General features: G+C 58.0%; 2 long non-coding RNA genes across 3 annotated transcripts; one reads left to right on the forward strand and one right to left on the reverse strand.

Moving 5' to 3' along the window:
• The first annotated feature begins 5,940 nt into the window (after window positions 1-5,940).
• Window positions 5,941-17,389, forward strand: LOC123383312. 2 transcript variants are annotated; one of them, XR_006592892.1, is made up of 3 exons: window positions 5,941-6,347; window positions 8,537-8,650; window positions 17,147-17,389. It is a non-coding gene; the product is annotated as an uncharacterized LOC123383312 (long non-coding RNA). The 2 variants fall into 2 exon arrangements; XR_006592891.1 differs by lacking the exon at window positions 5,941-6,347 and adding an exon at window positions 7,770-8,429.
• LOC123383311 lies at window positions 12,050-39,961 on the reverse strand. Its single transcript, XR_006592890.1, has 2 exons — window positions 38,716-39,961; window positions 12,050-13,431 (listed from the first exon to the last, which is right to left on the reverse strand). It is a non-coding gene; the product is annotated as an uncharacterized LOC123383311 (long non-coding RNA).
• Window positions 39,962-71,027: the final 31,066 nt, after the last annotated feature.

Raw genomic sequence — 71,027 nt, forward strand, 5'->3', positions numbered from 1 at the left:
GTCCAGAAGGGACGTGCCCACCATGGGGTGAGTGAAAGTGAAAGTGAAAGTGGAAGTGGAAGGGGGAGGCGGTGGCAGCGGTCTTAGCCGCCGCCGAAGCAGCCGCGGCAACCGCCGCCACCAACACCAGCGCCTCCTTCTCCTTCTCCGCCAACCCCCTCCCCCGCCCCTCAAGAGCAGATCTGGGCGCGAGAAGCGGTTGTCTGGCACAGACCCGGCAGCCGCGGTGCCATCCCCCCCGGGGCTTCACCCTCTCTGGCGGAGGCCTGGCCCCACCACCGATCACGCACTCAGGTCTCGGTCCCGCGCCCAACTCTGGATCGCGCACTCGATCCTCGGCAGAGCCGTCCGCCGAGGACCCTGCGTTGGCGCACTTCAGCTTTCCGGGCCACCCTGTCCCACGTCCCACGGGAGCGTTCGGGGCAACGGGGAGGAATGGCCGTTGACATCTGCGGCCGGATGTCACTCTTGCTTCACAGCTGGTCATCGAGGGACCGGTGTGGACAGCCAGCCCGCCTGCCCGTTCACAGGGCCAGGCACCGTGGGATAGCGGGCCCGGTCCCGCTTTGGCCACCGGCGCCAGCACTCAGGCACTCGTCTGCCCGTGCCACCGAGGAGCCTGACGCTCTGGATCCCGGGGGGCAGACCTTAGGTGGAGACCACTGCTGTCCCCACAAGCCTTGACCGGGGCGGGTCGTGCCTTCCCCTCCACACTCGTCCACAGGCATCCACGCGCGTCTGCACCATGCCCCCCCCCCCCGGCGCCCCCCCCCCCCCCCGCTGTCCATCCTCCCGCCGGGCACTGCCCCCTGCGAATGCTGAAGGCAGCCTGTTGCCCCTTGTCCTCACACATGTCGCCTTCCAGAATGCGTTGGGGGGGGGGGGGGGCTGGCGTGAGGCCCGGGAGGGGCGGGACGTGGTGTCTGCTCACCCGCTTACGTACACCGGGAGGGTGTGCCGGCTCACGCGTTCCTGGAACCCCAACCCCAGGGGCACGGTGTGGAGCTCCCGGACCTCCCAGCCCTCCGTGTCCCCCGCACCTTGCCCGAGAGCGCCGGAGGTGTCCGCGTGCCCTCCGGGCCCCGGCGCCACCTGGTGCGCCTGCAGAGGTTTGGGTCTCCGGAACCGCGGAGGGAGCGCCCTGCTTGCCGTCTGGGGTACCCACCCCGAGGACAGGAAGTGGGTCACGCTGGCCCCGAGGACGACGAGCAGGGTTTCGCTGGCCTGCCGTCGCCAGCCAGTGGGGAAAGGGGGCCTGGATGGGGTGACTCCCGAGGACGATGTCCTTGTGGGCCGAGCGGACCCGGGCGCGTGTGCACACGCTCTGTCAGAGTTGTCGGGGTGGGCGCCGTGAAGGTACCGGGGGCGTGCGTTCGGGGCGGGCCGGGGGTGGGGGGATGTGGAGGGACGGTGGGGGTGTGTCTCTGTTTGGGGGAGCTGTCCACGCGCCCGAGCCCGACCCCGACCCACCCGAGTCAGGGGGCACCCGGGTGACCCTCCCTTGACGTGGACCCAACCCCGACGTTCAGGGCGGCTCGCCTCTGTAGGAACCGGGTCCTTCCTTCCCCTTGCGGCTCATCTCTCTGTGTCCTTTGGGGTCTTGCGTGGCTCCTGCCTGTGCCTGTCTTTGCTTTGTGGTCAGAACGGAAGCCCTCGGCAGGGTGGGTAGGAGATGGTGGAGAATGGAGACGCTGGGTGTCCAGCCGGTCTGCAGGGCCAACTAAGTGTCTGTGAGCCTGCTCGGAAGTCCGGGCAGCCCAGAGTGTCCGGAATGTCCGTTTGGACTTGAGGACCGCGCAGGGTGCGTGCAGGGGCGTCGCCGCGCTTGCGCGTCAGGTGAGACCGTGCGGGCACGGGCCCCTTCGGGAGGGGCGGTGGGCACTCCTTCCCAACCCTACCCTACCCTACCCTACCCTACCCTACCCTACCCTACCCTTCTTCCCTTCCCTACCCTTCTTCCCTTTCCTACCCTTCTTCCCTTCCCTACCCTTCCCGCGACCCCCCGCAGCTGTAGCACCCTTCGCGTAGGCCCCGGAGGCGAGCGTGCATGCGTGCGTGTGCCCCTGCCCGGACCCAGCGATCGGACCTCGTCCCACCAGGCGGGGTGCCAAGCTGGCTCCGGGAGCGCGCGTCCCTTGGCGCGACGCTTGGCTCCAAGTTCCAACAACAGAGCGCCTGCAGCGTGGGTTCTCTGTCCCCTCCCGCCAGCACCAGCCCTCCTCCAGGCCTGAGTCTCCCACGTGCACAGGGTTTGTGTCCACCGGGATGTGATTGGCCAGGCTTCCTCGAACTGAAGCGTGGGAAGGGACCGCCAGGGCCCTTCCGAGGTGGAGGATGCGTGGTTGGGCACGGGAGGTTGTGGCGAGGGGCTGGGGGTGCGGGGAGGGGGCGCGGCGCTGCTGTGCACAGCTGGGACCCAATACATCCACCCGCTGGCCTAGGAAGAATGAGGCGCTGGGCCTCTGGGGCCGGACGCTTGGGAGAAGAAGCGGGTCCTGTTTGCAGGGCAGAAAGTGAAAGTGTTCCCCGAGGGTTGAAGTTGGATCAGTCTCGTGCCTTGGGTCCGGGTGGTTGTCAGGAGTCCCTTTCTGCCCTTGGGCACCCAGACTGGGGTAAAAGCACACATCCATCATTGACCTGTAGAGGCACTTGCTGTGGACTGGGTGGGCCTTCTCCCAAGGAGGAAAAGAAAAGGATGACCTCCGGCTGTGATCTCCCTTTTTCTCCGCGGGGGGGGGGGGGGGGGGGGGGGGGGAAGGGGGGCGGAGCCTTTAGGCCATGCGTGTGTGAGTGTGTGTGCTCGCGTGTGCGAGTGTGGGTTTTGGCGATGGGGTTTCAGGGTGTTTGCCGCCGAGTGTGTGTTTGCCAGCGTGTTCGTGGTGTGTAGTGTGTGTGTTGTGTGTGTGTGTGTGTGTGTGATTATGCGTGCGTGTCCGTGTGCGTGCGCAGGCGCGCACCTGGTTCTTCTGCCGTCTAATGTGAGGTGGGCTGGGGCGGTCAGGGTACCCTCGCTATGATACAGGTCAGGTGTTCACCCTAGGACAGGACGGGAGCCGGTTGACAGGAAAGAAGACCGTTGGTTGGCCTCGTCCGGCCGTGCCAGGAGAGGCGCGGGTCCCGGAGCTTGTGGGCACAGCTGGGTGTCGCCCGCGCGCTGGCCTTGGCTCCCGTGGGAGCTGTCCAGGGACGGAGCCTGGGGCAGGCACGAGGCCGCTTTGGCGACTGTGGTGCGGCTCCAGGCTGCAGTCCACGCCTGAATCGCGGGGGCGCCCCGTGGGTGACGGGCCAGGCCCGCGGGACGCGTCCGTCGTGGATCCGCGGGAGGTGGACGCCAGTGTCGACCCCCCAGCCCCCGGCCCGTGCCCGCCGGCCGCCTCACGCCTTCGTGTCGGCCGGCCGCTAGAGGCCTCCCGCTGGGGGCTGGCCTGGCGGGGAGTCCTGACGGACGATGCTCCCGGGGAGCACGGGCCCCGTGGGGCTCCGACTGGCCAGGTGGGGTGGGCTCGGCTCGGGCTCTGGGTCCACGACCAGTGTGTCTCCTGAGGTCTGCTGCAGACCTGCAGGGGTCCCGACGACGGAGCCCCGGAGAGGTTCAGGGCCACCGCGGGGAGCCTCGATGCCCCTCGCCCCGGCTTTCGGGTCCCGAGAGCCGAGAGCCGAGAGCCGGCTAAGTGCAGCAGCCAGAGGGGACGAGGCGGCGCTCGCTCCACGGAGCGTCCGACGCGGGGAGGGGCCCCGCGCAGAGTGGCGGCGCCGTGGGCGCCGCCATGTTGGAGCCCGGGTGGACTGGGCCCGGCCTTTTTTTCTTCCGCAAAGGGCGGAGGGAGAGGGCCTGGGGGGAAGGGCGCGTGGGCATACGTGGTGCAACACTGCCATCAAGCGGAACTCGTTCGCTTTCCCGCGAGCCCCGCGCCGTGGCTTCCCTGCGAGCCAAGTGGGGAGTCCCAGGAGGCAGAGAACGGGGTCCTCCCTCCAACCCCCCGACTGCCCCGAGGTGCCGAACTCCCGCAGGCAGGGGACCCGGGAGGCTCCAGAGACGGGTAGCGGGACAGAGCGCCGGGTCCCGCTGCCCTGTGGGTCGGGCACGGGCAGCCACGGCTCTTGACGCTGGTGGCCGCCATGTCTGGGCGGGACTGGAGGGGAAGAGGCCGCCCCGAAAGGGCCAGGAGAAGCCACCGGGCCAGGGGCGCTGGGACTCTGGCCTGGGAGAGCATTGGGCCGCGTGACCCTTGCCCTAGCAGCGGGGTCCCTGTGTGGCCCGGCCTGGGGTGGGGGGCGGAGAGGAGCCTGGACACCGTGCCTTAGACCTGCAGGGGCAGTTGGAGGGGTGCTGCCACTCGGTGGGGGGCAGAGTCGGGACCCTGCTGTCCCTGGGTTCCATTCTGAGGATCAGGTGTGGGGCCCGGCCACCCATTGTCCAGGGGCTTTGAGTCGTTCTGGGGGTGCCTGGGGTTGGGGTGGGGGCGGTTGTCCGGAGATGTGGAGGTGGCTCCCTGGTGCAGCAGAGTCCAGAAGGGACGTGCCCACCATGGGGTGAGTGAAAGTGAAAGTGAAAGTGGAAGTGGAAGGGGGAGGCGGTGGCAGCGGTCTTAGCCGCCGCCGAAGCAGCCGCGGCAACCGCCGCCACCAACACCAGCGCCTCCTTCTCCTTCTCCGCCAACCCCCTCCCCCGCCCCTCAAGAGCAGATCTGGGCGCGAGAAGCGGTTGTCTGGCACAGACCCGGCAGCCGCGGTGCCATCCCCCCCGGGGCTTCACCCTCTCTGGCGGAGGCCTGGCCCCACCACCGATCACGCACTCAGGTCTCGGTCCCGCGCCCAACTCTGGATCGCGCACTCGATCCTCGGCAGAGCCGTCCGCCGAGGACCCTGCGTTGGCGCACTTCAGCTTTCCGGGCCACCCTGTCCCACGTCCCACGGGAGCGTTCGGGGCAACGGGGAGGAATGGCCGTTGACATCTGCGGCCGGATGTCACTCTTGCTTCACAGCTGGTCATCGAGGGACCGGTGTGGACAGCCAGCCCGCCTGCCCGTTCACAGGGCCAGGCACCGTGGGATAGCGGGCCCGGTCCCGCTTTGGCCACCGGCGCCAGCACTCAGGCACTCGTCTGCCCGTGCCACCGAGGAGCCTGACGCTCTGGATCCCGGGGGGCAGACCTTAGGTGGAGACGACTGCTGTCCCCACAAGCCTTGACCGGGGCGGGTCGTGCCTTCCCCTCCACACTCGTCCACAGGCATCCACGCGCGTCTGCACCATGCCCCCCCCCCCCCCCCGGCGCCCCCCCCCCCCCCCCGCTGTCCATCCTCCCGCCGGGCACTGCCCCCTGCGAATGCTGAAGGCAGCCTGTTGCCCCTTGTCCTCACACATGTCGCCTTCCAGAATGCGTTGGGGGGGGGGGGGGGCTGGCGTGAGGCCCGGGAGGGGCGGGACGTGGTGTCTGCTCACCCGCTTACGTACACCGGGAGGGTGTGCCGGCTCACGCGTTCCTGGAACCCCAACCCCAGGGGCACGGTGTGGAGCTCCCGGACCTCCCAGCCCTCCGTGTCCCCCGCACCTTGCCCGAGAGCGCCGGAGGTGTCCGCGTGCCCTCCGGGCCCCGGCGCCACCTGGTGCGCCTGCAGAGGTTTGGGTCTCCGGAACCGCGGAGGGAGCGCCCTGCTTGCCGTCTGGGGTACCCACCCCGAGGACAGGAAGTGGGTCACGCTGGCCCCGAGGACGACGAGCAGGGTTTCGCTGGCCTGCCGTCGCCAGCCAGTGGGGAAAGGGGGCCTGGATGGGGTGACTCCCGAGGACGATGTCCTTGTGGGCCGAGCGGACCCGGGCGCGTGTGCACACGCTCTGTCAGAGTTGTCGGGGTGGGCGCCGTGAAGGTACCGGGGGCGTGCGTTCGGGGCGGGCCGGGGGTGGGGGGATGTGGAGGGACGGTGGGGGTGTGTCTCTGTTTGGGGGAGCTGTCCACGCGCCCGAGCCCGACCCCGACCCACCCGAGTCAGGGGGCACCCGGGTGACCCTCCCTTGACGTGGACCCAACCCCGACGTTCAGGGCGGCTCGCCTCTGTAGGAACCGGGTCCTTCCTTCCCCTTGCGGCTCATCTCTCTGTGTCCTTTGGGGTCTTGCGTGGCTCCTGCCTGTGCCTGTCTTTGCTTTGTGGTCAGAACGGAAGCCCTCGGCAGGGTGGGTAGGAGATGGTGGAGAATGGAGACGCTGGGTGTCCAGCCGGTCTGCAGGGCCAACTAAGTGTCTGTGAGCCTGCTCGGAAGTCCGGGCAGCCCAGAGTGTCCGGAATGTCCGTTTGGACTTGAGGACCGCGCAGGGTGCGTGCAGGGGCGTCGCCGCGCTTGCGCGTCAGGTGAGACCGTGCGGGCACGGGCCCCTTCGGGAGGGGCGGTGGGCACTCCTTCCCAACCCTACCCTACCCTACCCTACCCTACCCTACCCTACCCTTCTTCCCTTCCCTACCCTTCTTCCCTTTCCTACCCTTCTTCCCTTCCCTACCCTTCCCGCGACCCCCCGCAGCTGTAGCACCCTTCGCGTAGGCCCCGGAGGCGAGCGTGCATGCGTGCGTGTGCCCCTGCCCGGACCCAGCGATCGGACCTCGTCCCACCAGGCGGGGTGCCAAGCTGGCTCCGGGAGCGCGCGTCCCTTGGCGCGACGCTTGGCTCCAAGTTCCAACAACAGAGCGCCTGCAGCGTGGGTTCTCTGTCCCCTCCCGCCAGCACCAGCCCTCCTCCAGGCATGCATGCGGGACATGTGCATCGGTGATAGCCGTCTTGGTGGATACTGGTAGTGTGCGTCCTGAACAGACTTCTTGACGTGGCTTCTTTAGATCTTTAAGGCGTGACTAGTTCTGCTAGTGTTTGGGTTCTTCTCAGAGTTGCTGTATACGTAGTTGTAGCCTTGGTGCGTCAATGGGAAGAGGGAAATGCAGGGGCCTCCTAGCCTGCCATCTTAAGATTCCCAACCAAAATTGACAAGGAAGTCACGGTTTGAGTATCTGAGAAATACGGGAAAATAAAAAACTAAGAGTTGATTATGGTTATATTTACAGAGCTTTGTTTCTCTCTTTAGTTCAGAGTAGAGACTGGTGATATTTAACATACTGGAGAAGTACTCGAGCTTAAGTGAACTGAGCAGTATCCATTTTTAATGGGCTTTTGTATGAGAATGTAAGCATATGGTAGGAGAACTTGAAGGACACCCACTATACAATTACAGCGTCAGCTACGGGAATGGCATGAACATGAAGGCTGATGGCCAAGAGAACTCATTATTTGCTGACGTAATGTGTGCCAGACGCTCTTCTTAATAATGGAAATACAGCCATTAAAGGGACAAAAAATGTCCCTTCTCACATGAGGCTCACATTCCAGTGGGGGAGAATGAAAAAGTAAGATTGATGAGACGTGTACATACCATGATGGATGATGACCCATCCTATGCAGCACACTTAGGCAGGGGAGGGGAGCAGGACCTGGGGAGGCTGGGGGGATTTGCACCTTCAGGTAGGTTGTTCAGGGAAGGCATCACTGAGGGGACAGAGATCCCGAAGGAAGGTAGGGGGAGAGCCCTGTGGAGATCTGGGGATGAAAGTCGCAACGAGAGCGAACACCCAGTACCTCTTCCCGCCGTTAACCTGTTTAAATCTTTCAGCCACTGACCAGCGGTCACCTTCCCTCCCAAGTTGACACCAACAGGTGGTGTGTTGGATTCTGGCAATATGCAAGTGGTCAGGGAGGGCCAGAAGTACCGGGACGGTTTATGTGATTAGGATATGGTTTAAGGCCTTTTCCACTTTGAATAAACTGAGGCTCTAGCTACACACACTAAGCGTGTATGCTTCCATAAAATGGATCACTTCAGAAGACACGTATAGATTGTTCCTTGCTTAGCGTCTTGGCAATTCTGTGTTTCTTCAGTAAGCTCTAGGCCCAGTGTGGGCTTTCAACACACGACCCTGAGATGGAGTCGTATGCTCTGCCGACTGAGCCAGCCAGGCGCCCCCCCCCCCCTTGCTTAGCATCTTACGTGGCTCAGTCCAGTTTTGTAAGGTGTTTACAGGTAGCTGAGTAACAGAGCTGTACAAAACGCAAGGTGTCCCTTGCCCCCTAGCGCTGGGACGGACGCTCATCTCTCATTAGAATCATTAAGTTACAAGTGGGAAAAAATTTCCATATCCGTGGATGCAGGGCTGACAGGTTATTTCATTAACCTCAGGGGCAGTAGCTCAGGGACATCAGCAAAAAAAAAAGGCAGATCGGTATCTTTGGCCACAAGCCTGAATCCCAGCAAGTTACAAACTGAAGTCACTAAATGGTCACAGTTGGTGACATCACAATGGATTTATAGCATATAAGACCTAGACCAGCTTTAGGTTTAGGCTGATTTCTCCTAAGGGTGTGTGGTGGCTGGAAGAGTTTCTCTTACAGAGGAAGTAAAAGATTGATACACTTTTCTCTTTCATGTAGAATCTTTAGAGAAATTGATTTGTGTCTGTGACCAAGGTAATCAAAAATACTTTCTTTCCTTTTTGGGTCCTAGGTTTATAAGGAAAGTGAGAGAGTGCGATCTTCAGTGTGTGCTGCACGAGCAGTGGTGTGGAACCAGAGTTCAGGCAAAGGCGAAGAACGGACACGGATTTCACACTCCTGATAGGTGTGTAAGTGAACTCTGAGTTGCACTTTGATTCTGTGTTAGCCCTTCTGTACACAGGCTCCTTTTTCAAAGTAGGCCTCTCACTGAACTTCCTCTGGTAACATCTGGTTGGCACCGTGTCCACGTATGCTCATTCGCTCTAATGATGATGCGATCATGATGCGATAATGATGGTGATTATGAGGGTTCTGCGTGGGGAACTGGAAATAGTAACGTACCTGGTGAGTTCCAAACTCAAAGCCCAGCAAAGGCCATTATTTGACTAGCGTTGATGTTGTGCATGTGGTAGGGATGGAATAGAAGTTGTGCCTTGTGTTTTATCTCCTTGATGTTTGCAAGCATGACTTTCTGAAATGTTTTAATCCGGCTTATACCGGTGCCACAGAGGTTTTGCAGAAATCCTGTGTCTGTTAGGTTTCAAGGAGTATTATAGCTATGTGCTTAGTGCCCGAGGTTGAGCAAAGAAAGGCAGTTAACTTCAGTAACTTGAGACCTTTTCAGGCTGTCAGGGTAGCCGGATATATTTATTACCTCTAGCACCAGCAAAGATGTGAGGCGATCCTGTTTGTCTCCCTAGAGCACGAAGGAAAGGAGGACCCTCCTGTCCTGTCCTGTACCGGATCTAGAGGATGACATTGGAACTTCCCTTGTGAAATGTAGTCTGCTCTGGGGCCTTCTAGTCAGCAGTTTTATTTATACATAATCAGAATCTCTGTTGGGGAGGATCGACCATAAACTCACTTGTCATTTCTTTAGAAGAAGAAAACTCTACCTGTCGGATGCCAATTCTGTGCTGTTCTTTTGGTCTGTAGCACAGGGCAGGCTCCGAGTAATAGTGAAAGATGACTAGCTTATTATCACGATGTATTCTTTTGTGAGTTTAATAGTAATACACATGTAGGTGGTTTAGAGCGTTATACACATTTGATGATGGAGCCCTAAGAGACCGTTTTCTGATGGTTGTCGTGGCTTATGACCTCTTCTGGGCCATACCCCTGGCGCTCTCTCTCCTGCTGACATGGGTGAGTGGGTCAGGGTTCAGCAGACGTTGGCTTTCTGTGCCCCGTGTCAGCTCCGAAGTTCTGTGAGTCAGCAGTGGGAGTGGGGAGAGAGGAGGGCACGTGGGGAAAGAGGATAGGCAGTACCGAACAACCCCTGTGATCCCATCAGCCTGCCGTCTCTGATTTTGAACAAATCTCTTTACTTCTCCGGGTTTTGATCTTCAGCTAATATGTGGGTCAATTAAACGAAAAGGTCTTAAAAACGTATGGTCGAGGACCTTTCGGAGATGCCAATTAATAGTATGAAAAATAAGTTTTAAAAACGGACATGTGCCCAAATTAGAAGATACCTAAGTATAAGGAAAAGTCTAGACCTCTCTTTTCAAAGCTTTTTATTGAAGAATAATCAAAATAGTGTTTACTTCAGGTACATAGTATAATAATTCCTGTCAACAAATGTTAGACTCTTAGTGACTACATTTCCTATGCTGTATTTTCATCTCCATGACTTAATTACTTTGTAACTATAAGTTTATCCCTCTTCAAAAAAAATTAAAATTTTTTTTAATGTCTACTTTTGAGAGAGTGAGAGTGAGGGGTCGGTGCACAGAGAGACACAGAATTTGAAGCAGGCTCCAGGTTCTGGGCTGTCAGCACAGAGCCCGACATGGGTCTCAAACCCACGAACTGTGAGATCATGACCTGAGCCGAAGTCGGACGCTCAACAACTGAGCTGCCCAAGCTCCCCTAATGTTTGAGAGCACAAGTAGGGGAATGGCAGAGACAGGGGGACATAGGATCTGAAGAGGGCTCTGCACTGACAGCAAGAGAGCCCGACAAGGGGCTCAAACTGGCGAACCATGAGATCATGACCTCAGCCAAACTGGGACGTTTAACTGACTGAGCCACGCAGGTGCCCTTAGAAGTTTATCCCTCTTAATCCCCTTTATCTGTTTCTCCCACTCCCTATCAACTCCCTTCTGGCAACCACCAGTTTGTTCTCTGTACTGAAGAGTCTGGTTTTCTTGTTCTTCTTGGTTCATTTACGTTTCTTAAATTCCACATAGGACTAAAATCATATGGTATTTGTCTTTCTCTGTTTGGCTTCTCCCACTTAGCATAACACACTGTAGGTCCATCAATGTCGCTGCAAATGGGAAGATTCCTTTTTTTGTTTTTTTTGATGTTTATTTCTGAGAGAGCATGAGTGGGGGAGGGGCACAGAGAGAGGGGTACACAGAATCCGACGTAGGGTCCAGGCTCTGAGCTGTCAGCACAGAGCCCCGATGTGGGGCTTGAACTCATGAACTGCGAGATCATGACCTGAGCCAAAGTTGAACGCTTCACCGACTGACCCACCCAGGTGCCCCAACCACATTTAAACAAATCTAACAAACGTCCTAGAAGCTTGCAACCGTACAAAAAGGACAGAGATACCTGTAGTTGAATTACTTGTGCTTGATTAGAGGAAGTAAATATTAGGAGCAGGGAAGAACTATTCCCTCAGAATACTGTGAACTGCCTGTTTATATCCTTTGCTCTTTTTTTTTTCACTTTGCTGTTTATTTCTTATTTTTCTTAATTTTCTAATGTTTATTCACTATTGAGAGACAGAGGGAGACAGAACATGAGCATGGGAGGGGAAGAGAGTTGCACATAAGTAGCTGCTGTCTCGGTGTGTCCACCGGATGAGGTGAGATCAGGATCCTCCTACTCTGCCATCTTCCTGACCTCCTTTGCATCTCAGATCTCTCTCTGAAGAGCACCTCTACTTCGGGTGCTTGATTTCACTTCCGATTTTACAGCTCTGTCATTCTAGTGCTTTCTATCACTCAAATCACACAGGCCCTTACGTGAAACCCTCCAACCATTTCCCACTGAAAGAATAACAGGGGCGCCTCAGTGACTCAGTCGCTTGAGCATCTGACTTCTGCTCAGGTCATGATCTCACTGTCCATGAGTTGGAGCCCCATGTCAGGCTCTGTGCTGACAGCTCAGAGCCTGCTTCGGATTCTGTGTCTCCCTCTGTCTCTCAAAAATAAACATTAAAAAATTAGAATAACAGAAATTCCCAAACATGGTTACATGAATAAAATCTAGCTACTCTTTGCCCCTCACACGGAGCTTTTGGCTATGCCAACTGAAGTTTCACTTGTCATTGTCAGTGAGTAGGTCTGATGAATATTTTCAAGTCTTTTTTTTTCAACGTTTATTTATCTTTGGGACAGAGAAAGAGCATGAACGGGGGAGGGGCAGAGAGAGAGGGAGACACAGAATTGGAAACAGGCTCTGAGCCATCAGCCCAGAGCCTGACGCGGGGCTCGAACTCACGGACCGCGAGATCGTGACCTGGCCGAAGTCGGACGCTTAACCGACTGCGCCACCCAGGCGCCGCAAATATTTTCAAGTCTTTGAGCAACCATTATTTTGACATTTTGAATACAACAGCAATGGGAAATGCATAACATAATTTGAAGATAATAAGTAGGGTACAAATGAAAAACAATAATACAATTTGTAGACCTGTTCTACAACATGATGTCATGTTTGACGTTACAACCCCCAGCCAGGAAAAGAAACCTCAAAGGAGATGGTCACTGGTAATTGACAGAAAAGCCTGCAGGGGATCACATTCCTGGGTACGTCCACAGCTATTATCTTCATAATCAGAAGGATCTTCATCAGATACTCTATTATGGAGAAGTCCCTTGTGATAGGAGATCAGTTGTGATCTGAGAACTGTGAGGGGGGGAAATAAGGTGACCTGAAAAGCCTTGGCCGGTAATTCTCCAGCTGTCCAAACAACTGGAGGTGCACAGAATGCACAGGTCTTATTTTTGTAAAGGAGAAGGGGGCTAGCATCTAGCTAGGGATAGTGGTTTGGTTAAATGAACGTATTTCTCATAAAAGAGCACCACTGAGTTGTTGAAAGATTGTATCAGAAGGTTTGGTGCAGAATGGGCTGGTACATTCAAGTAGGAATATCCAAAAGTCTTGGCATAATGGAGATGGGACAGTTGAAAAGATTTCTATTAGAACAGGTGGAAGATACACAATTTGTAAAGAGGAAATCATATAAAGGGAAGGGGTGGGTTTCCATTTTTTGCTAACCCATTGGCCCAGGAGGTAGGTGGTCAGCGTAAAACATGGAAGGTTTTCTTTTTTCTATTTTTATTATTTTTTGAGAGAGAGAGACAGGGAGTGAGCAGGGGAGGGGCAGAGAGAGGGAAACAGAATCTGAAGCAGGCTCCGAGCTGTCAGCACACAGCCCAATGCAGGGCTTGAACCCATGACCCACAAGATCATAAACTGAGTGGAAGTCGGACGCTTAACCGACTGAACCACCCAGGCGCCCCAACATGGAAGGTTTTCTTAAGGCAAGAACATCCTTACGTTGAAAGTGATGGGAGGGATGTGTTTTGCTGTAACTAATGGGAATATTTGGAGGTATAAACTATTTATAGGTTAACATTACGGGGTATTATTACCAATAAAAGACCTAGTAGGAGAGTGGTGACAAATCCAACAGTCAGAAAGGTTTCCAGAAGCAACAAGGGATTGTGACACTTGAATTATAGCATTGTTTTCCCAATCAAAAGTGGAAATGGAAGAGAAAGAAGCCTCATGAGGATTGGTATGATGAATCTTGTGAACATAATACTGGCCTGCTCCCGAGTCTTGTGAGAGGAGTCTCTGAAGATGTCATCTGCTTCACTTTCCAAGAAAGGGTTAGTTTGAGGTCTCCTGTTGGTTTGGTGGTCCAGTCAGATGTTGAAGCCTCTTTAAAATGAAAAACATGAACCCGTGAGCCTGTGCCTTTTAATTTAGCAGCACAATGATTGGTCAATAGTACCTGGTAAGATCCCCTCTCGCAAGGCTGGAGGGAATCTTTATGGAGAGCTTTCCGATAAACCATGTCTCCAGGCTGAAGGTCATGATGTTTGATGCCTTTACCTCCTAGGAGTGCACTGTGAAAAGACTGTTCTACCAATTTCTCACTTCTTTGAAGGGGCTATATCAACCCCTCAGAAGTCATCATCTTACCTTTAAGTAAAAGTTTGGTTCATATGCATCTTGATCTAATCTCATCAGTCTTCCAATATTCTTTCAAAGGGTGAGAGTTAGATCTACTCCCAGTGGGAGACACAAAGATTCAGTAGTACCAAGGGAAAGGCCTGTGGCCATGGCAAGTGGGAAAAATCCCAAAGTTTCGCTAGTTAGGTTTTTATAATGCCATCGGTTCACTATAAAAGGCTGCATGATGGAGGATGGATAGGCACCGTAGAAATGGTGCATAATTGGCTAAAGGTGGCAAATGGCCTATACTATCTATCCAGTGAAATGGGTCTCTCAGTTACTATGAAGTTCCAAGGGTATTTTCCCCAATTGGGAATAATTTTTTCCAACAGGATTTTTCCTATTGCTTCAACTGTAGCTCTGTGTCAAGGAAAGGCTTCTATCCACTGAGCATACAAACCGTTACTAAAACATATTTCTACCTTTGCGATGGCACCAGCTAGATGAAATCCAATTGCCATATCTCAAAAGGGCCCAGAGGGTAAGGGAAAATGTCCCTTTGAACTATGAAGGGGCTTCCAGAGTTATGTCTGGGGCAAATCCAACATTCTTTATTTTATAACATTGGGGGGCTATTTCTAGAGATGGTTTCCAAAACTTTGTTTTCCCAAAGGACGATCTTGCCAATATTTCAATGGGTAAGTTCATGAATCCAATTAAGAATGGAATGGGTTCCTGGATGGGGCACCCAGGACTCAGCACTCCTACTGGGTGTTTATCCGAAGGAAATAAAGTCACTATCTTGAAGAGATATTTGCACACCCATCTTCAGTGAGGCATTATTCACAACAGCCAAAGCATGGAAACAACCTAGGTGTCCAATGGTAGAGGAATGGATAAAGAAAATGTGATACACAAACAATGGATTATCATTCTGTCCTAGAAAAGAAGAAAATCTGATCATTTACAACAACATGGATGAAATTTGAGGGCACTGTGCCCTCAAATTTATTTGATTGAAATAAAATCAAACAGGGAAAGAGCAATACAATATGATCTCACTTATGTGGAATCTAAAAACTAATTCAAAGAACAGTAGACTACTGATGGGCAGGGCGGGGGAAGGGAGTAAAGGTGGTCCAAGGGTGCAAACTTCCAGTTATAAAATGAGTAAGTTCTGGGGATCTAATATACTGCATGGTGACTATAATTAACAATACTGTACTGTATACATGAAAGTTGCTGATAGATATTTATTTTTTAATGTTTACCCATTTTTGAGAGACACAGATAAGCATAAGTGGGGGAGGGGCAGAGAGGGAGACACAGAATCTAAAACAGGCTCCAGGCTCCGAGCTGTCAGCACAGAGCGCGACGCAGGGCTCGAACCCACGGACCGTGAGATCATGATCTGAGCTGAAGTCAGACACTCAACCGACTGAGCCACCCAGGCGCCCCTGAAAGTTGCTGAGAGATCTTAAAAGTTCACACCACACACACAAAAGGTTACTGTGTAATGGTGATGGATGTGTTAACTAACCTTATTGTAATTATTTCACGAGCTATACATATACCAAAGATATACACATATCAAATCACGTGGTACACCTTAAATGTACCCCATGTTATATGTCAATTATAGCTCAATAAAGCTGGGGAAAAAATAGATCGTAATAGCCCTCCTCTTTTTGGTGAGGGAGAGAGAGAGACTTTTTACCGATGGAAATTTCCTTTACAAAAGAAAGCTTGTGCTGTTTTAGAAGCATTTCCTATGTTGGCTGGTTCTCAATAGCCTTGAGCTTAAAATAGTCCCTATTCCAAAGAAGCCTACTTTGGGGTGTTTCATGATGATTTGAAAAATTGGGCCCATGGTATTTCCTTTGAAAAAGCAAAGCCCCAATAATTTTAGTAATTCCAGAAGCTCTGTATACCTCTTTAAATCTAAACTATCTGTAGGTGGTCATGTAAAGTTAGGTATGATGAAAGATCCCATTATACTTAAAATCATTATTAGGAAGTCTAAGCTTTAGAACTGATTAAATCCAAGACATTTGATCAGTCACTTAAACTTTTGGAGTTTGGTAACTCTTCTGTAAATAGATGAAAGTACTCATCCTATCTACATTAAGTTCAAGTGTTTTTAGGTTTATTTATTTACTTTGAGAGAGAGAGGGAGGGAGCATGGGTGGGAGGAGCAGAGAGAGGGAGAGAGAAAACTGGAGCAGATTCTATGGTGTCGGCGCAGACGCCGATGCAGGGCTCAATCCCACGAACTGTGAGATCATGACCTGAGCCGAAATCAAGAGTCAGACACTTAACTGACTGAGCCACCCAGATGCCCCTCTACGTTACAGGGTCCTAATGAGGATCAAAAGTAAGGCAAAAATTTTGATAAGCATTGACCCTGTGCAAATGGATGTTACTTATCAGTTACTGGTATTAGAAAATAGCTCAGTCATCAATGTTGTAAGATGGACTCTTGGTGCTCCCTTAGGGATCAACCCATGACCTTGTATTGTCCATATTTGAACCAACTAACAGCCCATACCAGATAGACTAATTCTCCTTTGCATATGTTTATCACGAAATCTAGGTTTTCATTATTTTGGAATACTGTTTCACAAGGCCTTTGACGAGGAGGCCAACTCTCCTAGTATGAGAGTAGTAGCAGTAGTCACTATGGCGGTGCCTGGGTGGCTCAGTTGGTTAATTGTCTGGACTCTTGATTTCAGCCCAGGTCATGATCTCAGTTGTGTGATCGAGCCCCACGTCTGGCTCTATACTGACACTGTGGAGCCTGCTTGGGATTTTATACCTCTCTGCCCTTCCCCTACTTGCTCGCCTTCTCTCTCTAAAGAAGCAGTCATTATGTAGTTTAGAATGATCACCATGGGGCGCCTGGGGTGGCTCAGTCAGTTAAGTGCCTGACTTTGGCTCAGATCACGATCTCATGGTTTGTGAGTTCGAGCCTCGTGTCTGGCTCTCTACTGTCGGCGGGGAGCCTGCTTTGGATCCTCTGTCCCCCGAAGGCTCTGCCCCTCCCCCACTCGTGCTTGCTCACTCTCTCCCAAATAAATATTTAAAAACTAAAAAAAAATTCAGGGCACCTGGGTGGTTCAGTCGGTTAAGTGTCCAACTTTCACTCAGGTCATGATCTCACGGTTTGGGAGTTCGAGCCCTGCGACGGGCTCTGTGCTGACAGCCTGGAAACTGGAGCCTGCTTGGATTCTGGGTCTCATTCTCTCTCTGCCCCTCCCCCACTTCTGCTCCGTCTCTCAAAAATAAAAAAAAAATGCTCATCAGATATCTATACAAGTCCTTTGCACGTAGTGTTATATCACTGAATGCTGATAAATTAATAAGTGGTATATAATCTATATGTCTTATAATCTATGTGAGTCTTAAGTGTCTATTACTATGCATTCTGGGCTGCATATTCTATGACAAGTATTGGAAGAGTGGCTTATTTATATCGTAGGAACATGGACTTGGAGGTTGCTCGTGAATCCCAGGACCTCCACCGCATCTACAGGCAAGAGGGGCATCCCCACCACCAGCTCTACCAGCACCACCTCTAACTGCAGGAATTGCTCCTCCAAGTCCTTCGTCTCTACTAAATGGTATCCACCGCCATTGCCTTTGTTGGGGGATCGGGGATCCATAATCACACCACCCGCTCTGAATTATGAAATGGAAGTACAAATAAATGTATAAACCTGCACTCCATGTGTATTTCGTAATCTTTATTTATTTTGAGAGAGAGAGAGAGAGAGAGAGAGCGCGCGAGCGAGCCTGTGTGAGTGGGGGAGGGACAGAGACGGCTGGGGGGGGACAGAGGATCCAAAGCGGGCCCTGCACTGTTGCATATTCGTCTCCTGCCACTTTGCCAAATCCATTTAACAACCCGTGTGCGTGCCTGCATATGTGTGCGTGTGTATTCTTTGGGATACTCCACGTATTGGAAATCATGTCATGTGCAGAAAGACTTGCCGATTTGGGTGGCTTTTATTTCATTTTCTGGCCTAATTTTGCTATAGCTAAAACTTCTAGCAAAATCTTGAAGTGGCAATAACAGGCAACCTTCTGTTTCTCATGGGAAAGATTCCGGTCTTTTACTACTAAGTATGATACTGACTGTGGGCTTTTCACATGAGGAAGTTCCTATTTTATTGAATGTTATAAATGGGTATTTTGTCAAGTGGTTATTTTGCATCATTTGAGATGACCATGTGGTTTTTCACCTCCATTCTATTTATGTGTACATTACATTGATTAATTTCCTTACATTCCCGGAGTAAATCCTGGTGTATAATCTTTAAATACGCTTGGATTGTCTGCCAGTATTTTCTTGAGGATTTTTATGTGTACAGTCAAACAAGATATCAGTCTGTACTTTACTTGTTATTTTTGCCTGGCTTTGGTATTAGGGTAATGCTGGTCCCAAACAATGACCTAGGATGTTATGACAGTTCATCTTATGTGTCAACATGGCTAAGCCATGGCACCTAGATATCTGTTGAATATCTAAGTCTAAATGTTGAAGTGCGGGGCGGGGCACCTGGGTGGCTCAGTCAGTTGAGCGTCCAACTTCGGCTCAGGTCATGATCTCACGATTCGTGAGTTCGAGCCCCGCATCGGCTGGGCTCTGTGCTGACAGCTCGGGGCCTGGAGCCTGCTTCGGATTCTGTGTCTCCCTCTCTCTCTGCTCCACCCCTGCTCACTCTTTGTCTGTCTCTCTCTCAAAAATAAATAAAGAGTAAAAAAAAAAAATGTAAATGTTGAAGTGCAAGTATTTTTAGATGAGACTGACGTTTCAGTAATTAAAGCAGATTACTATCTACAATACAGGTGGGTTTCATCCAATCAGTTGAAAGCCATACGAGAAAAACGATGGAAGTCCCGCGAGGAAGAGGGAATTCTACCCCCACACTGCTGTGACACTCCATCTGCAACATGAACTTTCTCAGGCATCTCAAGCATGCCAGCCTACCATGCAGATTTCATACTTCTCAACCTCTACTATCACATAAGCCAATTTCATAAAATAAACCTCTCCTCTTCTCTATATGGCTCCATTTCTCCGGAGAACCCTAACTAATACAGATGCATTCCAAATTTATTAGAAGATTTGAGGATTAGTGTTAATTGTCTTTAAGTGGTAAAATTTACTGGTAAAGACATCTTGTCCTGGAATTGTATTTGACAGGAGATTTTGACTACTTATTCAAAATATTTAATAGCTACAGGTCTGTTAAGATCATCTATATCCTCTTGAGTCAATTTGGTAACGTGTATTTCTAGTAATTTCACCTGTTTAATTGTTGGGTACAGTTGTTCATAATACAGTCCAATCACCCATCTAATTTCTGTAACATAGGCCATAATGTCCGCCCCATCCTCACATTTTTAACTTCAATTATTTCTATTTTCTCCATTCAGTGTAGCCAAAGATACAGAACTTTTAGTTTTCTTCATTATCTTCTGTTCTGCATTTCATTTATCCCTGCCTTAATTATTTTCTTCTTTCTGCTTGCTTTGTAGTAGTTTGCTCATCTTTTTCTGACTTCTAAGTGAAAGGTTAGGTTGTTGATTTAAGGTCTCCTCTTTTTTAAACTACATGTTTAGGGGTGCCTGGGTGGCTCAGTCAGTTAAGGATCCGACTTTGGCTAGGACCATGATCTCATGGCTCCTGAGTTCGAGCCCCACATAGGGTTCTCTGCTTTCAGCAGGAAGCCGGAGCCTGCTTAGGATCCTGTCTCCCCTCTCTCTCTGCCCCTCCCCTGCTTGTGTACGTGCTCTCCCTCTCTCAAAAATAAACATTTTTTAAAAATTAAAAAAACTACATTTATATAATTATAATTCCCTCTGAGTGCTGCTTTCACTGCAATATATACAACTCATTTCTTTAACGTGAAAAATTCAGGAGCACCTGAGTGGCTCAGTCAGTTAAGTGTCTGAATCTTGGTTTCAGCTCAGGTCATGATGTTGAAGTTTTGTGGGTTTGAGCCCCGGGTCTGGCTCCGCACTGACAGGGTGGGACTTGCTTGGGATTCTCTGTCTCCCCCCCTCTCTCTCTTCCCCTTCCCCACTCACTGTCTCTCAATAAATAGACTTAAAAAAAAAAAAAAAAGAGCCTCTCAGAAAAGGCTGCTGAACAAATGACCCTCACCAAAGTCGTAACTGTATAGATGGAGACACCGGGCCACTGTCCCGTGGACTCACCACCCCCCACCTACCCAGAAGCATCATGGGGCACAATGGCAGAGTGACTGCCTGAGACTCCTGGAGGTGAGCTGGGCAATCCGCTTCCCTGCCTCCTAAACTTAACGTGACCCTATCAGTTCCTCTTGCTACCACAGTGGCCTACTCCCTCTAGAGCCTGCTCCCGAGCTCTTACGCTAGATGTAGTACCTGGCTGAGCACAGGAGGGAGGCAATACCTCAAGGAGAATGGGGGACATCCAGGTCATCGTGATACCTACCGCTACAAATCAATGTCCTTGGAAAACTAGGATTCTGCCCCCGAAGACCCATATGGATTTCCATCCACAAGAATGCAGAGAAAACAGGGTCCCTGTTACCAGGAAATGCAGACTTCAAACAGAGATGTGGTGATGGGTCCACAGATGCATGTATTCCTTGGATGTCTATATGTATATTCCCAATGCCAGCAAGAAACCCAAAAGAAAGAACCATGACGTGCCCCAACAGCCCAGCAGAGCCAACCCCACTTGAAGCGCCTGGATGACTTTTAAGCCTCCTTGGGCCTTTCGTGATCCTCAAAAGGCTGAGAGGCTGACCTTTGCAAACCTGCGTTGACATTTCAGGAGCAACAGTGCCATCAAGTGGAAGCTTTTTAAAAATTTAACATTTATTTTTGAGAGAGAGAGAGAGAGAGAGAGAGCACAAACAGGCGAGGAACAGAGAGAGAGGGAGACCCAGAATCCAAAGCAGGCTCCAGGCAATGAGCTGTCAGCACAGAGCCCGATGTGGGGCTCGAACCCACAAACTGTGACATCATGACCTGAGCCGAAGTCGGACACTTAACCGACTGAGCCACCCAGGCACCTCTAGTGAAAGAAAGCTTTCTGAGCAAGGCCTGCAGATGCTATCTGTGGATGCCCTGAGGAAGCCCTATGATGGGAGGAAGGGTGGGATTGGAACACCCAAAACACTCTGGAGAAGACCCAGCAGCCTGGCAACCTCCATTATCAGTGAGGAAACCACAGAGGATGGATAGAGCCCAGCTCCAGCTGAAAGAATGCTAGCTTGGCCAGGCTGTGGGGGCAGGTGGCCTCGGCAGCCGCCACGTTAAGAACCAAGGAGCTAAAGCTCCTACTCCAGGTCATCTGGCCTGTGGATCAGCACCTTCAGTCCAAAGCAAGTTCGGCCAGTGGGGCTTCTAGGGTCTCAGGGCAACAAGAAACCCAGGACCGGAGTGTCTAGTCCAAGATGCCACAGAAAGAAGAAAAAAAGGAGAGGACAGCCATCTTGTCAGGGCAGCGTTTTGCAGACAGAATAAAGAATCTCCTGATTACGTAATACCAGACCCAGACAAGGAAGAGCAATGTGGTGTACCGCAAATTAGAGCTAGGATTGTTTACCTTTGGTTCCCACAAAAACAAAATCTGTCTCTCGGGCTTCACAGTATCCCAGACAACCCAAATTTGTCCCATATGACAGAGGGTGTGGATATCCACTAAGGATGGGCGGGAACAGAAACAGACATGACCAGGATCAGTACCTTGAGGTGGACGTCATCCCCCAGAGTGAGAGAATCCAGGTGTACTTTCCTCACATGCCTCAGGAACTTTGTGGCCCAGGAACGCCCTGTGCCACGGCAACCTCCTAGTGTGTGGGTGTATGAAATGGCTCCTCATCTTTGTGGGGACGCCTGGGATTTTCCACATGGGGTATATGTTCTGTGGTACAGCCATCGGCCTGGGCAGACAGAGGCCACTTTAAATTAGGGACAAATCAGACCATACATGTCAGGACCTGGACCCAAGGCGATGAGAAAAGGTTGAGCACAAAAGGTTCAACCCACATAAAGTTACGTGGCAAAATTCACGGTGACTCACAAGCATGAAACGCAGAGCAGGGAGCTGGTTTCAGCACCCTTACAGGGAAGATGAAAGCAAGACGTGTGTGAAGAGGGAGAAGCTCAACCTGGAGACTTGCTCCCTGCTGACACCCAACAGGTAAGAGGCAGGCAAAGGGCACGAACCACCCCAAAGGTTCTTCCAGAAGTGGGCTATAGGGACAGTCAGGGTCTGGAAGAAAAGGCTGTGTGCCCGGGAGTATGTCCTGTCCTTGGCTGATATGCTTGATCTGTGATCAACTCGGGGGAGAGAAGGGTTGGGTTCCCTCAGCCCAACAGCCCTGAGTTGCAGGCAGTGTTTTCATACCTCTTGTTGATTCTCCAGCTGCAGGGGGGTGGGGTGGGGGGCTGGGGGGTTGTGGGGTGGAGCATGGGGCTGACACCTGCGAAGCCAGGCTTGAATGGAATCCAGGCCATTCCTTCTCTTGGCTATAGTGAACCTCAAGCTTTTGGGAAAGCCAGAGGTATGCAAATGAACGGCCAGGGTGTGGGCACTGCTCTGCTCAATTCTGCACGTGGGGAGGCAGGCCCAGCAGAATGCATGGAGCCCCCGGGAGAAGGCAGTAGAGCTAAGTGATTCCATTTTAGGCTCAGAAAGTATCCCTCAACTGGATTCCTTTGTTGCGGTGAGGGCCATTCCTCTTCTAGACTCGGCTTGTGCGCTCTTGCTGGGCCTCAGGCGCCTTGGCACTGGGAGCCGGGCTTTACATCTCATTTCTGAGCTGGTCAGGGAAACATCATTCACCCTTTTCCATGGCCACTAATGGCAGCGGGTCTCCGGCTGTGGTCTTTGGCTGGGCTTCACCATGCCCAGAGAGGCTTCCAGGGCTCTGGGCCTACCCAGTCCAAATGTGCTCTCTCTCCTAAGGGAAGGGGCACGTGGCCAAATGACCAGAGCCCCCTGGCCTGGGCTCCTTTGGAGCCAATGCTTCTAGTCCCGTCCAGACATGGCAGCCACCAGGGTCCCAGACCTTGGCTCCCTGTGTTAGACCTCCAGGCTCCGAGACCAAGATCCTGTCCCTGTCTCTGATGCTTCCACGGCCTGACTCAGCCTTGCGCCGCGCTCACCCCCGTGCCTAGTGGACCTCTTCACCTCCTGGGGTCACTGTCCTTCTCCCACACTTCACTCCTTTGTCACTCTTCCCCAGGAAGTGACGGTACAGAGTTTGCGAGATTTACAAGGCATTTCCTCCTGATGGCGGTATTGTACCAGAAAAGCAAACCTACCCCTCCAACCCAGGCCTCCTCCCTCCACCCTTTGCTAACAGGAAAAAAAAAAAAAAAAAAAAAAAAAAAAAAAAAAAGGCAACGTGTATAGCCTGGCTAACACAATGTGGCTCGCCATCTTGGCCACTTTGGGGTAAAGGGAATATAAGCCTCAAAGTCTGGCGCCCCATTCTGCATGGCCTCCTCTCTCTAGCATCCTCTTGGCCTACCTTCATGACAAAAAAGCAAGGACTCCCCACCTAGGTACCCTAGCAGCAGACCTGAAGGTATCCATGGCTATTTCTTTAGCACTCCACATTTGTCTCAAACATCCAGAAACACAATCACGGTAAGGAAGAGAGACACAGCCAGCGCCCAGCAGAGCACACACTTCCAGAACCTTCCCCGATCACTGAGAGAGCAGCCTAAATGGGAGACACCTGGCAGCCAAACACTAAGGGCTGCAGCAGAGCCCACTCACTGGCAATGGAGTCAAGAGAAAGACAAATCGCCCCACCAAGAGAGACAATGGATGGGGCCTCAGGACCTAGCTCTTCTCCAGCGATGGCCCCCAGGTTCTGGAGTGGACGGTGACACACACAGGTCAGATGGGAGGGCAGACTAACACCGTACTACAGATGCCCAAGCCCCAGGTTGAAGAGAGAAGAGAAGAAAGAAAGAAAAGAGAACCTAGTTCCACAGAGAAAGGGCAACTGAAATAACCTAGGCCTCTGGACCCAGGAAGAACCCACAGCACCTGACACTGGCTATTGTTACAAAAGAAATATAAAAAAGATCAAGTGTAACAGGACATTTATTTTGTACAGGTGTGTGGAGGCCAGGGGACTTGGGCTGTGAGGCAGTCAAACGCAAGAGAGTGTTATTACTACAGAGCCTCATGGGGTCAGAGCAGAGAAAATGGAGAATGCCCTCTGTGTCTGTTGGCTTTCACTTTCATTGAACCCCCAAACAATTCATGAAAAAATTACATATGGTCCCCACTGTGGGGAGAAAGATGAAAGTCAGAGAGACAATTTGGGAGTAGCCATCACACAAGGGTAAGGATTTTTGCTTTGATTTGGAGAAATTTCTTTCCCCACTGGCATCTCCAAGGCAGTTACAAGGAAAAGTACAGAAGGGAAATTTTAAATCCAGTTGACCACTGAATAACGTGCAGATTGGAAGCTGACAAGCGCCCCTGCCCAGTTGAAAATCCACATACAACTTTTCACTCCCCCCAGAAACCTAACTACTAGTAACAACTGCTGACCAGAAGCCTTTCCGATTATGTAAACAATTAACACGTATTTTGTAGTTATCTGTGTCACTTCTACATTCTTATAAGAAAGCTAGAGAAAAATGTTTTAAGAAAAGCATAAGGAAAATACATTTACAGCACTGTATTCCATTTATTTAAAAATATGTGCATATTTAAGTGCCTTATGCAATTCAGATCAATGTGGTTCAAACCCATGTTCTTCAAGGGTCAACTGTACATGTAACACACACACACGCTTCTGTGTGTATGTATTTACAAGCGAATGAATGGTGAATGAATATAGATTTTGCAGGTGGAATACAGACACACTCCGACGGATGGCTTCCCAGAAGGGGCTACTGAACAATGGCCTTCACCCAGGTCATCTGACTATGTGTTGGAGCCACTGGGCTCTCCACCTGTCCCGTGGACCCTAACACTGAGCACCCACCCACAATCATCCAGGGACACACAATGGCAGGGTGACTGCCTGAGGCTCCTGGAGGTGAGCCTGGGCAATCCACCTCTCTTCTTTTAATTTTTTTATTTTTGAGAGAAAGAGAGCGAGTGAGCATATGAAAGCGTGCGTGCAGGGGATGGGCAGAGAGGGAGACACAGAATCCAAAGGAGACTCCAGGCTCTGAGCTGTCAGCACAGAGCCCGTTCTGGGGCTTGAACCAATGAACCATGAGATCAGTGACCTGAGCCGAACTCAGACACTTAACCGACTGAGCCACCCCGGTGGCACCCCCCACTTCCCTTCTTTTAACCAGACCTGGATCCTGTCATTTCTTCCTGCTGCCATCATGGCCTGCTCTGAGCCCTTAAGCTGGAGGAGCACAGAAGACAGGCAGTACCTCAGGTAGAAAAGGGACATCAAGAACTCGTGCCACCTGTTGCTATGAATCAGTATCTGAAAACAAGGATTCTGCCCAAATAGACCTATTTGGACGTCCATCCACAAGTATACCGAAAAAAACCGGATCCCCATGCCCAGGAAATGTGCACTTAGAACTCCTAGAGAGATGTGGAATTGGATCTACACATGCACATATTCCTCTGCATGTTATTGTAAGTATATTCCTACTGCCAACAAGAAGCCCAAAAGGAAGAGATACCACCTCCACCAACACCCCAGTATAGCCAACCCCACTTGGGGGATCAGAAGGCTCTTAGGCCTTCATTAGCCTTTTTTCATCCACAAAGGCCCCAAAAGCATGGTTGGCATTTCTGGAGCAAGAAACAGTGCCGTCAAAAGGAACCTCTTTGAGCAAAGCCTGCAGCGCCCGTCTGTGTTCTGAGGAAGGCCTGTGAGGGGAGGAAGGGTGGGTTTGGGGACACCCGCAAGATGATAGGCGGCACAAAGCGATGGCGCGCACCTCCAGAATTGGTGGGGAAGCAACACAGGGTGGATGGAGCAGGGCTCTGCCAACCAGCAGCGCTGGGCTGCCAGGACTCAGGCCTCCCCAGGCTGGGGGGGCGTGGCCTCGGCAGCCTCCATGTTACAAAACAAGGAGCTGAAGCTCCAACTCCAGGGCAGCTGGCCTGTGGATCCTTACCCTCGGTGCAGAGGCAAGTTTGGTCAGTGGGGTCCCTGGGGCCTCAGGGCCACCAGGAACCCAGAACCAGAGGCTCCAAGCCCTGCCACCACAGAAACAGGGGAAAAGAGGAGGTGGTGGCCACCCTCTCAGGGGCAGCATTCTGCAGGCAGGATGGAGAACTTCCAGATTATTTGGTATTAGACCCAGACCAGGAAGAGCAATTCAGGTGCACTGCAGGTTAGAGCTAGATTTCTAGGTTTTGTACTTTGGCTCCTGCTTAAAAGAGCCTGTATGCCAGGTCCCAGGTTAACCTAAATAGCCTTACATGTCCCATATGACAGAGGGTGTGATGACCCACTCAGGATAGGACAGGAGGAGATGGGACAGGGACCAGTATGTGGAGATGAACATCTTCCAGACTGTAGGGATACAGGTCAGCTTTCCTCACTACTTGTCGGGAACACTCCAGCCCAGAAACATGCTAATTCCTTGGCCACCCTCCCAGTGTAGGGGTGTATGACCTGGGTCCTCTTCCTTGGGAAATCTCTGTGAGTGCAGCCATTGGCCCTGGCCAGAGGGTAGGCCTAGACCATCTTAAACTGGGGACTAGTCAGATGACATAAGTCAGGACCTTGACCTTGGGCTTGACAAAGACAGGTGACCACAAAGGGTGAGCCCACAGAGGGCAGCCTGACAAACTTTCAGGCAACTCATGAGTATGAAATTAAGGGGAAGGGAGTGGGTTTCAGCGTGCTTCCAAGAGGGGTGTGTGAGGAGGGAGAAGCTGAGCCTGGAGACCTGCTCCCCTACTGACACCCTGCAGGTAAGAGCTAGGCAAAGGGCATGAGCCACTCCAGGGGTACTTCCAGAAGTGGGAGAGTCAGGGTCTGGAAGAAAAGGCTGTGTGCCTGGGAGTATGTGCCTTGATACTGTCCTTGGGAGATAACCTTGATCTGTGACCAATTTGGGGAGAGAAGGGTTGGGTTCCCTCAGCTCCCAAGCTCTGAGTTTTAGGCAGTGACTTCAGACCTCTTGATTCCCAGCTGTGGGGTAAGAACAGGGCTGAGATCTGCAGCACCAGGCTTGAACGGAAGCCAGGGCCATTCCTTCTCATTGCAGAAGTCAGCCTCAGGGCCTCTTGGGGAAAGTGGTCAAGAAAGCCGAAATATGCAAATGAACGGCCAGGGTATTTGCATTGTTCTACTCAGCTCTGTTCCTGTCTGCTGCTGGTGAGGTAGGTTCAGGAGCCCTGGAGACAGGCCTGTGCCAGAGTCCTTTGGGACCCCAGGGAATGGCCCTGCAGCTGCTGGTTCCATTTTAGGCTCTGGAGAAGGTCTCCTTCAACCCTGACTCCGTCGTCCGAGTGAAGGCAGTTCTCTTCTGGACTCTGCGCTCTCACTGGGCCTCGTCACTGCTCCCCTCTCCCACCCGGGCACAGATAGCCAGGTTCTACATCCTATTTCTGAGCTGGTCAGATGAATGTCATTCAACCAGTCTCTATGGCTGCCAATGGCAGCGGGACTCCAGTGGTGGTCTTTGGTTGTGCTTCATCATGCCCAAGAAGGCTTCCAGGACCCCGGGCCCAAGCAGAACAAACCTGATCTCTCTAGGAGAGGTTGGGACACGTGGCCAAATGCCCACAGCCTCCTGGCCTAGGCTCCTTTATAGTAAATTCCTCTAGTCCTGCTCAGACATGGTGGCCATCAGAGTCCCAAACTTTGGCTTCCTGTGCTAGACCCACTAGACTCTCAGACCATAATCCTTGAATTGGTACACCTATCTCTGGAGCTTCCATGGCCCCATTCAGCCCTGTGCCATGCTCACCCCATGACCAGTGAATCTCTTGATCTCTCAGGGACACTCTCCCTTCTTGTACAATTCACTTCCTTGTCACTCTTCTTCAGGAAGTGATGGTGCAAGGTTCGTGGAATCTGCAAAGTGATCCCTCTTTTTTTTTTTTCTTTTCCTTTAAGTAGGCTCCACACCCAGCATGGAGCCCAATGCAGAGCTTGAACTCAGGATCCTGAGATCAAGACCTGAACTGAGATCAGGAGTCACTTAACTAACTGAGCCATCCAGGTGCCCCAAAGTATTTCCTCTTGATGGCAGTATTGCACCAGGAATGTCAACCTGCCCCCCACCCCTCCACCCTTTCCTGAAGAAAAAACACCAATCTCTGTCTAGCCCGGCTTACAGTAGTTAAACATCTTGACCACATGGGATTGGAACCACACCTCAAAGTCTAGTGCTCCAACCTGCAGAGCCTGATCTCTCTAGCAGCCCCTTAGCCTATCTTTATGACCAAAAAGCAATGACTGCGCCTCTACTAGGCACCCTAGCAGAGGACCTGAAAGTACCCCTGGCTGTTACTTTAGCACTCCATGATTGCCTTAGACTTTGGGAAACACACTGAGCATGGGCGCAGAGGCAGAGCCATTCCCTACCTGTGTCCAGCAGGGCCTACACTTTCTGGACATCCTTCCTAGTCACTGAGAGGTAACTCTGAATGCAGGACCTCAGCAGGCAGACACAAAGGTCTGTGGCTATCTCCTGGTACTGGCGGTGGAGTCGAGAGAGGTGAACCACCTACACTGAGACAGATGATATACAGAGCCTGAGGACCCAGTTCTTCTCCAGTGACAGACTCCAGTTCAGGCGTAGACAGAGGTCCACATGGAAGACTGGAGGGCAGCGGGGCCTTCTACCACAGACGTCAAAATCCCAAGTTGAATAGAAAAGAGGAGAGGAAGGGGTGCCTGGGTGGCTCAGTCAGTTAAGCGTGCAACTTTGGCTCAGGTCACGATGTCACAGTTTGTGGCTTCGAGCCCCGCATTGTGCTCTGTGCTGACAGTTCAGAGCCTGGAGCTTGCTTTGGATTCTGTGTCTCCCTTTCTGCCCTTTCCCCACTTGCATTCTGTCTCTTACTCTCAAAAATGAATAAACATCCGGGGTGCCTGGATGGCTCAATTGGTTAAGTGTCTTACCTCTGCTCAGGTCATGATCTCACCGCTCGTGAGTTTGAGCCCTGCATCGGGCTCTGTGCTGACATCTCAGAGCCTGGAGCCTGCTTTGAATTCTGTGTCTCCCTCTCTCTGCACCTTCCCTCCCCTTAAAAATAAATAAACATAAAAAATTGTTTAAAAAATGAATAAACATTTAAAAGCTAAAAAAAAAAAAAAAAAAAGAGAGAGAGAGAGAAGAAAGACAGCCTAGTGTCCAAAGAGAAGGGATAAGCGAAATAACCTAGGCCTGTACCCCCAGGAAGAAACCAGGGAACCCTACACTGGGTATTTGCCAGAAACAAATAGAGAAGATGAAACAGAACACATTTACTCTGCAGAGATGTGTCAAAGCCAGGGAATTTATGGGCTCTGAGAACAGCCAAATGCAAAAGATTGGAGTGCCTAGGTGGCTCAGTCAAGTTAAGTATCTGACACTTGATCTCAGCTCAGGTTTTTATCTCAGTGTTGTGAGTCTGAACCTAGCATTGGGCTCTACGCTGAGCTTGAAGCCTACTTGGAAAAAAAAAGTATTATTACTACAGGAGCTTTATGGGAGAGCCGGGGAAATGTAAAATGCCACATGGGTCTGCTGGATTTCATTTGCATTCAACTCCAAAACCACACATGACAAATATTACATGTGGTTCCCACTGTGGGGAGGAATCTGGAAGGCAGAGAGACAAATCGGAGTGGTCATCATTCAACGGTAAGAACTTCTGGTTCGACGGGGAGACATTTCCTTCTGCAGTGGCAAAGCGATTAGAGGGTGAAGTACAGAAGGAGGAGATTTTTATATACAGTTCACCTTTGAATAACTCCAGGGTTAGGGGTGCAGACCCAGCCACCCACTACTGGAGTTGAAAACCCAAAAAGGACTTTTCACTTCCTCAAAAACCTAACTATTAATAACCAATGTTGACCAGAAATCTCTCCTATTACATAAACAATGTATTACCACATATTTTGTACATGTGTTACTTGTAACAGAAAAAAAATTTTTTTAGAAGAAATGTTTTAAGACAATCCTAAGAGACTGACACAAATGCAACGATATCCCATGCTCATGGGAGAACAAATATTGTTAAAATGTTGATACTACCCAAAGCAATCTACATATTTAATGCAACCCCTACCAAAACACCAACAATATTTTTCACAAAACTAGAAACAAATAATCCTAAAATTTGTATGGAACCACAAAAGACCCCAAATAGCCAAAGCAATCTTGAAAAAAAGAAAAAAAATGAACAAAACTAGCAGTATCAAAATCCCAGATTTCAAGATATACTACAAAGCTGTAGTAATCAAACAAGTATGGTACTGACATAAAAACAGACACATAGATCACTAGAACAGAATAGAGCCCAGAAATAAACCACTGTATGGTCAATTGATTTTCGACAAAAAGAGGCAAGAACATGCAATGAGAAAAAGACATTCCCTTCAACAAATGGTGTTAGGAAAACTGGACAGCCAGGTACAAATGAATGAAACTGGACCACTGTCTTATACCGTACACAAAAATAAAGTAAAAATGGATTAACAACCTAAATGTGAGATGTGAAACCAGAAATGTCTCTGACATCCACGGTAGCAGCATATTTTTAGCTATGTCTCTGGAGGCAAAGGAAACAAAAGCAAAATTAAACTATTGGGACTATATAAAAATAAAAAGCTTCTGCACAGCACAGTAAACAATCAACAACACTAAAAGACAACCTACTGAATGGAAGAAGAGATTTGCAAATGACACATCCAATGAAGGGTTAGTATTTAAATACGTAAAAAACTTACACAACACAAAAACCTCAAATAATCCAATTTAAAAATGGCCAGAAGACCTCAAGAAAGTCGGGATAGAAGGAACATACCTTAACATCATAAAAGCCATATATGAAAGGGCCACAGCTAACATCCTCCTCGATGGGGAAAAACTGAGAGCTTTTCCCTGAGATCACAAAGACAACACGGATGTCCACTCTCACCACTGTTATTTAACATAGTGTTGGAAGTCCTGGCCTCAGCAATCAGACAACAAAATGAAATAAAAGGCATCCAAATGGGCAAGGAAGCAGCCAAACTTTTACTTTTCGCAGATGACATGACACTCTACATGGAAAACCCAAAACTCCACCAAAAAACTGCTAGAACTGACATACATGAATTCAGCAAAGTCACAGTACAGAAAATCAATGTACAGAAATCAGTTGCATTTCTATACACCAATCATGAAGCAACAGAAAGAGAATTCAAGGAATCGATCCCATTTACAACTGCAAAAGAACTACGAATAAACCTAACCAAAGAGGTAAAAGATCTGTACAATGAAACCATAGAAAACTTATGAAAGAAATTGAAGAAGACACAAAGAAATGGAAAAACATTCCATGCTGTGGATTCAATGAATATTGTTAAAATGTCAACACTACTCAAAGCAATCTACACATTCAACGCAATTCCAATCAAAATACTATCAGAATTCTTCTCAGAGCTACAACAAAGAATTCTAAAATTTGTATAGAACCACAAAAGACCCCAAATAGCCAAAGTAATGTTGAAAAAGAAAACCAAAGGTGGAGGCATCACAATCTCGGACTTTAGCCTGTACTACAAAGCTATCCATCAAGACAGTATTGGCATAAAAACAGATACACAGACTAAAGGAATATAATACAGAACCCAGAATTGGACTCACAAATGTATGGCCAACTAATCTTTTTTTTTTTTGATGTTTATTTTTGAGGTGGGGGGAGACAGAGCACTAGTGGGGGAGGAGTAGAGAGAGAGGGAGACACAGAATCTGAAGCAGGCTCCAGACTCTGAGCTGTCAGCACAGGGCCTGACACGGGGCTCAAACTCATGAGCCATGGGATCATGACCTGAGCACAAGTCGGATGCTTAACCCGACTGAGCCACCCAGGTGCCCTGGCCAACTAATCTTTGACAAAGCAGGAAAGAGTATCCAATGGAAAAAAGTCTCTTTAGCAAATGGTGCTGGGAACACTGGACAGCAACATGCAGAAGAATGAAACTGGACCACTTTCTTACACCAAACACAATAATAAACTCAAAATGGATGAAAGACCTAAATGTGAGACAGGAACCCATCAAAATCCTAGAGGAGAAAACAGGCAACAACCTCTCTGACCTAAGCTGCAGCAACTTCTTACTTGACACATCTCCGAAGGCAAGGGAAATAAAAGCAAAAATGAACTACTGGGACCTCATCAAGATAAAAAGCTTCTGCACAGAAAAGGAAACAATCAACAAGACTAAAAGGCAACCAATGGAATGGGAGAAGATATTTGCAAATGACTATCGGAAAAAGGGTTAGTATCCAAAATCTATAAAGAACTTACCAAACTCAACACCTGAAAAACAAATAATCCATTGAAGAAATAGGCAGAAGACATGAACACTTTCCCAAAGAAGCCATCCAGATGGCCAACAGATACATGAAAAGATGTTCAACAATGCTCATCATCAGGGAAATACAAATCAAAACCACACTGAGATACCACCTCACACCAGTCAGAGTGGCGAAAATGAACAACTCAGGAAACAACAGATGTTGGCAAGGATGTGGAGAAAGGGAACCCTCCTGTACTGTTGGTAGAATGCAAACTGATGCAGTCACTGTGGAAAACTGTGTGGAGGTTCCTCAAAAAATTAAAAGTAGAATTACCCTGTGACCCAGCGATAGCACTACTAGGAATTTATCCAAAGGATACAGGAGTGCTGATTCATAGGGGCACATGTACCCTAATGTTTATAACAGTGCTTTCAACAATAGCCAAATTACGGAAAGAGCCCAAATGTCCATCAACTGATGAATGGATAAAGAAGATGTGGTATATACATATATACAATGGAATACTACTCGGCAATGAAAAAGAATGAAATCTTGCCATTTGCAAAAACATGGATGGAACTGGAGGGTATTATGCTACGTGAAATAAGTCAGCCAGAGAAAGACAGGTATCCTATGTTTTCACTTGTATGTGGAATTTGAGAAACTGAACAGAAGACCTTGGGGGAAGGGAAGGAAAGAAATAGTTACAGAGAGAGAGGCAAACCATAAGAGACTCTTAAATACAGAGAAAAAACTGAGGGTTGATGGGAGTGGGAGATTGGGGGATCAAGGAAAATGGGTGATGGGCACTGAGGAGGACACCTGTTGGGGTGAGCACTGGACGTTTTATGTAAGTGATGAATCACAGGGGAATCTACTCCCGAAGCCAAGAGTACGCTGTATACTCTTCTATTGTATGCTAGCTAACGTGACAATAAATTATATAAAACATAAAAAATAGGGGCACTTGGGTGGCTCAGTTGGTTGACTGTCCAACTTTGGTTTGGGTCATGATCTCACGGTTCATGAGTTCAGGCCCCACACTGGGCTTGCTGCTGTCAAGCCTGTCAGCACAGAGCCCGCTTGGGATCCTCTGTCCCCTTCCCACTTGCACTCTCCCCAAAATAACTAAATATTTTTTTTAAACATAAAAAATAAAAATAAAGACGGCCAGAAGACATGAACAGAGGTTTCTCCAAAGAAGACATACAGATGTCCAACAGATATATGAAAAGATGCTCAATGTGACTCATCAACAGGAAAATACAAATCAAACCCACGAGATATCACCTCTCATCTGTCAGAATAGCTAAAATCAAAAACACAGGCAATAATAAGTGTTGATGAGGTTTTGGAGGAAAAGGAACCCTCATGCACTGTTGGTGGGAATGTAACCAGGTGTAGCCACTGTGGAAAACAGTATGGAAGTTCCCCCAAATTTTAAAAATAGAATTAGCATGTAATCTAGTAATTCCACTGCTGGGTATTTAACCAAAAATATATATTTACTGCAGCATTATTTATAACAGCCAAATTATGGAAGCAGCTTAAGCGTCCATTGGGATAATGAAAATGTGGGACGGACACACACACACACACACACACACACACACACACACACACACAGTGGAATAGTATTCAGTCATAAAAAATCGAAATCTTGCCATTTCCAACAACATGGATGGATCTAGAAGTATAATGCTAACTGAAACAGGTAAGAGAAAGACAATACGATTTCACTTATATGTGAAATTTAAAAAACAAAAGAAAACAAAGAAAAAAACAGAAACAAAAAAACAGACTCTTAACTATGGTTACCAGATGGGAAGTGGGTGGGGGGATGGGTAAAATAGGTGATGGGCATTAAGAGTACACTCATCTTGATGAGCACTAAATAATATACACAATTATTCAATCACTATACTAATATAATGCTATAAGCTAATTATATTAGAATTAACAATTTAAAAATAACAATAAATTTAAAAAAGAAAATCGTAAGGAAAACACATTTACAATACTGTACCATACTCATTTAAAACAATCTGCATATTTAAGTAGAGTCCTGCAATTCAGGATCAATGCAGTTCAAACCCATGTTCTTCAAGGGTCAGATGTATAGGTATATACACACACAAACACACATTTATGTATATATAAGTATTTATGAATGAATGGTGAATGAACATGGATATTGAGGGTAGAATACCCACTACCAAGGATGGCTTCCCAGAAGGATTCCCTGAAAAATGGCCCTCACCCAGGTCATCTGACTATGTGGATGGAGTCACTGGGCTCTATGCCTGTCCCATGGACCCCAACGCCCTGCACCCACCCACAATCATCCTGGGACACGATGGAAGAATGACTGCCTGAGACTCCTCGAGTGAGCCTAGGTAATCCACTTCTCTGTCTTCTAACTTGACCTTGTCAGTTCCTCTTGCTGCCACAATGGCCTATTCCCTCTAGGGCCTGCTCCCAAGCACTTAAGCTAGATGTAGTACCTGGCTGAGCACAGGAGAGAGGCAATACCTCAAGGAGAATGGGGGACATCCAGGTCATCGTGACACCTACTGCTACAAATCAGTGTCCTTGGAAAGTGAGAATTCCACCTATATTTGCCCATTTGGACATCAACGCACAAGTGTACAGAGAAAAATCGGTCCTTGCTCCCAAGAAATGTGCACATAAAACTCCTAGAGAGATGTGGAACTGGATCTACACATGCACATATTCCTGTGGATGTCATTAGAGATGTATTCCTACCACCACCAAGAAACCCCCAAAAAAGAGACAGTAGTACCTCCCAACACCCCAGTACAGCCAACCCGACTTGGGGTTAGATAACTCTTGAGCGTCCTTGAGCCCTTTTTGACACACTAAGTGGGGGAGGGAAGGCCCCAGAGCAACCAGGGAAGGCATTCCTGGAACAAGAGTGCCATCAAGTGGAATCTTTTTGAGCAGAGTCTGCAGCGCCTGTCTGTGCTTCTCAGGAAGGCCTGTGAGGGGAGGAAGGGTGGGTTTGAGACACCCACAAGATTCTGGGCTGGACAAAGCGAATGGGTGCACTTCCAGAATCACTGGAGAAGTGACACAGGGTGGATGGAACTGGGCTCACCCAACAAGGAGCCCCAGTGTACCAGGCTGCCTACCTCAGGCCTCTCGTCTCCCCAGGCTGAGGGGGCGTGGCCTCGAGAGCCACCATGTTAACAAAACAAATTACTAAGCCTCCCACTCCAGGATGTCTGGCCAGTCAATCCTTGCCTTTAATGCAGAGGCCAGTGTGTTCCCTGGGGTCTCAGGGACATGGGGAACCCTGGACCAGAAGCTCTAGGCTCAAAAACCACAAACAGGGGAAAGGGTAGGAAGTGGCCACCCTCTCAGGGGCGGCATTTTGCAGGCAGGATGGAGAATTTCTTGATTACCTGGTACTAGACTCAGATAAGGAAGAGCAACTCAAGTTGTAGGTTGGAGCAGGAGTTATGACTTTTGTATTTTGTCTCCCATGTAAAAGAGGCTGGGTGCCATGCCCCACAGTATCCAAGAAGGCCTAACTTCTCACATATGACACAGGGTATGGATACCCACTCAGGATATAATGGGATGGAACAGGAGAAGATAGGACAAAGTTCAGTACATCTTTCTCCTGACTGGGTGGATGCAGGTCTGTTTCCTGCAGTACTTGTCGGAAATGTTGCAGCCCAGAAACACCCTGGGCTCGCTCTCTCAGTGTAGGGGTGCATGACCTGGCCCTCTTCTATGAGGAGACGCCTGAGATTTCCCACACAGGGTCCATGTTCTATGGGTGCAGACATTGGTCCTGGCCAGAGGAGCACACTAAGACCATTTTATTTTTCTGTTTTGTTGGTTTGTTTAAGTATGCCCAACGTGAGGCTCGAACTTACAACCCCCAGATCAAAAGTTGCATGCTCTACCAACTGAGCCAATCAGGTGCCTCAAGTGTTATATTTTATTGGTTTTGTTTTTAAAGTAATCTCCATGTCCAATGTGGGGCTCAAACTGATGACCTCGAGATCAAGAGTCACATGTTCTACTGAGCCAGCCAATCACCCCAAAACCACTTTAAATTGGGGACCAATCAGATCATAAGTGGGGACCTGGACCCAAGGCTTGGCAAAGAAAGTTGACCCCAGAAGGGTCAGCCCACATAGGGCAGCTAGCCACTTTCAGGTGGCTCACAGGTATGAAATGAAAGTCAAGGAGCAGGTTTCAGAATTTTTCCAGTGAGGGTGAAAACAGAGGGTGTGTGTGCAGAGAAAAGTAGAGCCTGGAGACTTGCTCCCCTACTGACAGCCAACAGGTAAGAGCTAAGCAAAGGGCAAGAGCCACCCCAGATGTTCTTCCAGAAGTGGGCTATATGTAAGGACAGTCAGGGTCTAGAGGAAAAGGCTGTGTGGCTGGGAGTATGTGTCTCGATCCTGTCTTTGGTAGACATGCTTGATCTGTGGCACATCTAGGGAAGAGGAGGGTTGGGTTCCTTCAACCCAACAGCTCTGAGTTTTTGGGCAATGTCTTCAGACCTTTTGATTCCTCAGCTGCATAGGGGAGCATGGGGTTGAGACCTGGACAGCCAGGCTTGAATGGACGCCAGGGCCATTCCTTCTCATTCCGGATGGGAGTCACAGTGCTTCTTGGGGAAGGTGGCTGAGAAAGCTAAGGAATGCAAATGAATGGCCAAGGGTGTCCTCATTACTCTGTTCCTCTCCTGTCCTCTGCTCTTGGGGAGGTGGCTCCAGGAGCTCTGGAGACAGTCCTGTGCCAGAATCCTTGGAGACCCCAGGTGATGGCACCTCAGCTGCTGATTCCATTTTAGGGTCAGAAGGTCTCCATCAAGCCTGACTCCTTTGCCCTGGTGAAGGTAGTTCTCTTCTGGACTCATGGGACTCTTACTCTGTGTCAGGCCTCTTTGGTACTGTGAAGTCAGGCTCCACCTCTACTCCTGAGTTCAACAGAGGTTCATCACTTGGCCTATCTATAGCTGCGATGGAAGCCTGACACTAGAGCTCTCGCTAGTCTTTGGCTTGGCCCTCAGATGCCACTAGAGGCTTCCAAAGCACTGGGCCCACACAGGCCAAAGTTGCTTATGCACTAAGGGTAAGGTAAATGTGGTCAAATGCCCCCAAAACCCTGGCCAGGACTCCTTCAGAGAGAATTGCTCTAGACTGGCACAGACATGGCTGCTTCAAGGTTTTGAAGCTTGGCTTCTCATAAAAGGCCAACCAAGAAGCCACGCTCTGTGATTTTGCTTCTGCCTGTCTCTGGAGCTTCCAAGTCCTCACCTGATCTTGGGCTTCACTTTCCCCAGGGCCTAGTGGGGCATTTGACATCCTGGGGACCCACTTCCATGGCCTACACTTCACTCTTGTCACTCCTCCTCAGGAGCAACGTGACTGTGAGCTCTAACTCTCTATTTATTATCAGTAGCAGTATGGCACCAGAAATGCCAGACTATTCTTCCATGCAAACTGCTCTTACTCTACCCTTAGCTAACAAGGCAAAAAACCAAACAAACAAAAACAACAACAACAACAACAAATGCCACCTGGGTCCATTCTGGCTAACACAAGAAGTCACCATCATGGTGACTTTGGGCCGGTGAATGTTTGCCTCAAAGTCTGGTGCTCCACCACATAGGACCTGACCTCTGTAGTATTCACGTAGACTGCCTTCATGAAACAAAAAAAAACATGCAATGACACTCCATTGAGACACCACAGTGACCGTCAAGAATACATCTGTGGACAGTTCATTGCCTGTCTAGGGTTTTCCAAGGCCTCAAGAAACATGATGAGTGTAAGCACAGTATTCTGGCCACCACCAAACAATGGGGAGCAGGGCACTATCACAACAGAAATTATAAGAAGTCACTGGAAGGCCAGTCTGACCAAGAGGATTCAAGCAGGCAGACACAAAGGTCTGTGATGAACAATGGAAACCAATACGAAAGTCGAAAGGTCTGACAAGCCTACAAGAAGACTGTAGGACCCAAAACATACACTTCTATTCTCATGGAGCTCTCAAGGTTCAAAAATAGACAGGGGCCCAAAGAGTTAATCTGGAGGTCAGAAAGGAGCCACAACATAGGTAACCAGCCAACTACATGACTATGCCAAACTAAACCTCTAGGTGCATAGAAGAGGAAATTCAAGAATGGGAAACATCCACATGTGCAAATGTATCTAAGTATCTAATGGTTTGACAGGTCCTGCTTTCATGCTGCCCAAATGGGGGCCATGCTGCGAGTGCCCATGACAACCTTTAAAATGGTTGTAGCATATCCAAGAGTGAGGATTCCAGAGAGGCCTATACCCCCAGGCCTTTCATGCTCTTACTCCTATGGAAAGGGGAATGTGCCAAAAACACAGAGAGAAAAGGGGAATGCCCCCGGTCAAAAGTCTTTCCTCCATTCCCATTACTACAGGCACTCTAGTACTGCCTTCTAGAAGTAGGAGAAACAAGGGTCTCAACCCTTGAATTTCTGGGCTTGACTTACAGGGCAATAAGGCTTCTTCCTAAGTCTGATAAAATGACTAAAACCACAGGGGGAGCCCAGGAAAAACTACCTACCTTCAGGCAGATGAGGGAAGGCAAGAAGTCCAAATTGATGTCCAATCTGAGAACGCAACTTGAAATCCAATCACTCCTGCAGAAACAGCCAACACGGAATAATGAAAACACCAGCGGGATCAGGTTCATGGCAGTACTGCACTACATATGTCCAAGAGCCCTTCCCCAGATCCCCTCACTTACCTCACTGCTAAAAACAAACCAACAAACAAACAAACAAACAAACAAAAAAAGGGCAGGCACTGTCAACCCTACTTCCAATATGGCCATGCAGACAGGTCAGTAACTATTCAGGAGCAGCTCCCCTTTCTGAGGCTCCAACAAGCACAGCCTCGTCCCCACTGACAACACCTGGCCAAATTTTCAACTTAGCTACCTGTCCCCAACTACAAAGGCTAGCGGTCCGGGTAGGACACGAACGTCCACCGCCCCTCCCGAGGCGGCCTGTGCCCGCACATTCTCTCCTGGCGCCCGCACACGAACCCTTGGCCGGCCTCAAGGCCAAAAGGGTCATTCCGGGCACTTTGGGCTGCCGGGACATCCAAGCAGGCTCCCGGACAGTCAGTTGCCCCTCCGGTCCGGCTGGAAACCCAGCATCTCCATCCTCCACCGGCTGCCACCCTCCCGAGGGATTTCGTTCTGACCACAAAGGCCCCGAGGACCCTCAAAGCGCAAGCAGGAGCCGCGCAAGGCCACGAAAGAGACAGAGACACGCAGAGAGAGACAGGGAGGGAGGAACGACCCGCACGGGGAAGGAAGGGTCCGGTCCCAAGAGACGCGAGCCGCCCCGATCGATCGTCGGGGACGGGGCCGCACCAAGGGAGGCTCACCCACGTGCCCCCGAACCCGGGTGTTTGCTGTCAGGTCACCAAACAGAGTCCCCGGCACGGGCCCCCACGGCGCCCATCTCGGGAACCCTGACCGAGGGGGAGGGTGTGCGTGTGCGCCCGGGACCGCTCCGCCCACAAGGACCTCATCCACCACAGTCACCCCATCGAGGCCCACCTTTCCCCACTGGGTATCAACGGTAGCCCAGCAAAGCCCAGCGCAGCCCTGCTCCTCGGCCTCGGGGCCCGCGTGACCCAGTTCCCGTCCTCTGGGTAGGCACCCGAGAGCGCACGCAGGGCGCTCCGCGGTTCCGTGGACCCAACGTCTGCGGGTGCACCTGCTGGACCCGGGGCCCAAAGGACACCCGCCGGGACTCTCGGGCAAGGCGCGGGGGAACAAGGAGATCTCCAGGATGTCAACACCGTGCCCCTGGGGTTTGGCCAAAAAGGAGGTGAGGGGGCACAGCTTCTCGCTCCCCACCCCCAACCTCCACCCCCACCCCCACCCCCACCCCGCGCCCAAAGAGCCTTGCTGAGGTTGACTTGTGTGAGGAGAAGGGGACACAGGCTGCCTTCGGCCCTCGGTGGGTGTTGGCCGGAGTTGGGGGGGGGGCGGGGGGGGAGGAGGGAGGAACGTGGACGTGGGACACGGACGCGTGTGGATGCTTGGGGACTCCCGGGGCTGGATGTGGCTGCGTGTGGAGTGGAAGGCACGACCCAGCCCGCACCTTCTTGCACACGTGGGCTATTGGCACGGCCGGGGTCTCCACGTAAGGGCGGGCACTGTGATCCACAGCGTGAGCCTCCTCCGCGGCCTAGGCGGACGGTTGCCTGAGTGGGCATCTGGGCCTAGGGGCCCGGGCCTTGCTGCCGAGGGGACCAGGCTCGGCTGCACGGGGCCACCACACAAGCGGAGCTGTTGCCACAAAGTGGCCCAGACGAGGGCGCCGCCATGTTGGAGCCAGAGTGGACAGGGCCCGGCCTTTTTTCTTCCGCAAAGGGCGGAGGGAGAGGACCTGGGGGAAGGGCGCGTGGGCATTCGTGGTGCAACACTGCCATCAAGCGAAACTCGTTGGCCATCCCGTGAGCCCTGCGCTGTGGCTTCCCTGTGAGTGAAGTCCCAGGCGGGAGACGAGATGGATCCTCCCTCTAACCGCCCCCCCCCCCCCACTCCCAGGCGCAGAGTTCCGGCGGGAGAACCGGGAGGCTCCAGAGACGGGTGGCGCGACAGAGCGCCAGAACCGGCTCCCCTGCGGGTCGGGCACGGGAAGCCAGGGCCAGGGACCCTGGTGGCCGCCATGTCTGGGCGGGACTGGAGGAGTCCTGGAAGCCGCCCCGAAGCGGCCAGGAGCACCCCGGGCCGGCCGGGGCAAGGGGCGCTGGGCCCTTGGCCCGTGAGCCCTTGGCCGCGTGTCCCTTCCGTTGGGAGCAAGAGCAGGATCGGCCCGGCGGGGCCGGGGTGGGGAGGGCAGGCGGAGGCTAGAAGCCCTGCACGAGACAGGCACGGCACGGCACGGCACGGCACAGGCACTGGGAGGGCTGCTGCCACTTGGCCTTGGGGGAGGAGGCGGGACCCTGATGTCCCTGTGTCCCACCGTGAGGCTCAGGTGTGGGGCCCTGCCTAGCCGGTGTCCAGGGACCTCGAGCTGGTCCTGGGGGGTGGGGAGTGGGGGGTGAGGAACGTGCAGGTAGCTCCCGCGGGGTGTGGGGAGGAACGGAGTCCAGAAGCCAGGGCGAGCCAAAGTAGAAGTGGCGACAGCCCCCCTCCTCCTTCGCTCCGCCGCTGCACCCCTCCCCCCACAAGACCCGCCACGGACCCCCAAACCCAGGCCTGGGCCCAGGAAGCGGCCGCCCGACACACACACACACACACACACACACACACACACACACACACACACACACACAGACACAAACAGACACACACACACACACCCGGGGCAGCTGCAGTGCGAACGCCCGGGGATAACACGGTCTCTGGCGGGGGCCGCGCACCACCGATCTCGATCTCGCACACAACTGTATGTCCAAGTGTCTGCCTGGGGAGTGGTCTACTCCCCACCCCACCACCCCGCCCCCCGCCAGGCATCTTCACTGACACGGGTCACTCTCTGGGCCACCTGGTTCCAACGTCCCATGAGAGTGTTGAGGGCAATGGCAAGGAGTGGCCTTTGTGTCTGCGTCCGGATGCCACGCTTGCTTCGCAGCCGGTCACCAAAGGACCAGGGTGGAGAGCCTGCCAAAAGGACCGGGCACCTTTGGACTGCGGCCCCTTCTGTCCCGCCCGGGACTCCCCACTTCACTCCCAGCCTCTCCTCCAGAGGAAGCCTGGATGGCCAACGAGTTCCGCTTGATGGCAGTATTGCACCACGAATGTCCACGCGCCCTTCCCCCAGGTCCTCTCCCTCCGCCCTTTGCCGAGGAAAAAAGGCCGGGCCCTGTCCACCCCGGGCTCCAACATGGCGGCTCTCAGGTCTCTGCCACCTGGGGGAGCACTCCGGCTCCTGAGGCTCCGGGGAGCGGAGCCTTGTGCCCTCTGGCTCCACGTAGCCCGCTTTCGGACCCAAAAGCAAACGCGAGGCCGGCGCATCGAGGCTCCCCGAGGCTCCCGGCGCTGGCCCTGGCCCTTTTCGGGGCGCCACTGCGACCCCTGGAGGCCTGCAGGAGGAGACCTCAGGAGACCCACTGGTCGTGGACCCAGCGCCCGGGCCACCCCTGTCCAGCCAGTCGGTGCCCGACGGGGGCACACGCTCACCCGGGCATCCTCGGTCAGGACTCCCCGACGGGCCAGCCTGACGTGACCCCGAAGCCTCTAGCAGCCAGACGCCAAGGTCTGCGCCGGCCCCCGGGCAGGACCGTGCTGTCAACGCTGGCGTCCGCTTCCCGCGGCCAGAGGACGTACGGGTCCGAGGACCTGGCGCTTCACCCCCGGGGCACCCCCGCGGTTCAGGCGCGGACGGTGGCACCCACGGGTCACTGGGGAGGGCGGCCTGGAGCCGCACCACTGACGCCAAAGCGGCCTCACGCTTGCCCCAGGCTCCATCCCTGGACAGCTCCCACGGGAGCCAAGGCCGGGCATGGGCAGCACCCAGGTGTGCCCACGCTCTCCAGGACCCGTGCCTTTTCTGGCACGGCGGTAACAAGGCCAACGCACAGGGCCGGTGGTCTTCTCTCCCGTTCATCGGTCCATAACCTACGACCAACACCTGACCGCAGACCTCTCAAGGGCACCCTGACAACCCGCCTCTCGTGCCTGGGGCACATTCCAACCAGGAAGAACCACACACACTCCCTCCCTCCCTCGCTTGCTCCCACTCACACACACGCGCGCGCGCACACACACACACACACACACACACACACGCATGCAGACTGACACGCCCACAGCGTCCCGCAGTAAAAGGGGACTTCGGCACACTTGGACGTCATGCTTTTCGCCCTCAGGAGGTGGCCCACACACCCCGCAGCAAGAGCTCATAAAGGTGTACGGCGGATGTCTGTTTCTACCCCGGTCCGTGTGCTCAAGGGCATAAAGGGACTCCTGACAACCGCACGGACCCAGGTCACTTGCTCTCCTCTGGCGAGACACTTGTCCATCCTCAACCCTCGGGGAACGTTTTCGCTTTCTGCCCTGCAGACGGGAGCCGCCTGTTCTCCCAAGCCTGTGGCCCAGCACCTCGTTCTTCCTAGGCCAGCCAGCGGATGTAAGATTCCATCCCACCTGTGGAAAGCAGCCAGCCTCCTCCCCGCTCCCCCCACCCCGCCATATTCGTCTCCACGTCCCCAGAGTCCTTCCGGTCCCTTCCCGCGCGTCAGTTCTACCAACCCTGGCCGAACGACACCCGGTTGCACACAGACCCTGCTCGCTGGGGAGACTCATGCCCGCGAGGGCTGGGGGCTGGGGGCTGGGGCCTGGGGCCTGGGGCCTGGGGCCTGGGGCTGGTGGGAGGGGAGAAAGAACACGCACCAGAGGGGCTCTGTTCTTTGGCCTTGGAGCCAAGCGTTCCCGCAAAGGGACGCGTCGTCCCCAAGACAGCCCGGCACTGCCACTGGCGAGTCCGTGGTGCGATCGCACCGTCCAGGCACGCGGGCACGGACACGGGCCCACGCGAAGGGACCTACACCGGCAGCGGCGGCGGCGGCGGCGGCGGGCGGTCCGGGAGGGCCACGAACGTCCACCGCCCCTCCCGAGGCGGCCTGTGCCCGCACATTCTCTCCTGGCGCCCGCACACGAACCCTTGGCCGGCCTCAAGGCCAAAAGGGTCATTCCGGGCACTTTGGGCTGCCGGGACATCCAAGCAGGCTCCCGGACAGTCAGTTGCCCCTCCGGTCCGGCTGGAAACCCAGCATCTCCATCCTCCACCGGCTGCCACCCTCCCGAGGGATTTCGTTCTGACCACAAACAAAGGCCCCGAGGACCCTCAAAGCGCAAGCAGGAGCCGCGCAAGGCCACGAAAGAGACAGAGACACGCAGAGAGAGACAGGGAGGGAGGAACGACCCGCACGGGGAAGGAAGGGTCCGGTCCCAAGAGACGCGAGCCGCCCCGATCGATCGTCGGGGACGGGGCCGCACCAAGGGAGGCTCACCCACGTGCCCCCGAACCCGGGTGTTTGCTGTCAGGTCACCAAACAGAGTCCCCGGCACGGGCCCCCACGGCGCCCATCTCGGGAACCCTGACCGAGGGGGAGGGTGTGCGTGTGCGCCCGGGACCGCTCCGCCCACAAGGACCTCATCCACCACAGTCACCCCATCGAGGCCCACCTTTCCCCACTGGGTATCAACGGTAGCCCAGCAAAGCCCAGCGCAGCCCTGCTCCTCGGCCTCGGGGCCCGCGTGACCCAGTTCCCGTCCTCTGGGTAGGCACCCGAGAGCGCACGCAGGGCGCTCCGCGGTTCCGTGGACCCAACGTCTGCGGGTGCACCTGCTGGACCCGGGGCCCAAAGGACACCCGCCGGGACTCTCGGGCAAGGCGCGGGGGAACAAGGAGATCTCCAGGATGTCAACACCGTGCCCCTGGGGTTTGGCCAAAAAGGAGGTGAGGGGGCACAGCTTCTCGCTCCCCACCCCCAACCTCCACCCCCACCCCCACCCCCACCCCGCGCCCAAAGAGCCTTGCTGAGGTTGACTTGTGTGAGGAGAAGGGGACACAGGCTGCCTTCGGCCCTCGGTGGGTGTTGGCCGGAGTTGGGGGGGGGGGCGGGGGGGGAGGAGGGAGGAACGTGGACGTGGGACACGGACGCGTGTGGATGCTTGGGGACTCCCGGGGCTGGATGTGGCTGCGTGTGGAGTGGAAGGCACGACCCAGCCCGCACCTTCTTGCACACGTGGGCTATTGGCACGGCCGGGGTCTCCACGTAAGGGCGGGCACTGTGATCCACAGCGTGAGCCTCCTCCGCGGCCTAGGCGGACGGTTGCCTGAGTGGGCATCTGGGCCTAGGGGCCCGGGCCTTGCTGCCGAGGGGACCAGGCTCGGCTGCACGGGGCCACCACACAAGCGGAGCTGTTGCCACAAAGTGGCCCAGACGAGGGCGCCGCCATGTTGGAGCCAGAGTGGACAGGGCCCGGCCTTTTTTCTTCCGCAAAGGGCGGAGGGAGAGGACCTGGGGGAAGGGCGCGTGGGCATTCGTGGTGCAACACTGCCATCAAGCGAAACTCGTTGGCCATCCCGTGAGCCCTGCGCTGTGGCTTCCCTGTGAGTGAAGTCCCAGGCGGGAGACGAGATGGATCCTCCCTCTAACCGCCCCCCCCCCCCCACTCCCAGGCGCAGAGTTCCGGCGGGAGAACCGGGAGGCTCCAGAGACGGGTGGCGCGACAGAGCGCCAGAACCGGCTCCCCTGCGGGTCGGGCACGGGAAGCCAGGGCCAGGGACCCTGGTGGCCGCCATGTCTGGGCGGGACTGGAGGAGTCCTGGAAGCCGCCCCGAAGCGGCCAGGAGCACCCCGGGCCGGCCGGGGCAAGGGGCGCTGGGCCCTTGGCCCGTGAGCCCTTGGCCGCGTGTCCCTTCCGTTGGGAGCAAGAGCAGGATCGGCCCGGCGGGGCCGGGGTGGGGAGGGCAGGCGGAGGCTAGAAGCCCTGCACGAGACAGGCACGGCACGGCACGGCACGGCACAGGCACTGGGAGGGCTGCTGCCACTTGGCCTTGGGGGAGGAGGCGGGACCCTGATGTCCCTGTGTCCCACCGTGAGGCTCAGGTGTGGGGCCCTGCCTAGCCGGTGTCCAGGGACCTCGAGCTGGTCCTGGGGGGTGGGGAGTGGGGGGTGAGGAACGTGCAGGTAGCTCCCGCGGGGTGTGGGGAGGAACGGAGTCCAGAAGCCAGGGCGAGCCAAAGTAGAAGTGGCGACAGCCCCCCTCCTCCTTCGCTCCGCCGCTGCACCCCTCCCCCCACAAGACCCGCCACGGACCCCCAAACCCAGGCCTGGGCCCAGGAAGCGGCCGCCCGACACACACACACACACACACACACACACACACACACACACACACACACACACAGACACAAACAGACACACACACACACACCCGGGGCAGCTGCAGTGCGAACGCCCGGGGATAACACGGTCTCTGGCGGGGGCCGCGCACCACCGATCTCGATCTCGCACACAACTGTATGTCCAAGTGTCTGCCTGGGGAGTGGTCTACTCCCCACCCCACCACCCCGCCCCCCGCCAGGCATCTTCACTGACACGGGTCACTCTCTGGGCCACCTGGTTCCAACGTCCCATGAGAGTGTTGAGGGCAATGGCAAGGAGTGGCCTTTGTGTCTGCGTCCGGATGCCACGCTTGCTTCGCAGCCGGTCACCAAAGGACCAGGGTGGAGAGCCTGCCAAAAGGACCGGGCACCTTTGGACTGCGGCCCCTTCTGTCCCGCCCGGGACTCCCCACTTCACTCCCAGCCTCTCCTCCAGAGGAAGCCTGGATGGCCAACGAGTTCCGCTTGATGGCAGTATTGCACCACGAATGTCCACGCGCCCTTCCCCCAGGTCCTCTCCCTCCGCCCTTTGCCGAGGAAAAAAGGCCGGGCCCTGTCCACCCCGGGCTCCAACATGGCGGCTCTCAGGTCTCTGCCACCTGGGGGAGCACTCCGGCTCCTGAGGCTCCGGGGAGCGGAGCCTTGTGCCCTCTGGCTCCACGTAGCCCGCTTTCGGACCCAAAAGCAAACGCGAGGCCGGCGCATCGAGGCTCCCCGAGGCTCCCGGCGCTGGCCCTGGCCCTTTTCGGGGCGCCACTGCGACCCCTGGAGGCCTGCAGGAGGAGACCTCAGGAGACCCACTGGTCGTGGACCCAGCGCCCGGGCCACCCCTGTCCAGCCAGTCGGTGCCCGACGGGGGCACACGCTCACCCGGGCATCCTCGGTCAGGACTCCCCGACGGGCCAGCCTGACGTGACCCCGAAGCCTCTAGCAGCCAGACGCCAAGGTCTGCGCCGGCCCCCGGGCAGGACCGTGCTGTCAACGCTGGCGTCCGCTTCCCGCGGCCAGAGGACGTACGGGTCCGAGGACCTGGCGCTTCACCCCCGGGGCACCCCCGCGGTTCAGGCGCGGACGGTGGCACCCACGGGTCACTGGGGAGGGCGGCCTGGAGCCGCACCACTGACGCCAAAGCGGCCTCACGCTTGCCCCAGGCTCCATCCCTGGACAGCTCCCACGGGAGCCAAGGCCGGGCATGGGCAGCACCCAGGTGTGCCCACGCTCTCCAGGACCCGTGCCTTTTCTGGCACGGCGGTAACAAGGCCAACGCACAGGGCCGGTGGTCTTCTCTCCCGTTCATCGGTCCATAACCTACGACCAACACCTGACCGCAGACCTCTCAAGGGCACCCTGACAACCCGCCTCTCGTGCCTGGGGCACATTCCAACCAGGAAGAACCACACACACTCCCTCCCTCCCTCGCTTGCTCCCACTCACACACACGCGCGCGCGCACACACACACACACACACACACACACACGCATGCAGACTGACACGCCCACAGCGTCCCGCAGTAAAAGGGGACTTCGGCACACTTGGACGTCATGCTTTTCGCCCTCAGGAGGTGGCCCACACACCCCGCAGCAAGAGCTCATAAAGGTGTACGGCGGATGTCTGTTTCTACCCCGGTCCGTGTGCTCAAGGGCATAAAGGGACTCCTGACAACCGCACGGACCCAGGTCACTTGCTCTCCTCTGGCGAGACACTTGTCCATCCTCAACCCTCGGGGAACGTTTTCGCTTTCTGCCCTGCAGACGGGAGCCGCCTGTTCTCCCAAGCCTGTGGCCCAGCACCTCGTTCTTCCTAGGCCAGCCAGCGGATGTAAGATTCCATCCCACCTGTGGAAAGCAGCCAGCCTCCTCCCCGCTCCCCCCACCCCGCCATATTCGTCTCCACGTCCCCAGAGTCCTTCCGGTCCCTTCCCGCGCGTCAGTTCTACCAACCCTGGCCGAACGACACCCGGTTGCACACAGACCCTGCTCGCTGGGGAGACTCATGCCCGCGAGGGCTGGGGGCTGGGGGCTGGGGCCTGGGGCCTGGGGCCTGGGGCCTGGGGCTGGTGGGAGGGGAGAAAGAACACGCACCAGAGGGGCTCTGTTCTTTGGCCTTGGAGCCAAGCGTTCCCGCAAAGGGACGCGTCGTCCCCAAGACAGCCCGGCACTGCCACTGGCGAGTCCGTGGTGCGATCGCACCGTCCAGGCACGCGGGCACGGACACGGGCCCACGCGAAGGGACCTACACCGGCAGCGGCGGCGGCGGCGGCGGCGGGCGGTCCGGGAGGGCCACGAACGTCCACCGCCCCTCCCGAGGCGGCCTGTGCCCGCACATTCTCTCCTGGCGCCCGCACACGAACCCTTGGCCGGCCTCAAGGCCAAAAGGGTCATTCCGGGCACTTTGGGCTGCCGGGACATCCAAGCAGGCTCCCGGACAGTCAGTTGCCCCTCCGGTCCGGCTGGAAACCCAGCATCTCCATCCTCCACCGGCTGCCACCCTCCCGAGGGATTTCGTTCTGACCACAAACAAAGGCCCCGAGGACCCTCAAAGCGCAAGCAGGAGCCGCGCAAGGCCACGAAAGAGACAGAGACACGCAGAGAGAGACAGGGAGGGAGGAACGACCCGCACGGGGAAGGAAGGGTCCGGTCCCAAGAGACGCGAGCCGCCCCGATCGATCGTCGGGGACGGGGCCGCACCAAGGGAGGCTCACCCACGTGCCCCCGAACCCGGGTGTTTGCTGTCAGGTCACCAAACAGAGTCCCCGGCACGGGCCCCCACGGCGCCCATCTCGGGAACCCTGACCGAGGGGGAGGGTGTGCGTGTGCGCCCGGGACCGCTCCGCCCACAAGGACCTCATCCACCACAGTCACCCCATCGAGGCCCACCTTTCCCCACTGGGTATCAACGGTAGCCCAGCAAAGCCCAGCGCAGCCCTGCTCCTCGGCCTCGGGGCCCGCGTGACCCAGTTCCCGTCCTCTGGGTAGGCACCCGAGAGCGCACGCAGGGCGCTCCGCGGTTCCGTGGACCCAACGTCTGCGGGTGCACCTGCTGGACCCGGGGCCCAAAGGACACCCGCCGGGACTCTCGGGCAAGGGGCGGGGGAACAAGGAGATCTCCAGGATGTCAACACCGTGCCCCTGGGGTTTGGCCAAAAAGGAGGTGAGGGGGCACAGCTTCTCGCTCCCCACCCCCAACCTCCACCCCCACCCCCACCCCCACCCCGCGCCCAAAGAGCCTTGCTGAGGTTGACTTGTGTGAGGAGAAGGGGACACAGGCTGCCTTCGGCCCTCGGTGGGTGTTGGCCGGAGTTGGGGGGGGGGGCGGGGGGGGAGGAGGGAGGAACGTGGACGTGGGACACGGACGCGTGTGGATGCTTGGGGACTCCCGGGGCTGGATGTGGCTGCGTGTGGAGTGGAAGGCACGACCCAGCCCGCACCTTCTTGCACACGTGGGCTATTGGCACGGCCGGGGTCTCCACGTAAGGGCGGGCACTGTGATCCACAGCGTGAGCCTCCTCCGCGGCCTAGGCGGACGGTTGCCTGAGTGGGCATCTGGGCCTAGGGGCCCGGGCCTTGCTGCCGAGGGGACCAGGCTCGGCTGCACGGGGCCACCACACAAGCGGAGCTGTTGCCACAAAGTGGCCCAGACGAGGGCGCCGCCATGTTGGAGCCAGAGTGGACAGGGCCCGGCCTTTTTTCTTCCGCAAAGGGCGGAGGGAGAGGACCTGGGGGAAGGGCGCGTGGGCATTCGTGGTGCAACACTGCCATCAAGCGAAACTCGTTGGCCATCCCGTGAGCCCTGCGCTGTGGCTTCCCTGTGAGTGAAGTCCCAGGCGGGAGACGAGATGGATCCTCCCTCTAACCGCCCCCCCCCCCCCACTCCCAGGCGCAGAGTTCCGGCGGGAGAACCGGGAGGCTCCAGAGACGGGTGGCGCGACAGAGCGCCAGAACCGGCTCCCCTGCGGGTCGGGCACGGGAAGCCAGGGCCAGGGACCCTGGTGGCCGCCATGTCTGGGCGGGACTGGAGGAGTCCTGGAAGCCGCCCCGAAGCGGCCAGGAGCACCCCGGGCCGGCCGGGGCAAGGGGCGCTGGGCCCTTGGCCCGTGAGCCCTTGGCCGCGTGTCCCTTCCGTTGGGAGCAAGAGCAGGATCGGCCCGGCGGGGCCGGGGTGGGGAGGGCAGGCGGAGGCTAGAAGCCCTGCACGAGACAGGCACGGCACGGCACGGCACGGCACGGCACGGGCACTGGGAGGGCTGCTGCCACTTGGCCTTGGGGGAGGAGGCGGGACCCTGATGTCCCTGTGTCCCACCGTGAGGCTCAGGTGTGGGGCCCTGCCTAGCCGGTGTCCAGGGACCTCGAGCTGGTCCTGGGGGGTGGGGAGTGGGGGGTGAGGAACGTGCAGGTAGCTCCCGCGGGGTGTGGGGAGGAACGGAGTCCAGAAGCCAGGGCGAGCCAAAGTAGAAGTGGCGACAGCCCCCCTCCTCCTTCGCTCCGCCGCTGCACCCCTCCCCCCACAAGACCCGCCACGGACCCCCAAACCCAGGCCTGGGCCCAGGAAGCGGCCGCCCGACACACACACACACACACACACACACACACACACACACACACACACACACACAGACACAAACAGACACACACACACACACCCGGGGCAGCTGCAGTGCGAACGCCCGGGGATAACACGGTCTCTGGCGGGGGCCGCGCACCACCGATCTCGATCTCGCACACAACTGTATGTCCAAGTGTCTGCCTGGGGAGTGGTCTACTCCCCACCCCACCACCCCGCCCCCCGCCAGGCATCTTCACTGACACGGGTCACTCTCTGGGCCACCTGGTTCCAACGTCCCATGAGAGTGTTGAGGGCAATGGCAAGGAGTGGCCTTTGTGTCTGCGTCCGGATGCCACGCTTGCTTCGCAGCCGGTCACCAAAGGACCAGGGTGGAGAGCCTGCCAAAAGGACCGGGCACCTTTGGACTGCGGCCCCTTCTGTCCCGCCCGGGACTCCCCACTTCACTCCCAGCCTCTCCTCCAGAGGAAGCCTGGATGGCCAACGAGTTCCGCTTGATGGCAGTATTGCACCACGAATGTCCACGCGCCCTTCCCCCAGGTCCTCTCCCTCCGCCCTTTGCCGAGGAAAAAAGGCCGGGCCCTGTCCACCCCGGGCTCCAACATGGCGGCTCTCAGGTCTCTGCCACCTGGGGGAGCACTCCGGCTCCTGAGGCTCCGGGGAGCGGAGCCTTGTGCCCTCTGGCTCCACGTAGCCCGCTTTCGGACCCAAAAGCAAACGCGAGGCCGGCGCATCGAGGCTCCCCGAGGCTCCCGGCGCTGGCCCTGGCCCTTTTCGGGGCGCCACTGCGACCCCTGGAGGCCTGCAGGAGGAGACCTCAGGAGACCCACTGGTCGTGGACCCAGCGCCCGGGCCACCCCTGTCCAGCCAGTCGGTGCCCGACGGGGGCACACGCTCACCCGGGCATCCTCGGTCAGGACTCCCCGACGGGCCAGCCTGACGTGACCCCGAAGCCTCTAGCAGCCAGACGCCAAGGTCTGCGCCGGCCCCCGGGCAGGACCGTGCTGTCAACGCTGGCGTCCGCTTCCCGCGGCCAGAGGACGTACGGGTCCGAGGACCTGGCGCTTCACCCCCGGGGCACCCCCGCGGTTCAGGCGCGGACGGTGGCACCCACGGGTCACTGGGGAGGGCGGCCTGGAGCCGCACCACTGACGCCAAAGCGGCCTCACGCTTGCCCCAGGCTCCATCCCTGGACAGCTCCCACGGGAGCCAAGGCCGGGCATGGGCAGCACCCAGGTGTGCCCACGCTCTCCAGGACCCGTGCCTTTTCTGGCACGGCGGTAACAAGGCCAACGCACAGGGCCGGTGGTCTTCTCTCCCGTTCATCGGTCCATAACCTACGACCAACACCTGACCGCAGACCTCTCAAGGGCACCCTGACAACCCGCCTCTCGTGCCTGGGGCACATTCCAACCAGGAAGAACCACACACACTCCCTCCCTCCCTCGCTTGCTCCCACTCACACACACGCGCGCGCGCACACACACACACACACACACACACACACGCATGCAGACTGACACGCCCACAGCGTCCCGCAGTAAAAGGGGACTTCGGCACACTTGGACGTCATGCTTTTCGCCCTCAGGAGGTGGCCCACACACCCCGCAGCAAGAGCTCATAAAGGTGTACGGCGGATGTCTGTTTCTACCCCGGTCCGTGTGCTCAAGGGCATAAAGGGACTCCTGACAACCGCACGGACCCAGGTCACTTGCTCTCCTCTGGCGAGACACTTGTCCATCCTCAACCCTCGGGGAACGTTTTCGCTTTCTGCCCTGCAGACGGGAGCCGCCTGTTCTCCCAAGCCTGTGGCCCAGCACCTCGTTCTTCCTAGGCCAGCCAGCGGATGTAAGATTCCATCCCACCTGTGGAAAGCAGCCAGCCTCCTCCCCGCTCCCCCCACCCCGCCATATTCGTCTCCACGTCCCCAGAGTCCTTCCGGTCCCTTCCCGCGCGTCAGTTCTACCAACCCTGGCCGAACGACACCCGGTTGCACACAGACCCTGCTCGCTGGGGAGACTCATGCCCGCGAGGGCTGGGGGCTGGGGGCTGGGGGCTGGGGGCTGGGGGCTGGGGCCTGGGGCCTGGGGCCTGGGGCCTGGGGCTGGTGGGAGGGGAGAAAGAACACGCACCAGAGGGGCTCTGTTCTTTGGCCTTGGAGCCAAGCGTTCCCGCAAAGGGACGCGTCGTCCCCAAGACAGCCCGGCACTGCCACTGGCGAGTCCGTGGTGCGATCGCACCGTCCAGGCACGCGGGCACGGACACGGGCCCACGCGAAGGGACCTACACCGGCAGCGGCGGCGGCGGCGGCGGCGGGCGGTCCGGGAGGGCCACGAACGTCCACCGCCCCTCCCGAGGCGGCCTGTGCCCGCACATTCTCTCCTGGCGCCCGCACACGAACCCTTGGCCGGCCTCAAGGCCAAAAGGGTCATTCCGGGCACTTTGGGCTGCCGGGACATCCAAGCAGGCTCCCGGACAGTCAGTTGCCCCTCCGGTCCGGCTGGAAACCCAGCATCTCCATCCTCCACCGGCTGCCACCCTCCCGAGGGATTTCGTTCTGACCACAAACAAAGGCCCCGAGGACCCTCAAAGCGCAAGCAGGAGCCGCGCAAGGCCACGAAAGAGACAGAGACACGCAGAGAGAGACAGGGAGGGAGGAACGACCCGCACGGGGAAGGAAGGGTCCGGTCCCAAGAGACGCGAGCCGCCCCGATCGATCGTCGGGGACGGGGCCGCACCAAGGGAGGCTCACCCACGTGCCCCCGAACCCGGGTGTTTGCTGTCAGGTCACCAAACAGAGTCCCCGGCACGGGCCCCCACGGCGCCCATCTCGGGAACCCTGACCGAGGGGGAGGGTGTGCGTGTGCGCCCGGGACCGCTCCGCCCACAAGGACCTCATCCACCACAGTCACCCCATCGAGGCCCACCTTTCCCCACTGGGTATCAACGGTAGCCCAGCAAAGCCCAGCGCAGCCCTGCTCCTCGGCCTCGGGGCCCGCGTGACCCAGTTCCCGTCCTCTGGGTAGGCACCCGAGAGCGCACGCAGGGCGCTCCGCGGTTCCGTGGACCCAACGTCTGCGGGTGCACCTGCTGGACCCGGGGCCCAAAGGACACCCGCCGGGACTCTCGGGCAAGGGGCGGGGGAACAAGGAGATCTCCAGGATGTCAACACCGTGCCCCTGGGGTTTGGCCAAAAAGGAGGTGAGGGGGCACAGCTTCTCGCTCCCCACCCCCAACCTCCACCCCCACCCCCACCCCCACCCCGCGCCCAAAGAGCCTTGCTGAGGTTGACTTGTGTGAGGAGAAGGGGACACAGGCTGCCTTCGGCCCTCGGTGGGTGTTGGCCGGAGTTGGGGGGGGGGGCGGGGGGGGAGGAGGGAGGAACGTGGACGTGGGACACGGACGCGTGTGGATGCTTGGGGACTCCCGGGGCTGGATGTGGCTGCGTGTGGAGTGGAAGGCACGACCCAGCCCGCACCTTCTTGCACACGTGGGCTATTGGCACGGCCGGGGTCTCCACGTAAGGGCGGGCACTGTGATCCACAGCGTGAGCCTCCTCCGCGGCCTAGGCGGACGGTTGCCTGAGTGGGCATCTGGGCCTAGGGGCCCGGGCCTTGCTGCCGAGGGGACCAGGCTCGGCTGCACGGGGCCACCACACAAGCGGAGCTGTTGCCACAAAGTGGCCCAGACGAGGGCGCCGCCATGTTGGAGCCAGAGTGGACAGGGCCCGGCCTTTTTTCTTCCGCAAAGGGCGGAGGGAGAGGACCTGGGGGAAGGGCGCGTGGGCATTCGTGGTGCAACACTGCCATCAAGCGAAACTCGTTGGCCATCCCGTGAGCCCTGCGCTGTGGCTTCCCTGTGAGTGAAGTCCCAGGCGGGAGACGAGATGGATCCTCCCTCTAACCGCCCCCCCCCCCCCACTCCCAGGCGCAGAGTTCCGGCGGGAGAACCGGGAGGCTCCAGAGACGGGTGGCGCGACAGAGCGCCAGAACCGGCTCCCCTGCGGGTCGGGCACGGGAAGCCAGGGCCAGGGACCCTGGTGGCCGCCATGTCTGGGCGGGACTGGAGGAGTCCTGGAAGCCGCCCCGAAGCGGCCAGGAGCACCCCGGGCCGGCCGGGGCAAGGGGCGCTGGGCCCTTGGCCCGTGAGCCCTTGGCCGCGTGTCCCTTCCGTTGGGAGCAAGAGCAGGATCGGCCCGGCGGGGCCGGGGTGGGGAGGGCAGGCGGAGGCTAGAAGCCCTGCACGAGACAGGCACGGCACGGCACGGCACGGCACGGCACGGGCACTGGGAGGGCTGCTGCCACTTGGCCTTGGGGGAGGAGGCGGGACCCTGATGTCCCTGTGTCCCACCGTGAGGCTCAGGTGTGGGGCCCTGCCTAGCCGGTGTCCAGGGACCTCGAGCTGGTCCTGGGGGGTGGGGAGTGGGGGGTGAGGAACGTGCAGGTGGCTCCCGCGGGGTGTGGGGAGGAACGGAGTCCAGAAGCCAGGGCGAGCCAAAGTAGAAGTGGCGACAGCCCCCCTCCTCCTTCGCTCCGCCGCTGCACCCCTCCCCCCACAAGACCCGCCACGGACCCCCAAACCCAGGCCTGGGCCCAGGAAGCGGCCGCCCGACACACACACACACACACACACACACACACACACACACACACACACACACACACAGACACAAACAGACACACACACACACACCCGGGGCAGCTGCAGTGCGAACGCCCGGGGATAACACGGTCTCTGGCGGGGGCCGCGCACCACCGATCTCGATCTCGCACACAACTGTATGTCCAAGTGTCTGCCTGGGGAGTGGTCTACTCCCCACCCCACCACCCCGCCCCCCGCCAGGCATCTTCACTGACACGGGTCACTCTCTGGGCCACCTGGTTCCAACGTCCCATGAGAGTGTTGAGGGCAATGGCAAGGAGTGGCCTTTGTGTCTGCGTCCGGATGCCACGCTTGCTTCGCAGCCGGTCACCAAAGGACCAGGGTGGAGAGCCTGCCAAAAGGACCGGGCACCTTTGGACTGCGGCCCCTTCTGTCCCGCCCGGGACTCCCCACTTCACTCCCAGCCTCTCCTCCAGAGGAAGCCTGGATGGCCAACGAGTTCCGCTTGATGGCAGTATTGCACCACGAATGTCCACGCGCCCTTCCCCCAGGTCCTCTCCCTCCGCCCTTTGCCGAGGAAAAAAGGCCGGGCCCTGTCCACCCCGGGCTCCAACATGGCGGCTCTCAGGTCTCTGCCACCTGGGGGAGCACTCCGGCTCCTGAGGCTCCGGGGAGCGGAGCCTTGTGCCCTCTGGCTCCACGTAGCCCGCTTTCGGACCCAAAAGCAAACGCGAGGCCGGCGCATCGAGGCTCCCCGAGGCTCCCGGCGCTGGCCCTGGCCCTTTTCGGGGCGCCACTGCGACCCCTGGAGGCCTGCAGGAGGAGACCTCAGGAGACCCACTGGTCGTGGACCCAGCGCCCGGGCCACCCCTGTCCAGCCAGTCGGTGCCCGACGGGGGCACACGCTCACCCGGGCATCCTCGGTCAGGACTCCCCGACGGGCCAGCCTGACGTGACCCCGAAGCCTCTAGCAGCCAGACGCCAAGGTCTGCGCCGGCCCCCGGGCAGGACCGTGCTGTCAACGCTGGCGTCCGCTTCCCGCGGCCAGAGGACGTACGGGTCCGAGGACCTGGCGCTTCACCCCCGGGGCACCCCCGCGGTTCAGGCGCGGACGGTGGCACCCACGGGTCACTGGGGAGGGCGGCCTGGAGCCGCACCACTGACGCCAAAGCGGCCTCACGCTTGCCCCAGGCTCCATCCCTGGACAGCTCCCACGGGAGCCAAGGCCGGGCATGGGCAGCACCCAGGTGTGCCCACGCTCTCCAGGACCCGTGCCTTTTCTGGCACGGCGGTAACAAGGCCAACGCACAGGGCCGGTGGTCTTCTCTCCCGTTCATCGGTCCATAACCTACGACCAACACCTGACCGCAGACCTCTCAAGGGCACCCTGACAACCCGCCTCTCGTGCCTGGGGCACATTCCAACCAGGAAGAACCACACACACTCCCTCCCTCCCTCGCTTGCTCCCACTCACACACACGCGCGCGCGCACACACACACACACACACACACGCATGCAGACTGACACGCCCACAGCGTCCCGCAGTAAAAGGGGACTTCGGCACACTTGGACGTCATGCTTTTCGCCCTCAGGAGGTGGCCCACACACCCCGCAGCAAGAGCTCATAAAGGTGTACGGCGGATGTCTGTTTCTACCCCGGTCCGTGTGCTCAAGGGCATAAAGGGACTCCTGACAACCGCACGGACCCAGGTCACTTGCTCTCCTCTGGCGAGACACTTGTCCATCCTCAACCCTCGGGGAACGTTTTCGCTTTCTGCCCTGCAGACGGGAGCCGCCTGTTCTCCCAAGCCTGTGGCCCAGCACCTCGTTCTTCCTAGGCCAGCCAGCGGATGTAAGATTCCATCCCACCTGTGGAAAGCAGCCAGCCTCCTCCCCGCTCCCCGCTCCCCCCACCCCGCCATATTCGTCTCCACGTCCCCAGAGTCCTTCCGGTCCCTTCCCGCGCGTCAGTTCTACCAACCCTGGCCGAACGACACCCGGTTGCACACAGACCCTGCTCGCTGGGGAGACTCATGCCCGCGAGGGCTGGGGGCTGGGGGCTGGGGGCTGGGGCCTGGGGCCTGGGGCCTGGGGCCTGGGGCTGGTGGGAGGGGAGAAAGAACACGCACCAGAGGGGCTCTGTTCTTTGGCCTTGGAGCCAAGCGTTCCCGCAAAGGGACGCGTCGTCCCCAAGACAGCCCGGCACTGCCACTGGCGAGTCCGTGGTGCGATCGCACCGTCCAGGCACGCGGGCACGGACACGGGCCCACGCGAAGGGACCTACACCGGCAGCGGCGGCGGCGGCGGCGGCGGGCGGTCCGGGAGGGCCACGAACGTCCACCGCCCCTCCCGAGGCGGCCTGTGCCCGCACATTCTCTCCTGGCGCCCGCACACGAACCCTTGGCCGGCCTCAAGGCCAAAAGGGTCATTCCGGGCACTTTGGGCTGCCGGGACATCCAAGCAGGCTCCCGGACAGTCAGTTGCCCCTCCGGTCCGGCTGGAAACCCAGCATCTCCATCCTCCACCGGCTGCCACCCTCCCGAGGGATTTCGTTCTGACCACAAACAAAGGCCCCGAGGACCCTCAAAGCGCAAGCAGGAGCCGCGCAAGGCCACGAAAGAGACAGAGACACGCAGAGAGAGACAGGGAGGGAGGAACGACCCGCACGGGGAAGGAAGGGTCCGGTCCCAAGAGACGCGAGCCGCCCCGATCGATCGTCGGGGACGGGGCCGCACCAAGGGAGGCTCACCCACGTGCCCCCGAACCCGGGTGTTTGCTGTCAGGTCACCAAACAGAGTCCCCGGCACGGGCCCCCACGGCGCCCATCTCGGGAACCCTGACCGAGGGGGAGGGTGTGCGTGTGCGCCCGGGACCGCTCCGCCCACAAGGACCTCATCCACCACAGTCACCCCATCGAGGCCCACCTTTCCCCACTGGGTATCAACGGTAGCCCAGCAAAGCCCAGCGCAGCCCTGCTCCTCGGCCTCGGGGCCCGCGTGACCCAGTTCCCGTCCTCTGGGTAGGCACCCGAGAGCGCACGCAGGGCGCTCCGCGGTTCCGTGGACCCAACGTCTGCGGGTGCACCTGCTGGACCCGGGGCCCAAAGGACACCCGCCGGGACTCTCGGGCAAGGGGCGGGGGAACAAGGAGATCTCCAGGATGTCAACACCGTGCCCCTGGGGTTTGGCCAAAAAGGAGGTGAGGGGGCACAGCTTCTCGCTCCCCACCCCCAACCTCCACCCCCACCCCCACCCCCACCCCGCGCCCAAAGAGCCTTGCTGAGGTTGACTTGTGTGAGGAGAAGGGGACACAGGCTGCCTTCGGCCCTCGGTGGGTGTTGGCCGGAGTTGGGGGGGGGGGCGGGGGGGGAGGAGGGAGGAACGTGGACGTGGGACACGGACGCGTGTGGATGCTTGGGGACTCCCGGGGCTGGATGTGGCTGCGTGTGGAGTGGAAGGCACGACCCAGCCCGCACCTTCTTGCACACGTGGGCTATTGGCACGGCCGGGGTCTCCACGTAAGGGCGGGCACTGTGATCCACAGCGTGAGCCTCCTCCGCGGCCTAGGCGGACGGTTGCCTGAGTGGGCATCTGGGCCTAGGGGCCCGGGCCTTGCTGCCGAGGGGACCAGGCTCGGCTGCACGGGGCCACCACACAAGCGGAGCTGTTGCCACAAAGTGGCCCAGACGAGGGCGCCGCCATGTTGGAGCCAGAGTGGACAGGGCCCGGCCTTTTTTCTTCCGCAAAGGGCGGAGGGAGAGGACCTGGGGGAAGGGCGCGTGGGCATTCGTGGTGCAACACTGCCATCAAGCGAAACTCGTTGGCCATCCCGTGAGCCCTGCGCTGTGGCTTCCCTGTGAGTGAAGTCCCAGGCGGGAGACGAGATGGATCCTCCCTCTAACCGCCCCCCCCCCCCACTCCCAGGCGCAGAGTTCCGGCGGGAGAACCGGGAGGCTCCAGAGACGGGTGGCGCGACAGAGCGCCAGAACCGGCTCCCCTGCGGGTCGGGCACGGGAAGCCAGGGCCAGGGACCCTGGTGGCCGCCATGTCTGGGCGGGACTGGAGGAGTCCTGGAAGCCGCCCCGAAGCGGCCAGGAGCACCCCGGGCCGGCCGGGGCAAGGGGCGCTGGGCCCTTGGCCCGTGAGCCCTTGGCCGCGTGTCCCTTCCGTTGGGAGCAAGAGCAGGATCGGCCCGGCGGGGCCGGGGTGGGGAGGGCAGGCGGAGGCTAGAAGCCCTGCACGAGACAGGCACGGCACGGCACGGCACGGCACGGCACGGGCACTGGGAGGGCTGCTGCCACTTGGCCTTGGGGGAGGAGGCGGGACCCTGATGTCCCTGTGTCCCACCGTGAGGCTCAGGTGTGGGGCCCTGCCTAGCCGGTGTCCAGGGACCTCGAGCTGGTCCTGGGGGGTGGGGAGTGGGGGGTGAGGAACGTGCAGGTGGCTCCCGCGGGGTGTGGGGAGGAACGGAGTCCAGAAGCCAGGGCGAGCCAAAGTAGAAGTGGCGACAGCCCCCCTCCTCCTTCGCTCCGCCGCTGCACCCCTCCCCCCACAAGACCCGCCACGGACCCCCAAACCCAGGCCTGGGCCCAGGAAGCGGCCGCCCGACACACACACACACACACACACACACACACACACACACACACACACACACACACACACACACACACACACCCGGGGCAGCTGCAGTGCGAACGCCCGGGGATAACACGGTCTCTGGCGGGGGCCGCGCACCACCGATCTCGATCTCGCACACAACTGTATGTCCAAGTGTCTGCCTGGGGAGTGGTCTACTCCCCACCCCACCACCCCGCCCCCCGCCAGGCATCTTCACTGACACGGGTCACTCTCTGGGCCACCTGGTTCCAACGTCCCATGAGAGTGTTGAGGGCAATGGCAAGGAGTGGCCTTTGTGTCTGCGTCCGGATGCCACGCTTGCTTCGCAGCCGGTCACCAAAGGACCAGGGTGGAGAGCCTGCCAAAAGGACCGGGCACCTTTGGACTGCGGCCCCTTCTGTCCCGCCCGGGACTCCCCACTTCACTCCCAGCCTCTCCTCCAGAGGAAGCCTGGATGGCCAACGAGTTCCGCTTGATGGCAGTATTGCACCACGAATGTCCACGCGCCCTTCCCCCAGGTCCTCTCCCTCCGCCCTTTGCCGAGGAAAAAAGGCCGGGCCCTGTCCACCCCGGGCTCCAACATGGCGGCTCTCAGGTCTCTGCCACCTGGGGGAGCACTCCGGCTCCTGAGGCTCCGGGGAGCGGAGCCTTGTGCCCTCTGGCTCCACGTAGCCCGCTTTCGGACCCAAAAGCAAACGCGAGGCCGGCGCATCGAGGCTCCCCGAGGCTCCCGGCGCTGGCCCTGGCCCTTTTCGGGGCGCCACTGCGACCCCTGGAGGCCTGCAGGAGGAGACCTCAGGAGACCCACTGGTCGTGGACCCAGCGCCCGGGCCACCCCTGTCCAGCCAGTCGGTGCCCGACGGGGGCACACGCTCACCCGGGCATCCTCGGTCAGGACTCCCCGACGGGCCAGCCTGACGTGACCCCGAAGCCTCTAGCAGCCAGACGCCAAGGTCTGCGCCGGCCCCCGGGCAGGACCGTGCTGTCAACGCTGGCGTCCGCTTCCCGCGGCCAGAGGACGTACGGGTCCGAGGACCTGGCGCTTCACCCCCGGGGCACCCCCGCGGTTCAGGCGCGGACGGTGGCACCCACGGGTCACTGGGGAGGGCGGCCTGGAGCCGCACCACTGACGCCAAAGCGGCCTCACGCTTGCCCCAGGCTCCATCCCTGGACAGCTCCCACGGGAGCCAAGGCCGGGCATGGGCAGCACCCAGGTGTGCCCACGCTCTCCAGGACCCGTGCCTTTTCTGGCACGGCGGTAACAAGGCCAACGCACAGGGCCGGTGGTCTTCTCTCCCGTTCATCGGTCCATAACCTACGACCAACACCTGACCGCAGACCTCTCAAGGGCACCCTGACAACCCGCCTCTCGTGCCTGGGGCACATTCCAACCAGGAAGAACCACACACACTCCCTCCTTCCCTCGCTTGCTCCCACTCACACACACGCGCGCGCGCACACACACACACACACACACCAATGCAGACTGACACGCCCACAGCGTCCCACAGTAAAAGGGGACTTCGGCACACTTGGACGTCATGCTTTTCGCCCTCAGGAGGTGGCCCACACACCCCGCAGCAAGAGCTCATAAAGGTGTACGGCGGATGTCTGTTTCTACCCCGGTCCGTGTGCTCAAGGGCATAAAGGGACTCCTGACAACTGCACGGACCCAGGTCACTTGCTCTCCTCTGGCGAGACACTTGTCCATCCTCAACCCTCGGGGAACGTTTTCGCTTTCTGCCCTGCAGACGGGAGCCGCCTGTTCTCCCAAGCCTGTGGCCCAGCACCTCGTTCTTCCTAGGCCAGCCAGCGGATGTAAGATTCCATCCCACCTGTGGAAAGCAGCCAGCCTCCTCCCCGCTCCCCGCTCCCCCCACCCCGCCATATTCGTCTCCACGTCCCCAGAGTCCTTCCGGTCCCTTCCCGCGCGTCAGTTCTACCAACCCTGGCCGAACGACACCCGGTTGCACACAGACCCTGCTCGCTGGGGAGACTCATGCCCGCGAGGGCTGGGGGCTGGGGGCTGGGGCTGGGGCCTGGGGCCTGGGGCCTGGGGCCTGGGGCTGGTGGGAGGGGAGAAAGAACACGCACCAGAGGGGCTCTGTTCTTTGGCCTTGGAGCCAAGCGTTCCCGCAAAGGGACGCGTCGTCCCCAAGACAGCCCGGCACTGCCACTGGCGAGTCCGTGGTGCGATCGCACCGTCCAGGCACGCGGGCACGGACACGGGCCCACGCGAAGGGACCTACACCGGCAGCGGCGGCGGCGGCGGCGGCGGGCGGTCCGGGAGGGCCACGAACGTCCACCGCCCCTCCCGAGGCGGCCTGTGCCCGCACATTCTCTCCTGGCGCCCGCACACGAACCCTTGGCCGGCCTCAAGGCCAAAAGGGTCATTCCGGGCACTTTGGGCTGCCGGGACATCCAAGCAGGCTCCCGGACAGTCAGTTGCCCCTCCGGTCCGGCTGGAAACCCAGCATCTCCATCCTCCACCGGCTGCCACCCTCCCGAGGGATTTCGTTCTGACCACAAACAAAGGCCCCGAGGACCCTCAAAGCGCAAGCAGGAGCCGCGCAAGGCCACGAAAGAGACAGAGACACGCAGAGAGAGACAGGGAGGGAGGAACGACCCGCACGGGGAAGGAAGGGTCCGGTCCCAAGAGACGCGAGCCGCCCCGATCGATCGTCGGGGACGGGGCCGCACCAAGGGAGGCTCACCCACGTGCCCCCGAACCCGGGTGTTTGCTGTCAGGTCACCAAACAGAGTCCCCGGCACGGGCCCCCACGGCGCCCATCTCGGGAACCCTGACCGAGGGGGAGGGTGTGCGTGTGCGCCCGGGACCGCTCCGCCCACAAGGACCTCATCCACCACAGTCACCCCATCGAGGCCCACCTTTCCCCACTGGGTATCAACGGTAGCCCAGCAAAGCCCAGCGCAGCCCTGCTCCTCGGCCTCGGGGCCCGCGTGACCCAGTTCCCGTCCTCTGGGTAGGCACCCGAGAGCGCACGCAGGGCGCTCCGCGGTTCCGTGGACCCAACGTCTGCGGGTGCACCTGCTGGACCCGGGGCCCAAAGGACACCCGCCGGGACTCTCGGGCAAGGGGCGGGGGAACAAGGAGATCTCCAGGATGTCAACACCGTGCCCCTGGGGTTTGGCCAAAAAGGAGGTGAGGGGGCACAGCTTCTCGCTCCCCACCCCCAACCTCCACCCCCACCCCCACCCCCACCCCGCGCCCAAAGAGCCTTGCTGAGGTTGACTTGTGTGAGGAGAAGGGGACACAGGCTGCCTTCGGCCCTCGGTGGGTGTTGGCCGGAGTTGGGGGGGGGGGCGGGGGGGGGGAGGAGGGAGGAACGTGGACGTGGGACACGGACGCGTGTGGATGCTTGGGGACTCCCGGGGCTGGATGTGGCTGCGTGTGGAGTGGAAGGCACGACCCAGCCCGCACCTTCTTGCACACGTGGGCTATTGGCACGGCCGGGGTCTCCACGTAAGGGCGGGCACTGTGATCCACAGCGTGAGCCTCCTCCGCGGCCTAGGCGGACGGTTGCCTGAGTGGGCATCTGGGCCTAGGGGCCCGGGCCTTGCTGCCGAGGGGACCAGGCTCGGCTGCACGGGGCCACCACACAAGCGGAGCTGTTGCCACAAAGTGGCCCAGACGAGGGCGCCGCCATGTTGGAGCCAGAGTGGACAGGGCCCGGCCTTTTTTCTTCCGCAAAGGGCGGAGGGAGAGGACCTGGGGGAAGGGCGCGTGGGCATTCGTGGTGCAACACTGCCATCAAGCGAAACTCGTTGGCCATCCCGTGAGCCCTGCGCTGTGGCTTCCCTGTGAGTGAAGTCCCAGGCGGGAGACGAGATGGATCCTCCCTCTAACCGCCCCCCCCCCCCCCACTCCCAGGCGCAGAGTTCCGGCGGGAGAACCGGGAGGCTCCAGAGACGGGTGGCGCGACAGAGCGCCAGAACCGGCTCCCCTGCGGGTCGGGCACGGGAAGCCAGGGCCAGGGACCCTGGTGGCCGCCATGTCTGGGCGGGACTGGAGGAGTCCTGGAAGCCGCCCCGAAGCGGCCAGGAGCACCCCGGGCCGGCCGGGGCAAGGGGCGCTGGGCCCTTGGCCCGTGAGCCCTTGGCCGCGTGTCCCTTCCGTTGGGAGCAAGAGCAGGATCGGCCCGGCGGGGCCGGGGTGGGGAGGGCAGGCGGAGGCTAGAAGCCCTGCACGAGACAGGCACGGCACGGCACGGCACGGCACGGGCACTGGGAGGGCTGCTGCCACTTGGCCTTGGGGGAGGAGGCGGGACCCTGATGTCCCTGTGTCCCACCGTGAGGCTCAGGTGTGGGGCCCTGCCTAGCCGGTGTCCAGGGACCTCGAGCTGGTCCTGGGGGGTGGGGAGTGGGGGGTGAGGAACGTGCAGGTGGCTCCCGCGGGGTGTGGGGAGGAACGGAGTCCAGAAGCCAGGGCGAGCCAAAGTAGAAGTGGCGACAGCCCCCCTCCTCCTTCGCTCCGCCGCTGCACCCCTCCCCCCACAAGACCCGCCACGGACCCCCAAACCCAGGCCTGGGCCCAGGAAGCGGCCGCCCGACACACACACACCAGCTGCAGTGCGAACGCCCGGGCCTGCGCCCAGGAAGCGGCCGCCCGACACACACACACACACACACACACACACACACACACACACACACACACACACACACACACACACACACACACACACACACACACACACACACACACACACACACACACACCCGGGGCAGCTGCAGTGCGAACGCCCGGGGATAACACGGTCTCTGGCGGGGGCCGCGCACCACCGATCTCGATCTCGCACACAACTGTATGTCCAAGTGTCTGCCTGGGGAGTGGTCTACTCCCCACCCCACCACCCCGCCCCCCGCCAGGCATCTTCACTGACACGGGTCACTCTCTGGGCCACCTGGTTCCAACGTCCCATGAGAGTGTTGAGGGCAATGGCAAGGAGTGGCCTTTGTGTCTGCGTCCGGATGCCACGCTTGCTTCGCAGCCGGTCACCAAAGGACCAGGGTGGAGAGCCTGCCAAAAGGACCGGGCACCTTTGGACTGCGGCCCCTTCTGTCCCGCCCGGGACTCCCCACTTCACTCCCAGCCTCTCCTCCAGAGGAAGCCTGGATGGCCAACGAGTTCCGCTTGATGGCAGTATTGCACCACGAATGTCCACGCGCCCTTCCCCCAGGTCCTCTCCCTCCGCCCTTTGCCGAGGAAAAAAGGCCGGGCCCTGTCCACCCCGGGCTCCAACATGGCGGCTCTCAGGTCTCTGCCACCTGGGGGAGCACTCCGGCTCCTGAGGCTCCGGGGAGCGGAGCCTTGTGCCCTCTGGCTCCACGTAGCCCGCTTTCGGACCCAAAAGCAAACGCGAGGCCGGCGCATCGAGGCTCCCCGAGGCTCCCGGCGCTGGCCCTGGCCCTTTTCGGGGCGCCACTGCGACCCCTGGAGGCCTGCAGGAGGAGACCTCAGGAGACCCACTGGTCGTGGACCCAGCGCCCGGGCCACCCCTGTCCAGCCAGTCGGTGCCCGACGGGGGCACACGCTCACCCGGGCATCCTCGGTCAGGACTCCCCGACGGGCCAGCCTGACGTGACCCCGAAGCCTCTAGCAGCCAGACGCCAAGGTCTGCGCCGGCCCCCGGGCAGGACCGTGCTGTCAACGCTGGCGTCCGCTTCCCGCGGCCAGAGGACGTACGGGTCCGAGGACCTGGCGCTTCACCCCCGGGGCACCCCCGCGGTTCAGGCGCGGACGGTGGCACCCACGGGTCACTGGGGAGGGCGGCCTGGAGCCGCACCACTGACGCCAAAGCGGCCTCACGCTTGCCCCAGGCTCCATCCCTGGACAGCTCCCACGGGAGCCAAGGCCGGGCATGGGCAGCACCCAGGTGTGCCCACGCTCTCCAGGACCCGTGCCTTTTCTGGCACGGCGGTAACAAGGCCAACGCACAGGGCCGGTGGTCTTCTCTCCCGTTCATCGGTCCATAACCTACGACCAACACCTGACCGCAGACCTCTCAAGGGCACCCTGACAACCCGCCTCTCGTGCCTGGGGCACATTCCAACCAGGAAGAACCACACACACTCCCTCCTTCCCTCGCTTGCTCCCACTCACACACACGCGCGCGCGCACACACACACACACACACACAATGCAGACTGACACGCCCACAGCGTCCCACAGTAAAAGGGGAGTTCGGCACACTTGGACGTCATGCTTTTCGCCCTCAGGAGGTGGCCCACACACCCCGCAGCAAGAGCTCATAAAGGTGTACGGCGGATGTCTGTTTCTACCCCGGTCCGTGTGCTCAAGGGCATAAAGGGACTCCTGACAACTGCACGGACCCAGGTCACTTGCTCTCCTCTGGCGAGACACTTGTCCATCCTCAACCCTCGGGGAACGTTTTCGCTTTCTGCCCTGCAGACGGGAGCCGCCTGTTCTCCCAAGCCTGTGGCCCAGCACCTCGTTCTTCCTAGGCCAGCCAGCGGATGTAAGATTCCATCCCACCTGTGGAAAGCAGCCAGCCTCCTCCCCGCTCCCCGCTCCCCCCACCCCGCCATATTCGTCTCCACGTCCCCAGAGTCCTTCCGGTCCCTTCCCGCGCGTCAGTTCTACCAACCCTGGCCGAACGACACCCGGTTGCACACAGACCCTGCTCGCTGGGGAGACTCATGCCCGCGAGGGCTGGGGGCTGGGGGCTGGGGCCTGGGGCCTGGGGCCTGGGGCCTGGGGCCTGGGGCTGGTGGGAGGGGAGAAAGAACACGCACCAGAGGGGCTCTGTTCTTTGGCCTTGGAGCCAAGCGTTCCCGCAAAGGGACGCGTCGTCCCCAAGACAGCCCGGCACTGCCACTGGCGAGTCCGTGGTGCGATCGCACCGTCCAGGCACGCGGGCACGGACACGGGCCCACGCGAAGGGACCTACACCGGCAGCGGCGGCGGCGGCGGCGGCGGCGGCGGGCGGTCCGGGAGGGCCACGAACGTCCACCGCCCCTCCCGAGGCGGCCTGTGCCCGCACATTCTCTCCTGGCGCCCGCACACGAACCCTTGGCCGGCCTCAAGGCCAAAAGGGTCATTCCGGGCACTTTGGGCTGCCGGGACATCCAAGCAGGCTCCCGGACAGTCAGTTGCCCCTCCGGTCCGGCTGGAAACCCAGCATCTCCATCCTCCACCGGCTGCCACCCTCCCGAGGGATTTCGTTCTGACCACAAACAAAGGCCCCGAGGACCCTCAAAGCGCAAGCAGGAGCCGCGCAAGGCCACGAAAGAGACAGAGACACGCAGAGAGAGACAGGGAGGGAGGAACGACCCGCACGGGGAAGGAAGGGTCCGGTCCCAAGAGACGCGAGCCGCCCCGATCGATCGTCGGGGACGGGGCCGCACCAAGGGAGGCTCACCCACGTGCCCCCGAACCCGGGTGTTTGCTGTCAGGTCACCAAACAGAGTCCCCGGCACGGGCCCCCACGGCGCCCATCTCGGGAACCCTGACCGAGGGGGAGGGTGTGCGTGTGCGCCCGGGACCGCTCCGCCCACAAGGACCTCATCCACCACAGTCACCCCATCGAGGCCCACCTTTCCCCACTGGGTATCAACGGTAGCCCAGCAAAGCCCAGCGCAGCCCTGCTCCTCGGCCTCGGGGCCCGCGTGACCCAGTTCCCGTCCTCTGGGTAGGCACCCGAGAGCGCACGCAGGGCGCTCCGCGGTTCCGTGGACCCAACGTCTGCGGGTGCACCTGCTGGACCCGGGGCCCAAAGGACACCCGCCGGGACTCTCGGGCAAGGGGCGGGGGAACAAGGAGATCTCCAGGATGTCAACACCGTGCCCCTGGGGTTTGGCCAAAAAGGAGGTGAGGGGGCACAGCTTCTCGCTCCCCACCCCCAACCTCCACCCCCACCCCCACCCCCACCCCGCGCCCAAAGAGCCTTGCTGAGGTTGACTTGTGTGAGGAGAAGGGGACACAGGCTGCCTTCGGCCCTCGGTGGGTGTTGGCCGGAGTTGGGGGGGGGGGCGGGGGGGGAGGAGGGAGGAACGTGGACGTGGGACACGGACGCGTGTGGATGCTTGGGGACTCCCGGGGCTGGATGTGGCTGCGTGTGGAGTGGAAGGCACGACCCAGCCCGCACCTTCTTGCACACGTGGGCTATTGGCACGGCCGGGGTCTCCACGTAAGGGCGGGCACTGTGATCCACAGCGTGAGCCTCCTCCGCGGCCTAGGCGGACGGTTGCCTGAGTGGGCATCTGGGCCTAGGGGCCCGGGCCTTGCTGCCGAGGGGACCAGGCTCGGCTGCACGGGGCCACCACACAAGCGGAGCTGTTGCCACAAAGTGGCCCAGACGAGGGCGCCGCCATGTTGGAGCCAGAGTGGACAGGGCCCGGCCTTTTTTCTTCCGCAAAGGGCGGAGGGAGAGGACCTGGGGGAAGGGCGCGTGGGCATTCGTGGTGCAACACTGCCATCAAGCGAAACTCGTTGGCCATCCCGTGAGCCCTGCGCTGTGGCTTCCCTGTGAGTGAAGTCCCAGGCGGGAGACGAGATGGATCCTCCCTCTAACCGCCCCCCCCCCCCCCACTCCCAGGCGCAGAGTTCCGGCGGGAGAACCGGGAGGCTCCAGAGACGGGTGGCGCGACAGAGCGCCAGAACCGGCTCCCCTGCGGGTCGGGCACGGGAAGCCAGGGCCAGGGACCCTGGTGGCCGCCATGTCTGGGCGGGACTGGAGGAGTCCTGGAAGCCGCCCCGAAGCGGCCAGGAGCACCCCGGGCCGGCCGGGGCAAGGGGCGCTGGGCCCTTGGCCCGTGAGCCCTTGGCCGCGTGTCCCTTCCGTTGGGAGCAAGAGCAGGATCGGCCCGGCGGGGCCGGGGTGGGGAGGGCAGGCGGAGGCTAGAAGCCCTGCACGAGACAGGCACGGCACGGCACGGCACGGCACGGGCACTGGGAGGGCTGCTGCCACTTGGCCTTGGGGGAGGAGGCGGGACCCTGATGTCCCTGTGTCCCACCGTGAGGCTCAGGTGTGGGGCCCTGCCTAGCCGGTGTCCAGGGACCTCGAGCTGGTCCTGGGGGGTGGGGAGTGGGGGGTGAGGAACGTGCAGGTGGCTCCCGCGGGGTGTGGGGAGGAACGGAGTCCAGAAGCCAGGGCGAGCCAAAGTAGAAGTGGCGACAGCCCCCCTCCTCCTTCGCTCCGCCGCTGCACCCCTCCCCCCACAAGACCCGCCACGGACCCCCAAACCCAGGCCTGGGCCCAGGAAGCGGCCGCCCGACACACACACACACCCAGGAAGCGGCCGCCCGACACACACACACACACACACACACACACACACACACACACACACACACACACACACACACACAACACACACACACACACACACAGACACACACACACACACACACACACACACCCGGGGCAGCTGCAGTGCGAACGCCCGGGGATAACACGGTCTCTGGCGGGGGCCGCGCACCACCGATCTCGATCTCGCACACAACTGTATGTCCAAGTGTCTGCCTGGGGAGTGGTCTACTCCCCACCCCACCACCCCGCCCCCCGCCAGGCATCTTCACTGACACGGGTCACTCTCTGGGCCACCTGGTTCCAACGTCCCATGAGAGTGTTGAGGGCAATGGCAAGGAGTGGCCTTTGTGTCTGCGTCCGGATGCCACGCTTGCTTCGCAGCCGGTCACCAAAGGACCAGGGTGGAGAGCCTGCCAAAAGGACCGGGCACCTTTGGACTGCGGCCCCTTCTGTCCCGCCCGGGACTCCCCACTTCACTCCCAGCCTCTCCTCCAGAGGAAGCCTGGATGGCCAACGAGTTCCGCTTGATGGCAGTATTGCACCACGAATGTCCACGCGCCCTTCCCCCAGGTCCTCTCCCTCCGCCCTTTGCCGAGGAAAAAAGGCCGGGCCCTGTCCACCCCGGGCTCCAACATGGCGGCTCTCAGGTCTCTGCCACCTGGGGGAGCACTCCGGCTCCTGAGGCTCCGGGGAGCGGAGCCTTGTGCCCTCTGGCTCCACGTAGCCCGCTTTCGGACCCAAAAGCAAACGCGAGGCCGGCGCATCGAGGCTCCCCGAGGCTCCCGGCGCTGGCCCTGGCCCTTTTCGGGGCGCCACTGCGACCCCTGGAGGCCTGCAGGAGGAGACCTCAGGAGACCCACTGGTCGTGGACCCAGCGCCCGGGCCACCCCTGTCCAGCCAGTCGGTGCCCGACGGGGGCACACGCTCACCCGGGCATCCTCGGTCAGGACTCCCCGACGGGCCAGCCTGACGTGACCCCGAAGCCTCTAGCAGCCAGACGCCAAGGTCTGCGCCGGCCCCCGGGCAGGACCGTGCTGTCAACGCTGGCGTCCGCTTCCCGCGGCCAGAGGACGTACGGGTCCGAGGACCTGGCGCTTCACCCCCGGGGCACCCCCGCGGTTCAGGCGCGGACGGTGGCACCCACGGGTCACTGGGGAGGGCGGCCTGGAGCCGCACCACTGACGCCAAAGCGGCCTCACGCTTGCCCCAGGCTCCATCCCTGGACAGCTCCCACGGGAGCCAAGGCCGGGCATGGGCAGCACCCAGGTGTGCCCACGCTCTCCAGGACCCGTGCCTTTTCTGGCACGGCGGTAACAAGGCCAACGCACAGGGCCGGTGGTCTTCTCTCCCGTTCATCGGTCCATAACCTACGACCAACACCTGACCGCAGACCTCTCAAGGGCACCCTGACAACCCGCCTCTCGTGCCTGGGGCACATTCCAACCAGGAAGAACCACACACACTCCCTCCTTCCCTCGCTTGCTCCCACTCACACACACGCGCGCGCGCACACACACACACACACACCAATGCAGACTGACACGCCCACAGCGTCCCACAGTAAAAGGGGAGTTCGGCACACTTGGACGTCATGCTTTTCGCCCTCAGGAGGTGGCCCACACACCCCGCAGCAAGAGCTCATAAAGGTGTACGGCGGATGTCTGTTTCTACCCCGGTCCGTGTGCTCAAGGGCATAAAGGGACTCCTGACAACTGCACGGACCCAGGTCACTTGCTCTCCTCTGGCGAGACACTTGTCCATCCTCAACCCTCGGGGAACGTTTTCGCTTTCTGCCCTGCAGACGGGAGCCGCCTGTTCTCCCAAGCCTGTGGCCCAGCACCTCGTTCTTCCTAGGCCAGCCAGCGGATGTAAGATTCCATCCCACCTGTGGAAAGCAGCCAGCCTCCTCCCCGCTCCCCGCTCCCCCCACCCCGCCATA

This window comes from Felis catus, chromosome X, assembly GCF_018350175.1.
Source record: "Felis catus isolate Fca126 chromosome X, F.catus_Fca126_mat1.0, whole genome shotgun sequence".
NCBI classification, from domain to species: Eukaryota; Metazoa; Chordata; class Mammalia; order Carnivora; family Felidae; genus Felis; species Felis catus.